The sequence below is a fragment of the Oncorhynchus clarkii genome, chromosome 17, assembly GCF_045791955.1.
Source record: "Oncorhynchus clarkii lewisi isolate Uvic-CL-2024 chromosome 17, UVic_Ocla_1.0, whole genome shotgun sequence".
NCBI classification, from domain to species: Eukaryota; Metazoa; Chordata; class Actinopteri; order Salmoniformes; family Salmonidae; genus Oncorhynchus; species Oncorhynchus clarkii.
The window spans coordinates 22,631,744-22,703,832 of record NC_092163.1 but is presented as its reverse complement, the minus strand read 5'-3'; the positions used below and the strand labels follow the sequence as shown (position 1 = coordinate 22,703,832).

General features: G+C 43.7%; 1 protein-coding gene across 3 annotated transcripts; it reads left to right on the top strand.

Annotated features, from left to right (window-relative positions):
* The first annotated feature begins 30,759 nt into the window (after nt 1–30,759).
* Nucleotides 30,760–61,931, top strand: LOC139370547 (protein jagged-1b-like). Of its 3 annotated transcripts, none has more exons than XM_071110111.1 (26): nt 30,760–31,121; nt 31,590–31,892; nt 37,792–37,849; nt 40,044–40,301; nt 41,107–41,167; nt 42,454–42,584; nt 42,898–43,017; nt 45,040–45,153; nt 46,868–46,981; nt 48,233–48,346; nt 49,084–49,130; nt 50,652–50,825; nt 51,573–51,723; nt 52,601–52,765; nt 53,763–53,876; nt 54,266–54,379; nt 54,606–54,719; nt 55,144–55,260; nt 55,600–55,627; nt 56,030–56,115; nt 56,853–56,966; nt 57,363–57,472; nt 57,620–57,853; nt 58,062–58,193; nt 58,442–58,592; nt 58,884–61,931. In XM_071110111.1, exons 1-26 carry the CDS (start codon nt 31,050–31,052, stop codon nt 59,423–59,425), a joined length of 3,738 nt encoding a protein of 1,245 aa, XP_070966212.1. In that variant the 5' UTR covers nt 30,760–31,049; the 3' UTR covers nt 59,426–61,931. The 3 variants fall into 3 exon arrangements, with proteins under 3 accessions (XP_070966212.1, XP_070966211.1, XP_070966209.1); XM_071110110.1 differs by having other exon boundaries at nt 30,837–31,121; nt 45,043–45,153; XM_071110108.1 differs by having other exon boundaries at nt 30,837–31,121; nt 58,887–59,609.
* The last annotated feature ends 10,158 nt before the right edge of the window (nt 61,932–72,089 follow it).

The following is a 72,089-nucleotide window of genomic DNA, read 5'->3' as shown; positions in this document are numbered from 1 at the left end:
GCAAAGCTGAACTGTGACAAAACGTGCTAAACCAGGCAAAGCTGAACTGTGACAAAACGTGCTAAAACGATCTAATCTGTGCTGAGCCGAGCCACACTATGCTGTGCTTAGACAAGCTGAACTGTTCTGAGCTGTACTAAACCTGCACATAGTGTGGCCTTCCAGGACAGGAGTTACCCACACCCCACTCTGGAATAGGGACAAGTCCTTGTTTAGGATACATGTGAGGGTCACTTGAACTTTACCGTGAATTTCTCATTGACATCAATGTATTGTCCCTGTGGAAGTTTAAATTACACATGAAGTCTAGGACTCCACCCTTGGACAAAACAAATGGAAAGTGGTGTTTCTTACTACTTACAGGGTTGAGCCTTTAAGGAGAACAGGCCAGTTTTTTGAGTTTGCTCCATTGGAAAAAAGGTGAGTCATACATACTGTGCATGATCATACATAAGCACGTAAGTTAAAATATTTGTAATAACATACAGACACACAAATTAATACGGAATATGTGTGTTGTCAGATTGTATTTTGGGTGTGCCCTCCTCCCATTAAAATGTATGCCACCTGCCCAGACACAGAGGGTGTGTCTCAAATGGCACCCTATTCCCTATATAGTACACTTACACCAGAGGCCTATGGGCCCCGGTCAAAAGCAGTGCACTAAATACGGAATAGGGTGCCATTTGGGACTCACAAAGACAGACATGTATCTCTTAGAGTTGACATGCTTTGTGTGACATGAATTTATGGCAGTCAGCAGGTTCTGATGAAACACGCATTATGAGATGAAAAAGATGAAACGTTCATTTTCCTCCTTCCTGTGTTTCAAAGGTATAACCTTTCCCGCAGCCATCTGGACTGGAGTGATCTGGTGTGAGGTGGGTCTGGGCCTGTAGAACTAGTTCTAATGAGGGTTAGCCTAGCCCCAAATGTGGTTCTCTGTGTGTGTGTGTGTGTGTCCAGTCCAGATGGCCAGACATGAATGCACATGGATTTCTCCACTGCTCCACCTACTCCCCAGTTGCATTACTTAATTCTGTACCAAAAATATACAGAGCAGTACATTTCCTCCTTCGAATATTATCGATGGACTGGAGGGCGGACTTGAGGGCCAGACAAACTTTTTCCAGCAGACACAACAAACAACAATGTTGCAAAATGGCTTTGTTTACGTCTAGAGGGTGAATATTGTAAGCCAAGGGGAGTGATTTGTGTTCGCAAAGAGTCGTTTTTCACTTTGACCCGAGGAACTTTGGTTTCGAGAAAACTCACATGTGCCAGTTCCATGAGAAAAGTACAATTGTTCTAATTTTGCACCCAGATCTAACATTTTTTCCTTACACCAACACCAAATAGATGTATAATTTGTGAGTCTTTAATTATAGAAGTCATACAAAAGTGTGTGTGTGTGTGTGTGTGAGTCAGTGTCTGTTTTTTGTGTAATTTTTACAACTGATGTAAAGCCAGCTCTGAATTAAACAGTCTCTAACTTGTCTGTGGAATGTATTTCTTTATAGAGAAGTCAAGATTAATAACTGGCAGACTCTGTGTCTAACAGGGTCGGCCTATATGCAATATCTCCAACAACCAGAAGCACATTTTATGGACACGGTGCTTCACACGTGAGAATATTTAGCGAAAGTTATGGACAATCAACCTCATAACACCTGGTTATAGCAAAACCTGATCATACCAAGATGATTCAAACATGACTTTTTCACTAGTCAAATAATTCTGACTGACATTTACTTGAGTACCCAGATGTTTCTCAACTATACACACATCCCTGCCTCTTGTCAAATGCAATCAAACGGTCAATGTGATTTTCAGGGATGTAGTGCTGCCGTAGCGTGGGGGAGCGACGCTCACTTTTTTCAATGTGATAATACGCAGAGCTGGTAAAAAATATTTCAGGAAAATTAATTGATAAATTCTAAATAAATTATATTTAATTACCACAAAAATTCCATGAAAATGAATTATAGCAGCCTTTAGGTAGGTAAATGGTGGTTTCTTCCTTGTCTTCTCTCTCGCTGGCGGTGGTGCGAATAATAAATAACTGTAGGCATGTGTGCAGACTGCAGAGGCCCGTCGGTTGGAGTCTTGACCACTTTGAGCCAAATTTGGCGTAACAAGAACAGCCACAGACAGAAAACTCTACCAGGGGCTGCAGAAACAGCGGTCCTCAAAACAGTTTGTTATGAACTTAGGGCTCATGTATGACGCACTTGAACTCGTTCTACTGTCTGAGTGCTTAGCTTACAGAAACCCCCCACCTCTATTGCGTATGCAGGCAAACGGATCCCCCGCATGAACCTTATCATCCCACTCAGGAACTCTAGGATCCAAATTCACTGCGTGTCTGCCTTGAAGTTCATGAAACTCCACGGACCCCCTCTTGCACAGTGGAACCCAGAACGATGTGTGACCACTTGGTTACGGTGCTGTCCATTCAGCACCACTATTCGAAGGGCGCTCAATTTGTTTAAATTAACCCTCATCAAGATCTGTTGCCAACGCCTAATAGTCCTACTCACCACTTATCACTTATCACAATGGTGCTCATTTAGTAGGCCTAATGTTATATAAAGACAGAATCAATATCTCGCAAGATCACATAATGATTCATTAGTATTTTCCATAGCCTAGCAGAACCCAATATAATAGAATATACTGAAGCCTAGCAGGTAGCCTAGCAGTTAGAGCGTTGGACTAGTAACCCAAAGGTTGCAAGATCGAATCCCCGAGCTGATAAGGTAAAAATCTGTCATTCTGCCCCTGAACAAGGCAGTTAACCCACTGTTCCTAGGCCGTCCTTGAAAATAAGTACTTGTTCTGACTTGCCTGACTAGCTTTTTTTAAAAGCATGTTACACCAAAAACATCTCCGCAGTCATTTCTTATCTGAAGCTGAATAGTCAACAACAACAAAAATCCTGCGCCAAAACTCAACAGCGCATGCCAATAGGCAGGATACAGTTGAAGTCAGAAGTTTATATACACCTTAGACAAATACATTTAAACTCAGTTTTCACAATTCCTGACATTTAATCCTAGTAAAAATTCCCTGTCTTATGTCAGTTAGGATCACCGCTATATTTTAAGAATGTGAAATGTCAGAAAAATAGAAGAGAAAAATATTTATTTAAGTTTTTATTTCTTTCATCACATTCCCAGTGGGTCAGACGTTTACATACACTCTATTAGCATTTGGTAGCATTGCCTTTGGGTCAAACATTTCGGGTAGCCTTCCACAAGCTACCCACAATAAGTTGGGAGAAGTTTGGCCAATTCCTCTTGACAAAGCTGGTGTAACTGAGTCAGGTTTGTAGGCCTCCTTGCTCGCAAACACTTTTTCAGTTCTGCCCACACACTTTCTATAGAATTGTGGAAGTGTGCTTGGGATCATTGGAAGTGTGCTTGGGATCATTGTCCATTTGGAAGACCCATTTGCGACCAAGCTTTAACTCCCTGACTGATGTCTTGAGATGTTGCTTCAAAAAATCCACATAATTTTCCCTCCCTCATGATGCCATCTATTTTGTGAAGTGCACCAGTCCCTCCTGCAGCAAAGCACCCCCACAACATGATGCTACCACCCCTGTGCTTCATGGTTTTCCTCCAAACATAACGATGGCCATTATGGCCAAACAGTTATATTTTTGTTTCATCAGACCAGAGGACATTTCTCCAAAAAGTATGATCTTTGTCCACATGTGCAGTTGCAAACTGTAGTCTGTCTTTTTATGGCGGTTTTGGTGGAGTGGCTTCTTCCTTGCTGAGCGGCCTTTCAGGTTATGTCGATATAGGACTCGTTTTACTGTGGATATAGATACTTTTGTACCTGTTTCCTCCAGCATCTTCACAAGGTCCTTTGCTGTTGTTCTGGGATTGATTTGCACTTTTCGCACCAAAGTGCGTTCATCTCTAGGAGCCAAAGATGTGTTTGGGCTGGACTCTACCTTTCTTAAAAACTACAAAGAGTCACTCATTGGCCCCATTACTAAGGTCACCAACACATCTATTGGTCTCGGGGTGTTTCCAAGGGTATGGAAGTCGGCCATAATAACGGCCATCTTTAAATCAGGCGACCCTGCTGACGTGAGTAACTACAGGCCCATTAGTATACTACCTGTGGTGTCAAAGGTTGTTGAAAAGTGTGTAGCAGAACAACTGATTGCCCACCTCAACAACAGCCCCTTCAGTTCAACTTTTCCCCTGATGCCTTGAGATGGATGAAATCATACCTTGAAGGCAGAACTCAGTGTCAGAGTGAGCAATGAGCTGTCGCCCACTCTTAGCTATGATGTGGGCGTGCCTCAAGGGTCAATACTGGGGCCCCTCCTCTTCAGCCTGTACATTAATGATCTGCCTTCTGTCTGTACTGGGTCTGAAGTTCAAATGTATGCAGATGATACAGTGATATATGTGCATGCAAAGAGCAAACAACAAACTGCACAAGAACTCATTACTGTAATGGTCCAGGTTACAAAGTGGCTCAGTGACTCGTGTTTGCATCTCAATGTGAAAAAAACTGTTTGCATGTTCTTCACAAAGAGGGCAACAGATGCTACTGAGCCAGATGTCTGTGTGTCAGGGGAGAAGCTCCAGGTGGTATCTGATTTTAAGTACCTTGGCATCATACTTGATTCCAACCTCTCTTTTAAAAAGCATGTGAAAAAGGTCATTCAAATAACCAAATTCAACCTATCTAATTTCCGATTTATACAAAATTGTTTGACTACAGAGGCAGCAAAACTGTGCTTCAAATCTATGATACTCCCCCACTTAACATACTGCTTTACTAGTTGGGCCCAAGCTTGCTGTACAACATTAAGACCTATTCAGTCTGTCTACAAACAGGCTCTCAAAGTGCTTGATAGGAACCCCAATAGCCATCATCACTGCTACAACCTCAGAAAGCATGAGCTCCTGAGTTGGGAAAATCTTGCGCAATACACCGAAGCATGTCTTGTATTCAAGATCCTAAAATGGCCTGGCTCCCCCTCCACTCAGTATTTTTGTTAAACAGAAAACCCAAACATATGGCAGCAGATCCACAAGGTCTGCCATGAGAGGTGACTGTATAGTTCCCTTAAGGAAAAGCACCTTTAGTAAATCTGTTTTCTCTGTGAGAGCTTCCCATGTCTGGAATACACCGCCATCAGACACACAGAATGCGTCTCCTTCCTCAGCGGTATGACGGCTGCGTGGTCCCATGGTATTTATAGTTGCATACTATTGTTTTTACAGATGAACATGGTACCTTCAGGCATTTGGAAATTGCTTCCAAGGATGAACCAGACTTGTGGAGGCCTACAATTTTTTCTGAGGTCTTGGCTGATTTCTTCTGATTTCCCCATGATGTCAAGCAAAGAGGCACTGAGATTGAAGGTATTCCTTGAAATACATCCACAGGTTCACCTCCAATTGACTCAAATTATGTCAATTAGCCTGTCAGAAGCTTCTAAAGCCATGACATCCTTTTCTGGAATATTCCAAGCTGTTTAAAGGCACAGTCAACTTAGTGTATGTTAGCTTCTGACCCACTGGAATTGTGATACATTGAATTATAAGTGAAATAATCTGTCTGTAAACAATTGTTGGAAAAATGACTTTTGTCATGCACAAAGTAGATGTCCTAAACGACTTGCCAAAACTATAGTTTGTTAACAAGAAATGTGTGGAGTGGTTGAAAACTGAGTTTTAATGACTCCAACCTAAGTATATGTAAACTTCCAACTTCAACTATATATGCTTTGGCTGAAACAAAAGAGGCCTACAAGAAAGGCTAGTAGTTTGTTAACACCATCTACTCTAATTCTCTCACAAAACAGTAATTCAAGAAGATCTAAATGCATATTCCCATAAAACTGATTGAGATCAAATGATTTGCAGGCAGATGCAGTTTGGACAATTCACCGGAAAAACATGAAGAATTATCATTCACGTTTGACAGTGATGATGGCCTATTTTGAAATTAGGTATGCCTAACTTGGTGTTTTGGGGGGATTCAAAATATAAAACATTTTCTTGGAATTCTATAAATAGGCCTATTCTACAATGATATTCAATAGGCTACAACTGTCAGTACAAATGTTGACTGAGAAGTTATAAAGTCATACAAAATAAATAATAATCTCCTCCCTCACCTAAAAACATAGCACTACACCACTGGTGGTTTTCCCTCTATCCATGCAGCTCTCCAGTTTGTACGAATGGAACAAGGTCGACCATCCCTATTCAAGTCTGAACTAGTAATGCTCCACCACTCATATGGGACTTTTATCAAGAATTTCTGGGGAGAGATTCCCTGATCTTGTTCTTTTATAGGCTCAAGACAATGGATAACTCCCGCACTTTGAATCGGTTCCAACAACACGATGGACGTCACATTAAAACGCTACATTTTTTTATCGACTCGCCACTCAACTCTGTTCCTTTTCTCCATCTTTGCTGGAATGACCAAGCCGGCAAGCCGCTGTAATGTGTAACTGTACCAGGTTCCCACACAAGTGGACGGTTGATCATGTGATTATTCACGGTGCAGTGCGGGGACACAGAGAGGGGGCTTGTTGTTTCATGACCCCCCCCCCTCCGTTCCCCCTTCTTATTGAGTAAAAAAATGGCCACTTTCCACCGAATGCCTCTCCGTATCGACCATGGAGGGAGGAAACCCGGAATGGTAGCATGAGACGAGGAGAGATGTTGGTAGGGGAAAGAGACCCATCTGCAAAGTTCAGAGAACGACCCTTCTTGAGTGCCTCCTTTACTCTAGAAATGAGAAGCAACATGTTGGCTAAGAATATTGCTCTCTAACTTTATCTCTCCATCTCACATTGACACACCTTAAAGACCCTTAGGACATTTACAGTTGATTGCACCTCTTATTAGGTCATGCCACAACATCCAGGGCGTATATTATGGGAAGACTCAGTCATCCACATGAGATTGTTGAGTGAAATACATTGACAAGGACAATTAAGAGAAACTGCCACGAAATAAAAAGAATCTCAACAAACTGGATTAAGCTCCATTTCATTCAACTATTACAGATGTCGGATCTTAACTCGATCACACTTTTGTCATGGATAATTTTCCTGCTGCATCATGATATTGCAAATGAGCCTTGTGATCCCTGAAAAAATAGCAGTTCTCTTTCTCTCCATGTGGGGCAGTCAAGTCATTGGGACCAGGACGTGAAATAAAAATAATCTGAGGTCCCTATTACTGCAACATTCAAATGTACAAAAATGCACCTGAAATGCAACCATACACATCAACAACCGTTGTTTTATATAGCTTAGTATCACAGGATAGATAGATATTGGTCTCCACCAGGCTACGACATAGAAGTGCCAAGTGTATGCTAAGGTCAACATTTTGTTCATTCGTGGCCTGGGGTGGTCTAGCAACATGGCGGTTCCCTTCAGCGGCCCCCACCAACAAAAAACAAACCCAACATTCTGCACTAACTGTAAATATATACAAAAATAAGACTCATATCAAAAAGAAGTAACAAGGACAAATAGAAACAAATTTGTGTTGATTTGGCACTCGAGCATCAACCCATCCCCCAACACTGTCAGCCAAGAGTCAAGACTAAACCAGTTCACCTCGGTGGTGTGCAGACTGGTTTTATATTACTCTTAACCATTTTGCACAAACCACAAAAAAAAATGCAACAATATGTCTGTGACACTATATATTCACAGTACTATGAATGATTTGTGGTGCATTTGGTAGCATTTCCTAGTGTGATTAATTTTACTAATTGCATTAGTACTGTACAAAGTTAGAGGTGCGCTATTTGATAGATTCCCCACACGCCCCCGACCTCAGGCTTCCAGTGGGGAGAATTGAGGTCAACCTATCCCCGCCCTCCTCCCATTCTCGTACATCTGAGTGGGAGACCTTCCCAGGCAATAGCCTGCCTAGCTCACAAAATAGAATCAGGGCGCCCACTCCGACAAGGTTAATTGACCCACAGTCCCACACAGTGACATGATATCATTGACATGACGTGCAAATGAGCGATAGCAAACCGAAAACCGGCGAGCGATAGAAAACCAAAAAATGTTGTGCAGGCGTCCTGTGCCGCCCCCGGCATGACGCCACGCTGGGCGGCTGCCCATGTCGCCTATACCTAAATCCGCCACTGTCTAGTGGTTAGAGCTGCAGCCTTCAGCGCTTACACACGGAATAGACCTACCGTGTCAGTGTGGATTCGATTTTGGCCCACGCCCTTCCGGCACAAACAACTCAACCGCCCCCCCAAATATGGACAGTCCAGGGATATTTTACCCTCGATCTTCATGAAAAATGACATACCAGACTTTTGGATAACATAAGTAGGAAAATAATAAAATAATAACAGTCAGTAGGCTACACATACATTAGTTTCCATTCATACAAAGTGTTGGGTAAATTGCCACAGTAGATTTACCGTGGTAAACAACAAAATACTTGATTTCTATTGTTAGCTATGGAATGCTTGTCAAATAGATAAATCACCATTAGTCTGTTCAAAAAGAACAAAATTGGTCCGATTAGAGGTGACCAATACTGGTTGCAATTGAGTTTACCTGTGACGGTAAATTTAACGTGTATTGATAGTTTAATGAGACATCAGCAGGCGATAACCTAGTGCCATCGATTGTTGTAATAAGCCCCTTGTTATTTGATTATATTCCAATAGGCTACAGGGCTAATAGGTTACCCGTTAGCCTATCCATTGTCACATAATGAAGGGTGTGAAAACCTATAATAGGCTACTGTTTGTGTTTCCCTGGCTGGGTTGAGTGATTTGAGCCGTCAGTTGATTGACAGATGTAGACTTACTGTAGTACGATAAACTTTCCTCCAGTGTGGATGCTCGTTCACGTTTTATAGTTAGGCTATGTATCATTTGTCAATTTAGTTCTGCTCTTTGGGGTGGATTGAAAGCCTGTATTGTGTGGCTTTAATATTTCACTTCGTAAAGCTGTCGAGATGTTTATGCATTTGAGCCTATCCAAAGACGATTTAGTTGAGCTGAGACACTTTCATTTGATGGGTGCAACAAGTCAGCACCTCAGGAGTAAATGTCAGTTGGCTTTTCATAGCCAATCATTGAGAGTGTCAGACTATTTGTTTTACTTCTTGAAAACATTTTTTTTTAAATGCAATTAAATTGTGGGCCTAAAATAAGCTCAGGCTGGTCACTATATCGCCCAGCACTGGGCACAAACTTATGAGGTTCGGAGCGGACTGCTTAGACCACTGCGCTAAGGCAGTTCACAATGCTCTAGCAAGCACTAAGAATACTATGAACAATGATGACAAAGGCGCGTCGTTTTTTATTATTTTGTTTTAACCCTTCCTCAAACCAAAGCCCTGACCTTAGCCACTTGGAATTAATGGCTAAACTGTTAACCTTTGAGTTGTTTCTGATTAAACCCTGTAACCATGTAACCATTCAGAATTAATGCGTCAAAAATAGACAATCATCCATGAGTCAAAGGGCCGTGGGATGGATTGTGTGCTGAGGTCAGTGACTGTAGGTGCTGGACCACACAGGTACTGAGGAAGCCAATACTTTATTCCGCCTATTGCTTGCCTTCAACATATAATAAAACAATTGATCTAAAAAAAAAGCTAGCTTGTCTTTGGTCGCCGGTTCAGGAATGTCTGAAGAATTGCAACATTTACCGGGAGCTAACTCTGCAAATAGCACTGCTGGGTGATTGGAAAATGCATAGTCAATCGATTAATATGATAATAATAGTTTTAGAAGAAAAAAAAATCTTTAATTTACAATCTGTAGAAACTATGAGAATAGAAAGGAATCACAGCAATATTGAAAATATATGGCAAATAGAAATCAAAACTAGATGGTGTTCATGATAGATGGGAGGGGTTGAGTGGAGCTGAAGGATTGGATTAAAAACAAAGAAAAGATAACTATTGTAAAATACACTGTGTCCGTAAAATGTATATATCAAATCAAATCAAATGTATTTATATAGCCCTTCTTACATCAGCTGATATATCAAAGTGCTGTACAGATACCCAGCCTAAAACCCCAAACAGCAAGCAATGCAGGTGTAGAAGCACGGTGGCTAGGAAAAACTCCATAGAAAGGCCAAAATCTAGGAAGAAACCTAGAGAGGAACCAGGCTATGAGGGGTGGCCAGTCCTCTTCTGGCTGTGCCGGGTGGAGATTATAACAGAACATGGCCAAAATGTTAAAATGTTCATAAATGACCAGCATGGTCAATAATAATAATCACAGTAGTTGTCGAGGGTGCAACAAGTCAGCACCTCAGGAGTAAATGTCAGTTGGCTTTTCATAGACAATCATTGAGAGTATCTCTACCGCTCCTGCTGTCACTAGAGAGTTGAAAACAGCAGGTCTGGGACAGGTAGCACGTCCAGTGAACAGGTCAGGGTTCCATAGCCGCTGGCAGAACAGTTGAAACTGGAGCAGCAGCATGGCCAGGTGGACTGGGGACAGCAAGGAGTCATCATGCCAGGTAGTCATGAGGCATGGTCCAAGGGCTCAGGTCCTCCGAGAGAAAGAAAGAGAGAGAGAAAGAGAGAGAGAATTAGAGAGAGCATACTTAAATTCACACAGGACACCAGATAAGACAGGAGAAATACTCCAGACATAACAGACTGACCCTAGCCCCCCGACACATAAACGACTGCAGCATAAATACTGAAGGCTGAGACAGGAAGGGTCAGGAGACACTGTGGCCCCATCCGATGATACCCCCAGACAGAGCCAAACAGGCAGGATACAACCCCACCACCATTGCCAAAGCACAGCCCCCACACCACTAGAGGGATATCTTCAACCACCAACTTACCATCCTGAGACAAGGCCGAGTATAGCCCACTAAGATCTCTGCCAAGGCACAACCCAAGGGGGGGCGCCAACCCATATAGTATGTATAAGCTTGAAGTAGAAACCTAAGTGTTGTATTCCATTAGTTTACTCCAATTAGGGGAGATAAAACATTTATGTTTTAATTACGAAAACACATCTCCTGCGCTACAAAGGGAGCTAAGACCACTTTTATTCTACCCACAGAAACACATACAAGGCCCTCGCTTTTCTCCCATCGGCAAATCTGACCATGCCTCTATTCTCTTGCTTCCTGTTAACAAACAAAAGTTCTAACAGGAAGTAGCAGTGACGTGCTTAATACGGAAGTGGTCTGATGAAGCAGACGCGAGGCTACAATAGTGTTTTGCTAGTACAGAGTGGGATATGTTCCGGGATTCATCCGATAGCATAGAGGAGTTTACCACATCAGTTACAGGCTTCATCAATAAGTGCATAGACAACGTCGTCCCCACAGTCACTATATGAACATATCCAAACCAAAAACCTTGAATTACAGGCAATATCAGCACTTGGCTTGGCTTACGACCTTGGACGAAGGAATAGAAGGAAGGTGGAATCCGCCGATGTTCGTCGTATGTGGCAGGGCTTGCAAACAATAACGGATTACAAAGGAAAAGCCAGCCGTGAAATGCCCACTGATGCCCACTCCCAAATGTGCTAAATGCCTTTTATGCTAGCTTCAAGGAATACAACACTGTCTTGCATGAAAGCCCATGTTGTTCCAGATGACTGTGTGATCTCTCTCTGTGGCCGATGTGAGTAAAACCTTAAAAAAAACACTCACAAGGCATCTGGGCCAGAAGGAATACTAGAGCGCGTTCTCAAAGCATACGCAGACCAGCTGTCTTCAAGCACATTTTCAATCTCTCCTTGTCCCAGTATGTAATCTCAACATGTTTCAAGCCGACTACCATTGTCCCTGTTCCCAAGAACTGCAAGGTAACTGTCAGGAGAATTTTCAATCCCAATGATAATAACTATCAATCAATAGCTTTGACAAATCCCCGAGGTTTGTATGACCATGGGTATAATAATAATTAGGCAAATACTCTGCTCATGCAAAAGGTTAGTACAGTTTATTCACGAGAAAGATCTAGTCCATTGTACAAAAACATCCATTTTATACTGGCTCCTTACGCATATACCTTCATACAAACAGTAGATATCCTATGCACATACATACAAGTTCAAATCTTAAGTTACGCCTTGCTCAGACAGTCTGTGTTTTTCCACTATACAGATACATTGTTTAATCTGCAACATGTTTCATAATTTTCTGCAAGCCTAACAGATACTCCCCTCCACGGGTGGAGACAGAATGTCCTATAAAGAACACAGTAATACAACGTATCTGTCGATAGCTCCTCTTATCATTTGTTTCACACTTGCACCCTGCTTACGTCCTAAAAAGGAACAAAAGGTCCTTGTTCTAATTCTGACTAAAACTACACACATCATCAGATTATAGTTTTATGATTCTAATCAATTTCATACAATTATATGGTTTCAGGGTGGAATATTTGTAGTCATTACCATTAAGCATATAATTCCCTTATCAGTAACCTTCCTAAATCTGGACCCTCTATTTCTGAAACTATCCGCCGCCATTGTCGCAACCCCTATTACCAGCCTGTTCAACCTCTCTTTCATATCGTCTGAGATCCTCAAGGATTGGAAAGCTGCCGCAGTCATCCCCCTCTTCAAAGGGGGAGACACCCTGGACCCAAACTGTTACAGACCTATATCCATCCTACCCTGCCTATCTAAGGTCTTCGAAAGCCAAGTCAACAAACAGGTCACTGACCATCTCGAATCCCACCGTACCTTCTCCGCTGTGCAATCTGGTTTCCGAGCCGGTCACGGGTGCACCTCAGCCACGCTCAAGGTACTAAACTATATCATAACCGCCATCGATAAAAGACAGTACTGTGCAGCCGTCTTCATCGACCTTGCCAAGGCTTTCGACTCTGTCAATCACCATATTCTGGCAGTCTCTATGGGGGTGCCACAGGGTTCAATTCTCGGGCCGACTCTTTTCTCTGTATATATCAATGATGTTGCTCTTGCTGCGGGCGATTCCCTGATCCACCTCTACGCAGACGACACCATTCTATATACTTCCGGCCCGTCCTTGGACACTGTGCTATCTAATCTCCAAACGAGCTTCAATGCCATACAACACTCCTTCCGTGGCCTCCAACTGCTCTTAAACGCTAGTAAAACCAAATGCATGCTTTTCAACCGTTCGCTGCCTGCACCCGCACGCCTGACTAGCATCACCACCCTGGATGGTTCTGACCTTGAATATGTGGACATCTATAAGTACCTAGGTGTCTGGCTAGACTGTAAACTCTCCTTCCAGACTCATATCAAACATCTCCAATCGAAAATCAAATCTAGAGTCGGCTTTCTATTCCGCAACAAAGCCTCCTTCACTCACGCCGCCAAACTTACCCTAGTAAAACTGACTATCCTACCGATCCTCGACTTCGGCGATGTCATCTACAAAATTGCTTCCAACACTCTACTCAGAAAACTGGATGCAGTTTATCACAGTGCCATCTGTTTTGTCACTAAAGCACCTTATACCACCCACCACTGCGACCTGTATGCTCTAGTCGGCTGGCCCTCGCTACATATTCGTCGCCAGACCCACTGGCTCCAGGTCATCTACAAGTCCATGCTAGGTAAAGCTCCGCCTTATCTCAGTTCACTGGTCATGATGGCAACACCCACCCGTAACAGGTGTATCTCACTGATCATCCCTAAAGCCAACACCTCATTTGGCCGCCTTTCGTTCCAGTTCTCTGCTGCCTGTGACTGGTACGAATTGCAAAAATCGCTGAAGTTGGAGACTTTTATCTCCCTCACCAACTTCAAACATCTGCTATCTGAGCAGCTAACCGATCGCTGCAGCTGTACATAGTCTATCTGTAAATAGCCCACCCATTTTTACCTACCTCATCCCCATACTGTTTTTATTTATTTACTTTTCTGCTCTTTTGCACACCAATATACATGTACATGACCATCTGATCATTTATCACTCCAGTGTGTTAATCTGCAAAATTGTAATTATTCGCCTACCTCCTCATGCCTTTTGCACACAATGTATATAGACTCCTTTTTTTCTACTGTGTTATTGACTTGTTAATTGTTTACTCCATGTGTAACTCTGTGTTGTCTCTTCACACTGCTATGCTTTATCTTGGCCAGGTTGCAGTTGCAAATGAGAACATGTTCTCAACTAGCCTACCTGGTTAAATAAAGGTGAAAAAAATATATTAAAAAAATAAAATTACTATCGCCCTGTAGCAGTCACATCTGTAATTATGAAGTGCTTTGAAAGGTTGGTCATGACACACATCAATACCATCATCCCAGATACCCTGGACACACTCCAATTCACATACCGCCCCAACAGATCCACAGATGACGCGTTTAACACCACAGACCCCATAACCAAGCTGAGGACCTTGGACTGAACACGTCCCTCTGCAACACCTCTGCCACGCTCACCCTCAACACAGGGTCCACTCAGGGGTGTGTGCTTAGTCCCCTCCTGTACTCCCTATTCACCCAAGACTGCATGGCCATGCACGAATTCCACACCATCATCACGTTTGCTGACGACACGACTGTGGTAGGCCTGATCACCGACAGCGATGAGACAGCCTACAGGGAGGTTAGCAGAGTGGTGCTAGGACAACAACCTCTCACATAATGTCAGTAAGACCAAGGAGCTGATCATGGACTATAGGAGAAGGAGAGGAGAGCACCCCTCCCCATCCACAAATACAAATACGTCAACTGGGCTGTAGTGAAGCGGGTCGAGAGCTTAACATCACTAAGGACAAATAATTGTCAAAGACTCCAGCCACCCTAGTCATAGACTGTTCTCTCTGCTGCCGCACGGCAAAGCACCAAGTCTAGGTTCAAGAGGCTTCTAAAAAGCTTCTACCGCCAAGCCATAAGACTCCTGAACATCTAATCAAATGGATACCCAGACTATTTGGACTGACCCCCACCCCCCCATCCTTTAAACTGCTGCTACTCTCTGTTATTATCTATGCATAGTCACTTTAATAACTCTACCTACAGTGGGGCAAAAAAGTATTTAATCAGCCACCAATTGTGCATGTTATCCCACTTAAAAAGATGAGAGAGGCCTGTAATTTTCATCATAGGTACACTTCAACTATGACAGACAAAATTAGAAAAAAAATCCAGAAAATCACATTTTAGGATTTTTAATGAATTTATTTGCAAATGATGGTGGAAAATGAGTATTTGGTCAATAAAAAAAGTTTATCTCAATACTTGTTATATACCCTTTGTTGGCAATGACAGAGGTCAAACGTTTTCTGTAAGTCTTCACAAGGTTTTCACACACTGTTGCTGGTATTTTGATCCATTCCTCCATGCAGATCTCCTCAAGAGCAGTGATGTTTTGGGGCTGTTGCTGGGCAACACAGACTTTCAACTCCCTCCAAAGATTTTCTATGGGGTTAAGATCTGGAGACTGGCTAGGCCACTCCAGGACCTTGAAATGCTTCTTACGAAGCCACTCCTTCACTGCCCGGGCGGTGTGTTTGGGATCATTGTCATGCTGAAAGACCCAGCCACGTTTCATCTTCAATGTCCTTGCTGATGGAAGGAGGATTTCACTCAAAATCTCATGATACATGACCCCATTCATTCTTTCCTTTACACTGATCAGTCGTCCTGGTCCCTTTGCAGAAAAACAGCCCCAAAGCATGATGTTTCCAGTAGATATTGTGTTCTTTGGATGCAACTCAGCATTCTTTGTCCTCCAAACACGACGAGTTGAGTTTTTACCAAAAAGTTATATTTTGGTTTCATCTGACCATATGACATTCTCCCAATCTTCTTCTGGATCATCCAAATGCTCTCTAGCAAACTTCAGACGGGCCTGGACATGTATTGGCTTAAGCAGGGGGACACGTCTGGCACTGCAGGATTTGAGTCCCTCCCGGTGTAGTGTGTTACTGATGGTAGGCTTTGTTACTTTGGTCCCAGCTCTCTGCAGATCATTCACTAGGTCCCCCCATCTGGTTCTGGGATTTTTGCTCACCGTTCTTGTGATCATTTTGACCCCACAGGGTTAGATCTTGCGTGGAGCCCCAGATGGAGGGAGATTATCAGTGGACTTGTATGTCTTCCATTTCCTAATAATTGCTCCCACAGTTGATTTCTTCAAACCAAGCTGCTTACCTATTGCAGATTCAGTCTTCCCAGCCTGGTGCAGGTCTACAATTTTGTTTCTGGTGTCCTTTGACAGCTCTTTGGTCTTGGCCATAGTGGAGTTTAGAGTGTGACTGTTTGAGGTTGTGAATAGGTGTCTTTTATACTGATAACAAGTTCAAGCAGGTGCCATTAATACAGGTAACGAGTGGAGGACAGAGGAGCCTCTTAAAGAAGAAGTTACAGGTCTGTGAGAGCCAGAAATCTTGCTTGTTTGTAGGTAACCAAATACTTATTTTCCACCATAATTTGCAAATAAATTCATAAAAAATCCTACAATGTGAGAACTTCCACAATTGGTGGCTGACTAAATACTTTTTTGCCCCACTGTACATGTACATATTACCTCAATTACCTCGACTAACAGGTGCCCTGCACATTGACTCTGTACCATTACCCCCTGTATATAGTCTCGCTATTGTTATTTTACTGCTGCTCTTTAATTATGTTACTTTTATTTATTTCTTTTTTGGGGATATTTTTTCGTAAAACTGCATTGTTGGTTAAGGGCTTGTAAGTAAGCATTTCACTGTAAGGTCGACACCTGTTGTATTCGGTGCATTTGACAAATACAATTGGATTTAATTTGACTTAACACGGTCTACACACACCCGCACATCTTCACGACAGCGCCGCTTCCCCCTCAGGAGGCTGGAAAGATTTGGCATGGGCTCTTGGATCTTGAAAAAGTTTTACAGCTGCACCATTGAGAGCACCTTGACTGGCCGCATCACCACTTGGTATAGCAAATGCACCGCCCTCGACCGCAAAGCACTACAGAGGGGAGAGCAGACTGCTCCCTGTCCGAGCTCCCTGCCATCCTCGACCTCTAAATCAGGCGTTGTCAGAGGAAAGCACATACACTTTTACACTCATCATATGCTGCTGCTACTCTGTTCTTTATTTTACTCATATTATTATCTATCCTGATGCCTAGTTACTTTACTCTGCCTTCATGTACATAACTACCGCAAATACCTCGTAACCCTGCACATTGATCTGGTACTGGTACTCCCTGTATATGGCTCCATTGTTGTGCATTTTATTTTATTCCTTGTGTTCATTTTTTGTTACATTTTTAAGCATTTCACACTAAAGTCTATACCTATTGTATTCGGCACATGTGACAAATACAATTTGATTTAATTTGATTGACCCTACATTAAGCTCCATACAGTATGTCATCCTAGGTTGGTACCATGAATACAGTTACATCAAGAACAATCCAAACTAGATCCAACAGCATCCATTTGGTTAATAACGGTTCCAAAGGAAACGTTTGGATTTTGTAATTCCCCCTTTCTTTTTTATTGGGGATTCTTAGTTCTGGTTGCCAGATGCCTTCGTTTTTGAAGTCGCTGCTGTTCCAGCTCATCTTTCCCTCGTGTTTATTGTCTACAGCAGGCTATCTTAAATCCTTTAAAAGGCAGGATAATAAGAAGAAACATGTTACGCCTGATCTGATTATTACAGATGTCAGTTTCTGTAGACTTACAAAGATAAGGCATCCACACAAAAAAGGAGGGAAAATGCATCCTCTGGCTCGGAACAAAGGGGTCTGCATTATGTGCATAATGACATAGATGGTGTGTCATGACAAAGATCATTTAAAGAATAGGAGTGTTGTGCCTCTTACGCTTTTCATTTCCTCATTAGGTTTCAACAGGGGAAACCTGGATGCTAGCTAGCATTACGGCCATCTGCACATCAGCAACGAGTGAAGTTGAACTGGCTCAATATGTGAGTCAGTGGCACCGAAAATAACTATTTTGTTTTGTCCCTCGCTTGAATCTTTGAAGTGGAACATCTTGACTATTTCCAGCATGAGTCTCTTCACAAACTGACTTCGCAAGACAAATAAAGTAACCTACCCAGCTAGAGGCCTTGCTGCTGTGTGTTTGTGGGTATGTTTTTTTCCGATACATCTCATTGACCATGTTGATGAAATCAAAGATGCATAGTACAGTATTGAACATACCAAGAGAGCAAGGCGCTTAAATGCAAAAAGCCAATTTGTGCACCAAAATTTGTGCATCAAGTGTCTCAAAGTATCTAAACTAATATCAGGTGATTCGATTCTAGATGGGCAGTGTCCCAGACACCACAAGATAAAGGACCTCAGTGTAACGGCATTCATTAGAAGAAGGTGAAGACCAAGGTGCAGCGTGGTACGTGTTCATATTATTTATTCTGACTGAACACTGAACAGAATAGCCGAAACAGTTCTGACAGGTGCAACAAACACAGGCTACCTAAGTATGGTTCTCAATCAGAGACAACGAAAGACAGCTGTCCCTGATTGAGAACCATACCCGGCCAAAACATAGAAATACACAACCTAGAATGCACACCCACATCACACCCTGACCAAACAAAACACAGAAACATACAAAGCAATCTACGGTCAGGGCGTGACACTCAGACTGTCTCAAAGACACATACAGTGCCTTCAGAAAGTATTCACACCCCTTTTTCCACATTTTGTTGAATTACAGCTTAAATTTAAAATTGATTCAACACATTATTGAGTACCACTCTATATATTTTCAAGCATAGTGGTGGCTGCACAATGTTTTGGGCATGCCTGTAATCATTAAGGACTGGGGAGTTTTTCAGAATAAAAAATAAACAGAATGGAGCTAAGCACAGGCAAAATGCTAGAGGAAAACCTATTTCAGTCTGTTTTCCACCAGACACTGGGAGATTAATTCACCTTTCAGCAGGATAATAACCTAAAACATAAAGACAAATCTTAAATGGAGCTCCTTACCAAGAAGACAGTGAATGTTTCTGAGTGGCCGAGTTACAGTTTTGACTTAAATCTACTTGAAAACCTATGGCAAGACCTGAAAATGGTTGTCTAGTGATGATCAACAACCAATTTGACAAAGCTTGAAGAATTTTTTAAATAACAATGGTCAAATGTTGCACAATCCAGTTGTGGAAAGCTCTTAGTGACTTAGAAAGACTCACAGCTGTAATCGCTGCCAATGGTGCTTCTACAAAGTATTGTGTCAGGGGTGTGAATACTTATGTAAAGAGATATTTATGTATTTCATTTTCAATAAATTTGCAAACATTTCTAAAAATATGTTTAAATGTTTCATTATGGGGTACCGTGTGTAGATGAGCAAGAATTATTTTTATTTTTTAACCCATTTTGAATTAAGGCTGTAACAAAACTAAATGTAGAATAAGTTAAGGGGTATGAATACTTTCTGAAGGCATTGTGGCTAATTCAAATGGCCCCAGGCACATTTGTCACCAGACATTCAAACAAACTGTGAGCTCCCTCTGATAATGAGCAGGCTACACCAAGAGGGACTGATGTCACACACTAACATGCTGACCACACCGCTCGTGTCACGTGCGCTCACGTTGCAAAATAAATTTACACATACATGTTACTAAAACATTGGACCCACACTGCTCGCCCACGTCTGCGTAGCAAGGCGCTAAAATAGAACTTGGTTCTATTTGTGACGCTTAGCAAACTGCAAGTCCCGCCTCTCCCATCTCCTCATTGGGTTTTAGGAGCATATACCCACGTGGGTGACTGAAAAAGCCCTTTGGGCCATGGTCAAAAGTGTTGTCATTAAACATACTTACCTCTATTTATACTGTACCAATACAACCGGGAATATAGAGTACTATGTTATACAAAGAGTTGTCATTAAACAAATTATTTTATATACAGTGGCTTGCGAAGGTATTCATCCCCCTTGACATTTTTCCTATTTTGTTGCCTTATAACCTGGAATTAAAAAGCTTTTTTGGGGGGTGGGGGGTGTGTCATTTGATTTACACAACATGCCTACCACTTTGAAGATGCAAAACATTTTTTATTGTGAAATAAACAAGATATATGACAAAAACTGAAAAATTGAGCGTGCATAACTATTCACTCCCCCAAAGTCAATACTTTGTTAGAGCCACCTTTTGCAGCAATTACAGCTGCAAGTCTCTTGGGTTATGTCTCTATAAGCTTGGCACATCCAGCCACTGGGATTTTTGCCCATTCTTCAAGGCAAAACTGCTCCAGCTCATTCAAGTTGGATGGGTTCCACTGGTGTACAGCAATCTTTAAGTCATACCACAGATTCTCAATTGGATTGAGGTCTGGGCTTTGACTAGGCCATTCCAAGACATTTAAATGTTTCCCCTTAAACCACTCAAGTGTTGCTTTAGCAGTATGCTTAGGGTCATTGTCCTGCTGGAAGGTGAACCTCCGTCCCAGTCTCAAATCTCTGGAAGACTGAAACGGTTTCCCTCAAGAATTTCCCTGTATTTAGCGCCATCCATCATTCCTTCAATTCTGACCAGTTTTCCAGTCCCCACTGATGAAAAACATGGGTGGTGTTCTTGGGGTGATGAGAGGTGTTGGGTTTGAGCCAGACATAGCGTTTTCCTTGATGGCCAAAAAGCTACATTTTAGTCTCATCTGACCAGAGTACCTTCTTCCATATGTTAGGGGAGTCTCCCACATGCCTTTTGGCGAACACCAAATGTGTTTCCTTATTTCTTTCTTTAAGCAATGGCTTTTTTTCTGGCCACTCTTCCGTAAAGCCCAGCTCTGTGGAGTGTACGGCTTAAAGTGGTCCTACGGACAGATACTCCAATCTCTGCTGTGGACCATTGCAGATCCTTCAGGGTTTTCTTTGGTCTCTTTGTTGCCTCTCTGATTAATGCCCTCTTTGCCTGGTCCGTGAGTTTTGGTGGGCGGCCCTCTCTTGGCAGGTTTGTTGTGGTGCCATATTCTTTTCATTTTTTAATAATGGATTTAATGGTGCTCTGTGGGATGTTCAAAGTTTCAGATATTTTTTTATAACCCATCCATGATCTGTACTTCTCCACAACTTTGTCCCTGACCTGTTTGGAGAGCTCCTTGGTCTTCGTGGTGCCTCTTGCTTAGTGATGTTGCAGACTCTGGGGCCTTTCAGAACAGATGTTTATACTGAGATCATGTGACAGATAATGTGACACTTAGATTGCACACAGGTGGACTTTATTTAACTAATTATGTGACTTCTGAAGGTAATTGGTTGCACCAGATCTTATTTAGGGGCTTCATAGCAAAGGGTGTGAATACATATACACACACCACCTTTACATTTGTAATTCTTTGAAACAAGTATTTTTTTTCATTTCACTTCACCAATTTGGACTATTTTGTGTATGTCTATTACATGAAATCCAAATAAAAATCTATTTCAATTACAGGTTGTAATGCAACAAAATAGGAAAAATGTCAAGGGGGATGAATACTTTTGCGAGGCACTGTACATCCTCTTGTGCTACATTGAGCCAGGCAGTTGAGACCTCCTTATTATTGAATACGATACATCTAGAGTGAACCAAAAAGGGAAACCCTTTGTCATAAGAATGCTATCTACCGATGGGTACTCGTGCCAAGCAATTTCATTTGACAAAACAAAGAAGGAGCTTATTTTAATTGCATTCCTTTCAAACAGACTTGACGGCTCTCTCTGCATTTGTCAGTAAACAGCGGCATATTAGTAAGCCCTGCCAAAATAGACAGAGCTTGAATGTTTTTTTCTAACGGAGGGCTGGCGAGATTAACTTAGAACACACTATCTCAACCTAAACATTTTGGGGTCTTATTTTAACATTGCAAATACAGAGTAGTACTGTTTTTACAAGGGAAAGTAAGCCTGGGTTGCCTAAATTCATTGATAGTAAGCCTTTCTGAGAAACGTCTGAACTAGTATCAGAATTATGTGACCTTTATCAACACATTGAGAGTTGACTGATGTTCAGGAAATATCTGAAAAAGGCCAATGACCCAAAGTCCTGTACACAAACAGGCACCTTTCATCCAGAGACAGGCAGAGTTTAACCTGTGCAGGTCCAACAAAGTACCTAATGGTCAATCCCGATGAGCAGCCAGTGTCCCTGTCAGTAAACACATGACACGTGACATGTAATTGAACGCAGATGGGGGATACTCTGAATGCCAATGCTAGCTAAACTAACATAACCCCCTGCAAGCATTGGTAGCATTTCAATCATCTAAATATATGCTACTATGGTCAATTTAGTGTATCAAAAGCTGGTTTACTACTACACACCCTCTGGTCAATACAGGACTACTTGAATGACTACTTGAGGAATGCATTTGTTTGACTTGCATGGGATACATTAAGCTACATACAACAGTACCGACGTCCGACCACATTAAGACGACACAATGATTTCCCAATGAGGTCAGCCATTCAGCCCTCACCCCTGGCTTTCTATGGGACAATCTGTCTGGCTATCCTGAGAAAGTGTGTTGGCTTCGTGAACCAGTAGCCGAATGAATCATTGATGCGGTGCAGGCTGGAACATTACATTGGTAGCTGATTAACCCACCTGTGGAGCCGCCGTTTCGCAACCCGCAGCCACCTCCCTACGGGAGGGAATGACACTGAGGTTATAGGCAGAGATGCGAAGTGGGAAAGCGTGGGAACTTTTCACACAGTCAAAGGGTTTGACCTTAGTGTAGAGAGAATCAGTCATTTATCTATGCACAAAGCCGGCCGCACTGCTCAGGTCTTAGAACGTAGCGCTGTCTCCTCTGGGGGTGGGGGCGGAGGGAGGAGAGAGAGGAAGGGAGAGAGCGAGAGAGAGAAAGAGGGGAAAAAAGACAGAGAGAGTGGATGACTGGGCCAAAATACAGAATGCAATGGGCAGCGGAGATAGACATTTAGAAAGTAATAGACCTGATGTCCAAACTTAAAATATTTGTGGCGGCCCACCTCACTGCAAATTTATAGAAAATGCCCACTCTGTTGCTTCAAGGGCAACTGCAATCATAACTAACTAAATCATGAAATTGGCATACCTAATGCCTAGTGGAAGAGACAAAAGAGACAGCATTCTTATTCACTGTTCATAAAAACAAGACCAGACACACACAGACATACTAAGAGCCAGCAATTATGAATTTGTGACCTTTCAAATCCAGTAAGACAATACTCGTTAATCCACCCTAAAGATTGTAAGAAAGGGTGGGATGGAGGGGTGACTAAACAAAGAGGAAGGTGACCAAAAGGCCAGACAGTGGCTGCAAAGAGAGTGAGTCATCATTAGGAGACTTGAGTTATGGGAGTGAGACTCTTAAGCCATGTTCACATTTGCAGTTTGAAGTGACTCAAATCATGTTTGCATATCCGATTCAAATCTGTTATTTTTCCTGTAGTCTGAGCAACCAAAAAGCACATGGAATCTGATATTTCAAGCTACCTTAGTGGTTTGAAGTCAGATAGAAATCAGATTCCTGGCCATGTGACTTGTGTCTGAACGGTCAAATCTGATTTATTTGCCCTCAAGTGGTTATTTGGCATATCTTGTTGCTTGCTAGCTACTCTGTTGACAGTTTGACAAGAACATGTGGTAGCTAACTAGCTTGTTAATTGTTTACAAACAAATGAGTGAATGTGCTAGAAAGCTAAACCGCTACCTAGCTAGCTAGTTGTGGCTAGCTAAAAAGGACTTGTTTTGAAAGTTGGATCGTCTTATCCTTTGAGGCTTTAAAGGTGGTCTTACCCTATGATTTTGAACATTCAAAGCAACTAGGAAACATCCATGGCAGGTATTGTTGTCATCTTAACTTGCTACATAACTTCTGAGTGATAGGAAGCCACCACCAATCAGCCTACACCACTGCACACACACCTGTCGTTACTATGACAACTAGCGTAGCCTTGTCAGCAAATGACTGCTGTCTGAACACACACAAATCCGATTTGGTCACTTGTAACTTGCTGTTTGGACAGTCAGTAGTTCCAAATGGATTTGAAGACAAAACCTATTTGAGCATTAAGACCTGCAGTGTGAACAAGGCTTTAGTCTTTTGCAAAAGAAGAAAGCCCATCAATGATATTGTCCATCTAGCGATGTATGGACAATAAGGTGTCGTTACACACCACCACCAGGGGGTGGTGTAAGTAAGGAGAATAGTTAAAAATAGACTCTTGGGGGTGCGCTCCCTCTCTTGAGAGTATGTCGCTTGGGGGACGATATCTTTGACAATTGGCCAGAGGTGGCCAACAATGATATTTAAATTGTTATGGGGGAGTTGATTTGCTATGGGGGTGTTTAGCCTTGCTGTAATTCGAACCGTGAGGTAAGGAAGGTGAATAGAGAGCAACAGTAATGGTGTCATTTTGTATGCACTAACTCCACCAATGGTTCGTTGGACAAAGCCTATGTGGAAATTAATAGAGTTTTTGTAGGGTCTTTGGATAAACGCCGAAAATAAGGTCTGTGGTAAACACAGTCTTAAGAGATCTTATACATTTTGTTCTATGAGATAATCTTCATCCGCTAACTTCACTTTTTGTGAATTTTGAAGCATTTAAAGCACATAAAGGCTTTATAATTCACAAAGGTCATGTTAACTGACTGATGTTATCTAGGGGTGGCAGGTAGCCTAGTGGTTAGGCCAGGCCTAGTGTTGGGCCAGTAACTGAAAGTTTGCTGGATCAATTCCCCAAGCTGGCATGTATACCAAAACCTTATGCTTCCCCATTAATTTCCCCCATAGAAATGGCTGAACGAACCAGAGGTAAGTCATTTACATTTTTTACGACTACAAACTGGCGTGCCCTATACTGGACAACCAGCACATGAAATTAGAACAGCGATACCCAAACATTTCCTGGGTCTGGGATTATCAGTGTGCTGATGTGGGCCTAGCAGTTAAGTAGCCTAGCAGTTAAGAGTGTTGGGCCAGTAACCAAAAGGTCTGGTTAGAATCCCTGAGCCGACTAGGTGAAAAATCTATCTATGTACCCTTGAGCAAGTCACTTAACCCCAATTGCTCATGTAAATCGCTCTGGATTAGAGTGTCAGCTAAATAACATACATGCCATGTGGGAAGTAGGCCAAACCATTTCTGAAGCTTATTGGTTGATATATTTGGAACTGGCAAACCTTTTTGCACAATCCTGTACAATGTAATGATGAGAAACCTTGACTTGGGAAGCATAAATAAGGTAACAAAGGGTTACACAATTTGTTACAAATCCCCCCTGTTCTACACACTGGCTGCATGCATCTCAATAGTCTGAAGTGGCTTCCTTTCCTCGTCTCCTTTCTTTCATCAGCACTAAGGGGAAATAACTTGAGGGACGGTGAATGAAAGGAACTGCATGAAAGTCACACTCCATATTGTGGATGAAGTGCAGATGAAGGAGAAGAGATGATGAGAGCAAGCAACTTCACACTATTGAGATGCATCCATTGTTTTATGTGTGCTGATAAAACAGGCTTTTCCATTTTTCAGTAGGGACCTCCAGAGGCATCAGGCCCATCAGATTTGTCACGTTTAAATACAATATACACTACTCAAAAAAATAAAGGGAACAGTTAAACAACACAATGTAACTCCAAGTCAATCACACTTCTGTGAAATCAAACTGTCCACTTAGGAAGCAACACTGATTGACAAATTTCACATGCTGTTGTGCAAATGGAATAGACAACAGGTGGAAATTATAGGCAATTAGCAAGACACCCCCAATAAAGGAGTGGTTCTGCAGGTGGTGACCACAGACCACTTCTCAGTTCCTATGCTTCCTGGCTGATGTTTTGGTCACTTTTGAATGCTGGCGGTGCTTTCACTCTAGAGGTAGCATGAGACGGAGTCTACAACCCACACAAGTGGCTCAGGTAGTGCAGCTCATCCAGGATGGCACATCAATGCGAGCTGTGGCAAGAAGGTTTACTGTGTCTGTCAGCGTAGTGTCCAGAGCATAGAGGCGCTACCAGGAGACAGGCCAGTACATCAGGAGACGTGGAGGAGGCCGTAGGAGAGCAACAACCCAGCAGCAGGACCGCTACCTCCGCCTTTGTGCAAGGAGGAGCAGGAGGAGCACTGCCAGAGCCCTGCAAAATGACCTCCAGCAGGCCACAAATGTGCATGTGTCTGCTCAAACTGTCTGAAACAGACTCCATGAGGGTGGTATGAGGGCCTGACGTCCACAGGTGGGGGTTGTGCTTACAGCCCAACACCGTGCAGGACGTTTGGCATTTGCCAGAGAACACCAAGATTGGCAAATTCGCCACTGGCGCCCTGTGCTCTTCACAGATGAAAGCAGGTTCACACTGAGCACATGTGACAGACGTGACAGAGTCTGGAGACGCCGTGGAGAACGTTCTGCTGCCTGCAACATCCTCCAGCATGACCGGTTTGGCGGTGGGTCAGTCATGGTGTGGGGTGGCATTTCTTTGGGGGGCCGCACAGCCCTCCATGTGCTCGGCAGAGGTAGCCTGACTGCCATTAGGTACCGAGATGAGATCCTGAGACCCCTTGTGAGACCATATGCTGGTGCTGTTGGCCCTGGGTTCCTCCTAATGCAAGACAATGCTAGACCTCATGTGGCTGGAGTGTGTCAGCAGTTCCTGCAAGAGGAAGGCATTGATGCTATGGACTGGTCCGCCAGTTCCCCAGACCTGAATCCAATCGAGCACATCTGGGACATCATGTCTCGCTCCATCCACCAACGCCACGTTGCACCACAGACTGTCCGGGAGTTGGCGGATGCTTTAGTCCAGGTCTGGGAGGAGATCCCTCAGGATACCATCCACCACCTCATCGGGAGCATGCCCAGGCGTTGTAGGAAGGTCATAGAGGCACGTGGAGGCCACACACTACTGAGCCTCATTTTGACTTGTTTTAAGGACATTACATCAAAGTTGGATCAGCCTGTAGTGTGGTTTTCCACTTTAATTTTGAGTGTGACTCCAAATCCAGACCTCCATGGGTTGACAAATTTGATTTCCATTGATAATTTTTGTGTGATTTTGTTGTCAGCACATTCAACTATGTAAAGAAAAAAGTATTTTAATACAAATTTTCATTCATTCAGATCTAGGATGTGTTATTTTAGTGTTCCCTTTATTTTTTTTGAGCAGTGTATATACAAAAGTATGTGGACGCATCTTCAAATTATTGGATTTGGCTATTTCAGCTTACAGGTGTATAAAATTGAGCACACAGTCATGCAATCTCTATGGATAAACATTGGCAGTAGAATGGCTTTCAAGAGCTCGGTGACTTTCAACGGGACAGTCATAGGATGACACCATTCCTAAAAAGTCAGTTCATCAGCTTTCTACCCTGCTCGAACTGCCCCGGTCAACTGTAAGTGCTGTTATTTTGAAGTGGAAACTTCTTGGTGCAACAACGGCTCAGCCACAAAGTGTTAGGCCACACAAGCTCAGAGAATGGGATTGCAGAGTGCTGAAGCGTGTAACAGGTAAAAATCGTCTGTCTTCGGATGCAACACTCACTACCAAGTTCCAAACTGTCTCTGGAAGCAATGTCAGGGAGCTTTATGAAATGGGTTTCCATGGCTGAGCAGCCGCACACAAGCCTAAGAACACCATGCGCAATGCCAAGCATCAGCTGGAGTGATGTAAAGCTTGCCGCCTATTTGGTAAAAGACTATGTCCATATTATGGCAAGAACAGCTTAAATAAGCAAAGAGAAACAACAGTCCATTGTTACTTTAAGACATGAATATCAGTCAATGCGGAATTTTTCAAGAACTTTTAAAGTTTCTTCAAGTGTGGTCGCAAAAATCATCAAGCACTATGATGAAACTGGCTCTCATGAGGACTTCCAAAGGAAAGGAAGACCCAGAGTTACCTCTGCTGCAGAGGATAAGTTCATTAGAGTTACCAGCCTCAGAAATGGTATCCCAAAATACATGCTTCACAGAGTTCGAGTAACAGACACATCTCAACATCAACTCTTCAGAGGAGACTGTGTGAATCAAGCCATGGTCGAATTGCTGCAAAGAAACCACTACTAAAGGACACCAATAATAAGAAGAGACCTGTTTGGGCCAAGAAACACAAGCAATGGACATTAGACCGGTGGAAATCTGTCCTTTGGTCTGATGAGTCCAAATGTAAATGTTTTGGTTCCAACCGCCTCGTCTTTGTGAGACGCAGAGTAGGTGAACGGATGATCTCCGCATGTGTAGTTCGAACCGTGAAGCATGGAGTAGAAGGTGTGATGGTGATTTATTTAGAATTCAAAGCGCACTTAACCAGCATGGCTACCACCGAATTCTGCAGAGATCCGCCATTCCATCTGGTTTGTGCTTAGTGGGACTATAATTTGTTTTTCAACAGGACAATGACACGGCTGTGTAATAAGAGCTATTTGACCAAGAAGGAGAGTGTTGAGTGTTGAAGTGCTGCATCAGATGACCTGGCCTCCACAATCACCCGACTTCAACCCAATTGAGATGGTTTGGGATGAGTTGGACCCGCAAAGTGAAGGAAAAGCAGCCAACAAGTGCTGCTTGATGGGTACACCATCAAGACTGTTGGAAAAGCATTCCAGTTGAAGCTGGTTGAAAGAGTGCCAGGTGTGCTAAGCGGTCATCAAGGCAAAGGGTGGCTACTTTGAAGAATCTCAAATATTTATTCCTCTGTAATACTACTAGGCATCTTACAATATTGTGAAGTTGGCTTTAGATAGCCCAGATAGGTTCCCATTATCATAACTAGCTACCGATGAAGTTAGAGTAGCTAACTTGTCAAACAATCTTAGCTGGCATGCCTGCTGGCAATGTTGGTAGACTTTAGAAAAGCAATACATTACTAAATGTATAAGACTCACAGTCCTTTCAATCTTTTACCTAGATTTTAGCAGAGATGCGGAGAAGCATATTTAGGTTCTAGTCAGGAAGATACAGACAGCTCAAGAGGTATGCTGAGATATATTCAGAAAAATAAACATATTATTTTTTACATAGAATTAAGCATAGTGACTATGGCTCTAGACGGCAGGAAAAAGGTGTTATAGGTGTTTGAAAAATGCTAACCCATCCTCACATACTTTGTGGTCCCTCAGATTTTTGGGGAGAATTTGAGGTCCCCGTGCATCATGCACCCCAAAAATCTGAGGGAGTCTACATCAATATGAGACATTGGGTCAAAATTCTCTGATTTGTAAAATAAGCATGGGGACAAAATATATCTATGGACATGTCATACAGTATATTCAGACTTCTGGTTGTAGCACATGCTTGCGTTGGATACAATTTTGTCATCATGCTTTTGTTCGCACATTGACGAGACTGAAGGGGCACTGGAAGGCCAAAAACATCAGATGCAAGTGGGCACCATATCAGCTTAACCCCTTAACCACTGGCTTCTGCTCCAATTACTTCTCTTTCTTCTTTGCCAGGAGCGAAGCAAAGCTTTCATCAGGATCATAGAGCGCATGCTGTCTCCTTTCCCTAAGTAGATTGAGAACAGAGTGAATGGACGAACGACAACCGTCGCAGAGATTTGATCCCTGCGGGCAGCAGGTAGGCAGCAGCAGCCCACTTGCCTTTTCAGATTTAGCCGAATCACTGAGGCATTTCAGATTTAGCTGAATCACCGAGGCACGAGCAGAGAGGTTTGTCGTTTGGCCACAACCGTCGACTTAATCCATTGAAAACTTTTTGGGGCCTATCTTTGCCTCATTAAACCATCCTTCTCTGTTGTTGTCGACGGGTGAATGTCACGCAGTTATCCAGGCGACACTTACCCCAATTGCAAAAAGGGGGGGTATCTCTATTGAAAAAAGGGGGTTATCTCTATTGAGTAAAGGGGCCATAATCTATTCATGGGGGCTCTTTAAGGGGGAAGAGCCCAGCTGCTCTAATTTGAGAATAAAGACTGTCCCATCTTTGTCTCTATTTCATACGAGAATCAATGACCCCCCCTGCTACACCCCTCCACCCTCCCATCGCTCTCCAGTGCACTCCCCATTATGTGATTATTTTCATGCTCAAATTTTGAACGTTGGAAAAAGGGCTCTCACAGTCACCGCAATAGGTGGACCCGGCCATAAGTCTCCCCTTACCATCACGGGTGCCCTCCTGGTTTTTCAATCATAATTTGTGGCACCACCACAGAAAAACAGCAAATCTCCTTATAGCACACAGCTGTCAGTTCGGGATTTGGCGATATAGCTTGGCTTTCTTTGTTGATGGGGCTCCACAATGGCCGTGTCAGTGGGGTCAACTATAGGGGTATCCGCGACATAATACGATATTAATGTGGATCATATGGACCCCAGCTCACTGAAAATAGGCAATAGAGTATGAGGATGCAGGAATGTTCCTTGTCAAACAACACAATTTTGTTGGACATATCCCATGTACTTGTCAACAAGGGGTTTTCACATCATTGCATCCTCTTGGTCAGGTTTAGTAGACCTATTAGAATATATAAATGTTGACCAATATAATCAGAATAATTAACTGTTGACCAATAAAATCAGAAAAATTAACTATCTTGCTCATTACTACCAGATTGGTTTACACTACACAAGATCAATAGGCCCACTGCACGAGGGTTAATCTCAATGTATAGCTATGAACCAAATGCTAAATACTGTTCTGTGTGCTCTATGGACTTATTTGAAAGTAGCATCCGTGTTTAATGGCACTTGCGCAGTTGATTGTGGAGTAAATACACGACGCACGATAGACGTGCATATTAAACATTGGGTGTGGCTTCGATCTCAGGGCCTCTCCCACTTAGGAATATTAAACAGCGACTCATGTATTGTCCCCGCCCCCTCTTCCCCTGAACTTGCTGTAAAGTCTGGGACAGTCATTCGGACACAGACGTCGCTTTCTTAGCTCGTGGGTATTGTTGTATCAGAGGCGATCAGAAATATATAAAGAAAAATAACAATAGTCGAAAGGACAAAAGAGTGAGACAAGGGGGCAGGCCATTTTGCACTGGAAATCTATGCTCTTTTGAAAAGGTGTTGTTCTCCAGTCGTGCATGTTCAAATCGGAGGAGTATATAGAGCCGTAGGTCGGCCGGACGTTTAGTTTCGCAGTGAACGGCACTATCAAACAGAAGGCATGATTTTGAGACTGAGTTCAATCTGTGTTACCTTTTCTATTCATGTCTTCTTGCAATGCATGTGGATTAAGGTACGTGGATATTCAAGCAGACTTCTTACCTTTTGTCCATACAGTAATGCTCTAATTTTACAGTTTTCAACATGCACATTTTCAAGAACTGGTTGTGGCTTTAGGAGGATGCACTGGAAAACTTGAGCATGTTTTCATGTCGCCATCAATTTGATGTTCCAAAATAAAAACCAGTAACGCGTGCCTCTGTAAAATAACAATCGTATGGGAATTTCTTTGCAATAGTTTGTTGCAAGTTAGTGACTACAAATCACACAATTAGCTATTGTCGATATTAGCTTGTTAACTTAAACATTCGCTAACTGCAACACATCTTATCAAGCTTGATAAGATGTGTTGCAGTTAGCTACTTCTACAGTTGGAAACGTTCAAGCTTGCATAAATGTTGGTTGACAGTTTGAAATGAAGGTATCAAAAGGCAAGACACGTTGAAATAAGTCATGTCGCTCTTTTTTTCCCCAAAAACAGGTGGCTGTGGCATCTGGACACTTCGAATTGCAAATTGTATCGATGCAGAACGTGAATGGCGAACTGCAGACTGGCGTGTGCTGCGATGGATCTCGGAATGCCGCGGATCGCAAGTGCACGAGGGACGAGTGTGATACCTATTTTAAAGTGTGTCTAAAGGAGTACCAGTTGAAGGTCTCTTCGGCGGGACCATGCAGTTTCGGGACGGCTTCTACACCCGTGGTCGGAGGGAATACTTTTTCTTTGCGGAGCATGAGGAGTGACAAGTCGAGGATTGTATTACCTTTCAGCTTCGCTTGGCCGGTGAGTTGATTGCGTAGTTATGTTTGTGTAACATGTTCTTCCTCTCGGGCGCGCGAGTTTGTTGAGAACTTGAACCACAAACAGTTTGGATCAGCCAAGTCAAATTTAGATTAATGGACAGGAATACGCAACAAAAACGATGGGCAAATAAGTAACTTCTGGATATGCCAATGCCAGCATGTCATTTGAGGCTAGCAGGCTACAAGTGCATGAGCCACGACAAGACAGGAACGCTTTTTGGGGGTTACATTATTCTTACAAATACAGTATATTATAGTTCAATCGGATTGGCAGAGAATATGTCACGGTGAGGTCGTCCATAAATTTGCGCTGTCTGAATACTCATCACTAGTGTTCATGCGTCAGTTCTTGGGAATAAGCCGACATTCTAAACCAAAATGGGCAATTCCAAAGAGGTCTAATCATTTATGAAGAACTGTAGGATCGCATCATTTGACCAGTGACGCGCTGCCTAATCGAGATTCATTCCACACTGTCTTTTCCTAAAGAGCGCGGCCAGTCGCCGAGCGTCAAACAATGGCTTCTGCAAGAATAGGCAATAAAACAGCTGGGTTATCTAGCCACGGCGTTTACACACAATGCGCTCTCAGGAAGCAGAGAATTCACTCAATGAACTCTATGCATTCCTCTGGTTGACCGTTCTCGTGTGTGTGTGTGCAGGTTTTTTTTTTACCATGCCACATTTTTCATGACTTGAGCCATCCATTTTGACCATGTTTTGAGCAAAAAACAATTCTGTGGCTGTGTGAGATTATACTGTCGTTTTGAGAATTGAGAGGAAAAAGCTTGAATGAGGTAGGCTAGATGTACACAGCAATTGTTTTCAAGGATTAGGCTATAGTTGACCTAAGAACATGACAACTAAAGTGGACTGACAATATTTCAATGCAGATAAGTTGCCCTGGCAGCATCAAAATATGTTTTGGACACAGTGATGTGGCCCCCAAATGGTTTTCTAGACATACTCCAATATCACTATGAAAAGACCTAGCTAAGAAGCCATTGTCCTATTGCATACTTCCTTTTCCATCCAATTTCTACCTAGCAATTTGGAAACATGTTTAATTACTCAAGCTTGTTCGCCCAGAATTACCACAAAGACAAGCTCAGAGGAAAATGTAATGAAAGATTGAATGGGGAATTGGCATTTTTTCACACTTTAATTTGTTGTCATACAATAACCCCTGTTTTGTATGAATTGTACACTTTTAACTCATCAGCATTCAATGAAGAGGTGCCAGGTCATCAATGGGATGAAGTGATTGGATGTTTGAGGGAGTTGCTAGGTAACGAGGCCTCCCACTGGGAGAAATGGAACTGGGAGCAAGGGAGAGGGAGGAGTGCACCTGCAAGGGGGGCATAGTTGATGGAGCCAGCTTTTTTTCCCTCCAGACCCTTTGCTTACAGTGTTCTCCATGGCTAGACCTAATGGATGAATAATGATGTGTGTTGTAGAAGGGCGTTGTTGGATTTGTATAGATTTTCACAGAATTAGGATCTGTTTTTTTAATTTAAAAATAAATTCTAGGTGGATTGCAAAGAGGATATTCCTAGAAATAGGGGGCTTTTGGAACTATGCCAACATCTTGTTCTGTTTAGTTGGTGGCACAGAGCACACGTGTGGACACTTTTGAGATTCTTGAATATTCCCAAATATTCCATAAACTGGACAGTCAGCCAGCATCTATGCCACTACTGTATAGGGGCAGTCGACATTGCTTAAGTCACAAAGGTCTGGCCGCGTATCCTCGCCCCTGACCTTAACACAGGCAGTATAAAGGCCTCTTGTTCCCCCACCGCCCTTTGTCAACCTGGGTCTGAGCGGTTGCGCTTGACCGGACCCAAGACATTCCATCTTTTAACCCTGCCACCCTATAGTAACTGGCGTGTTAAATGGAGCAGTCACCGTCCCCTTACTTCGAAGAAGCAGGGGCGTATTTATTAGTGCACACTGTGTAGCAAAACATTTAACAACGGAAAATGCGTTGCATCAAAAATGTGTTTCTTATTGGATGACTTTTGATAGGTCCCTCCCCAATTTGGCCAGTTTGCTTCTGTTGGTTCCTATTGAAGAATACACCCCAGACTTGGCTAGACGTTTTGGGCTAGGTTAGAGTGGCCCTGGGTCTGTTTTATACGTCCACAACCCCGACCCCAAATTGGCACGGGCGAACCAAAACAACCTCACTATGTGCGTCAGTCTGTTTATTGGGCCCTCGAATGGCAGCCTCTTGCCATGGCCAAAAGTATCGCCAACAACATCTCACTTGCGGTTGTTGAACTTTCATTCCCCCTCTTTTTTATTTTTTATTTTTACTCTTGCATGTGACACAGGCCACTGTTCTCCTCTCTTTCTTTTTAGTGCTTGGAGAGAGGAGCTCTCTACTCTCTCTCTCGGCCCCTGGCTCGACGGCCCTAGCCAGACAGAAGCAGTGACAGCTTATGTTAACGGCGGGGGGGGGGGGGGGCTGAACAATAGCTTCGGCCCGGCCGGGCTGGCAGCGAGGATTATGGGAGATAATGGGAGGCCAGGACGGGAATAATGTGGCTGGGGGGGAAGCAACAGGATGCAGCAGTAGACTCAGCAGTGCCGTGGTTCGTTCGGGGCTCCCAGACTAAACCGTTGTGCTGAAGTTGCCATTATTGTGAAGTTCGGCCCCTATTGCCCATCGGTCGCCTTACACTCGTAATGCCGGTAGGCCTATTATTCCACCACCAGCCAGCAGCCCCCAGAGCCAAAGCCTAGAGAAGGATAGAGGCCAGTGGGGATAGTTGACTCTGACGGGACATAGACATAGGCCCCCTCACCACCCCCCCACCCACGGTCAAACAGCGGGCTGGAGTTCAGAGTGACAACGTTGATGCTTGGATTTGTATTTTTCCTGTTCATTTAGTTTTCTCTCTCACTTCTCAGGATTATTCTTCGTCTCACTGCTCTCTCATTCTGTCTTTTCTCTCTCCAATCCATCGGTCTGCCTCTGTTTCCCTCATCTCTTTTTCTGTTTCTCTCCACCCCTCTCTATCTCCCTTACTGCCGTAAAAGCCTCATCTGCCGTGGGGGGGGGGGGGTGTATGTGTGGTGTGTGTTCAGGAGAGGCAGTGGGGAGTGCGTAATAAAGAGGGAGAGATGAAAAGGTGGCTGAACAGAGAGCGGTCCGGCAGTACAGAACTGATAAGCACACAGTGACTTATGAGGTGAGGGTAATCCGAACAGCCTGCTTGTATCTTCTCTGTATTTCATCTGTGCACATTCAGCACAACACGTCCCGATAGAAGTTTTATTTTTAGTGTTTACGTCAAACTGGAGGTTTCAGAAGGTTAGGTTTCAGAAGCATTGAAAGCTAGTAAATGTCAAAACACTATGGGCAGGTTTCCTGAACATCGATTGTTAAGACTAGTCCTGGACCAAAAAAAAAAAAGATTTCAATGGAGAATTTCTGTTGAATGCTTTTTAGTCCAAGACTAGTCTTAACCTGTGTGTGAAACTGGCCCCATATCAGTTGACCTTTGATAAAGGGCGTCTGATGGTGAATAAAGCATTACTTTTTTAAATTTATTTTTATCCACCAATGTGGTTTCATTCAATGTGGGCAACTATGATTTGATCCTTTCTTCCCCCCCCCCCCCCCCCCAAAAAAATAGCCTTATATCAGTTTCCCTTTATAGGTAGAGACCAATCAGGCCACCATAGCGTGAGCCCTACTCTTACCGCTCTGCAAACACAGGCACTTACTCAACCTGCCGACTCCCTTCCTGGACGTGCCCAGGCTTGTCTGCTTGTTTCACTTGCTTTTGAACTATTTTCCCACACTTATCTCCGCCTCGTGAAAGCGCTGGGCCGTGCCTCTTGTCCTAAACCAAAACTGGGTACAGAACATCTAGTTAGGCACTGTTCCAAAAATACTCAATCAAATTGCAGCAATAATGGAGTGACGTAGGGGAGGAAGTGGGACAATGTTTGGAGAGGCACCACTAGTCTGGGGACAGAAGGGATGGTGTGCTTTGGTTTCTTACCTGGCTGCTATTTACCGTTTTGGTTAATGTTACTTTGGCACTGTCGAAAGGTGGCCTGTACTAACCGAATGGGTTTGGGAGGTGGAAATGGTTTTACATTCTTTTTCTTTGGTATTTGTGAGGAAAGGACCGTTTTGAGCGGAGCAGTTTTTTTAATTTAAGGACGGTGCTTTTAAAATGTGAAGTTAGCCAAGTGAAATTCCTCAAGCTTTGGATAGTAAAATAAACTTGAGTTGACTTGGCTACCACTGTTTTAGCTCGTCTCCATTTCAATGGTTTTGATCATGAATCGTGATATGCATAATGGCTGCACACACAGTTGGAGCTGCTGTGTGGTTTTCCCCAAATCTTGACATCATCTGGATTTCCTGTGAGTAATAGCCAGTGATTAGACTGACATCCATATAAGATAGCGATCAGGGATTCAATGGAACAATGTAGCTAGCTGCAGCCGCTGCTAGGCTGTGCAGTGCTATGTGTGCCAGCGAACCAGTGTCGTGTTTGTTTAAATGGGACAAAGTGGCAAGGCCATAAGCCCCAGACAAGAGGCCGGGCATGCCTCCAAGGGAGAGGGAGGTGAAAGAACGAGCGAGCGAGTGCTGTCTACCCCGACCGCCCCAACCCCCTCCCATCACCCTGTTTCCACCACCACACACTTTCCTCCCCCCTCTCATATTTTTGGAGCTTCATTGACAAGTGCTACAAGGAGTGCTCGTGTGAATGTTGGCAAGTGAGTGTCGTGAGTGGAGAGAGGCCCATGCACTCTGACTGGAGCCAAGTATGGACACACACACACACACACGTGCATTCAGGCACGCACACACACTTATTTGCGCACACACAAATCAATATATTTTGCACCCAGATGAAAACTCATGATACTGTACACAACAGTCTCAAATGAATGAAGGCACGCATACACACACTCTGGCACACACACTCCTTCCCTCAGCCCAGCCCTCCACGGCTCTCCGCTGTCCGTTATCCGATACCGGTGAGAGCGATGGGGGCCTTAAGAGAGACAAAGAGTTTCAAAGAGGTGCCGAAATAATGGAACCCCCCCCCCCCCCCCCCCCCCCCCCCATCTCCACGGCGTGCATACACACACTGAAATTGCCTTTTTACACACACACATACACACACACACAGCAGAGATCTCTATTCTAACTATTACAGCGCCCTCAAGTCAATCCACACAACTACTCACGGTGCACTGGAAGGGAAAAAGAAAGGAAAGGAACCCAGGATGTTTTTAAACAATGCCAGCGGTTTGCTCTCTTTATCGCCACCCCTTGAATTCTCTATCCGGGGAGGGGGTAGGAAAGCGGTGGGTTAGTTTTGGGGTGGGTTGCTGTAAGGGAGAGTGGCTTAGCCCGACCGGATCAGAGGGCTGCTGGCGCCTCGGGGGGGGGGGGGGGGGGGGGGGGGTAGCAGTGCTCTCTCTAATCTACAACATATGGAAAACGGCCAATGGACAGACTGAGTTAAACACCACAATACCCACTCACTTGCGGCTCGTGTGTGCGCTCACAAATGGGAAGGAGTTTGGCTGTATTTACACTATTCCCTGTGACTGTGTGCCTATAAAACATTTACATACTGCGTTGTTATACCAGATCTAAGAACAGTTATTACCTCAAATGGACTTTCTCTCCCCCAATTCTTTAAATTTCTGCTAATATGGTCTGTCCATTCAAACAGTAGGTTAAATAAGAAGTAGCCTACAGCCAACTCTGTTAGCAGGAACTATGCAGAAAGGAATCTAAAAGTAAACATGTATCAGCCAGTGGTGAAGGAGTTAACGCAGCTGTGACTTGTTTTACCTGACACCTCTCTCTATCTTATCAATCTTCTCTCTCTCCAGAGGTCCTATACATTGATCGTGGAGGCCTTGGACTTCAACAATGACTCTTCTACGGGCAGTGAGTATTATCCCCCACCATTATGTTACATCTCTCACTCTCTCTGCTCCATTTGGTTTCACATTACAAAAGCAACATGACCCCGTGACCTGGAAGTGGTGGTCCCAGGACAAAAATAAGGAATCTGTAATGCAGTTACTTGCGTGTGTGTAAAGGGGCAGAGGTGTGTGTGTTGGGTGGGGGGATTAATATATTGGTAAGGGACATTTAGGGGGCAGGGATATTATACTTGTGCTTATAAAAATGTTTTTAAAGGCTTTATGCCTGATGGCAGCTGCATTCTTCCCCCCCCCCCCCCCCCCTGCATTTGAAAGGCCATTGGTTGACATTACTGACATTACTGACCAACAATGGGCAGAACTATCAGGCATAACTATCAAGCATGAGTCATTCCCTCTGTCTCTTGAACTCCCCTACTATCGATATGGCTCTCTATTGCGTAACATTACAATTGTCTCATTCAGAAAACATCGACGGTAGTATAGACTGGTGAGTGAGTGAGGAGGAGATGGAGAGAGATCACACTACAGATTTAAGCGTTGTTTGTTTTCAGTCCGACCGTTAGGCACTCAGTGGGAGTTATGGCTGTGTGTTGCATTTGGCATCCCTCAGGGAACCATTATAGTTCCAGTGTTAATTCGGCCCCAGGGTACGCTGACCCCTGTCCAGGTGTGCTTTGGCCCAGAAGGAGGGGGGGGGGGGGGGGCAGTTGTTCCACCACAGCCAAGTCTACATCGAGCATGAAACTAAGCATCGCATTCGGGCCAATAAAGGCCAAATGCGAAGAGGTTAGTGTGAGGTTGAAGACTTTATTTTTCGAAAGCCCTCCTACCGACAAGCACACACAACAAGACAGCTAGATCAATGAAAACATCTGCCAAGGAAGAGGGCCAAACGAGGACAGGCCAAATATTGACTGTCACTCAGCGTCGACAAGCAAAGTGACCTGGGTATGTGGCCAGTTAGCCTCCATTAAGCAGACTCATTAAAAGCCTATCACAGTTGTGATGTTAATGCTAGCCAAATACACTGCTACGGCTAACCTTAGTCTAGAGTTGGCGTCTCTAAATTGTGCTTACGTAAGCTTAAATTACAAGTTACCGAGGTAACTATCATGTCGGTGCCAACTTGACTCATTGCCCCGAGCAGTATTCATCACGAAACTGAGAGGTTTAAATGTTTGGTCAAATCTCCAGGATGGTCCAGTATGGTTTTCTTGAGGTTGGCTGTATTTAAAAAATATGCTACGTTAGCTCTATTTCTCACACCGTCAACCGTCTAGGAATTTCCTGTTTGATATGGTGGAACACAGTTTGCTTCCAGGTCATTTTTTTATATTTGGTTTGAGGACCCTGGGTAAATTTTTTTCTGTTATTTCGCCTAACCACAACCCCCTCGCCGTCAAACTATTCCGGGCCTCAGGTAGTGAGAGGGTGTCACCTCAGCCCGACCACACTTTGCACTCCACCAGCGAAATACCACATTGTAGCTCAGGATTCTAGAACGGCCTGGAATATTACTACTATGGCCCGCCACTACAACTAACACTGCCGTAACAAAGCAGCTTTCCCTCCAAGAAAAGAGGAGTAAACAAACTCGAAGCTTACGTTTTTGTTCGTTTTCGCGCCCCCTTGTCAAAGCTCGCAGAGGCTGAACGGAATTTAAGTGGGCAGACTATTTTTTTTTTAAACATTTTCTATAAAAAAATTGTGTTGGGGTTTGCATTACTGCCTTTCTATATTTCTAGAACGCCAGAGGGTTTCTTCATGGAAAATGGGATTAGGAGGCAGTGCCCTAACACAGTGTGACATAGCTGCGCTGGTATGGTAGGGATGGCGTCCTCTCTCCCTCGAGCGCTGACCCCGGTGAGGTCGAGTTTGTTTGGGTGGCAGGGACAGAAGGGGGCATCACTAATGTCTGTTGGCAGCAGTAGATTTGGATGGCAATTCATGTTTACCCACTGATATTGGGAGACCCTGTACTAGTAAAGACCGAGAAATGTCCCAAAGCAAGACGCTTTGTCTTGAGGATGAGAATGCCCATTCAGCATGTGTTGACATCTGTGTATATATTGTGTCTGTCTGTATGACTGCATTTGTCTTTGCCTCACCCTTATGCCCATGTGTTTCCTACCAGTCTCTCTGACTCCTCTCTCACACTCTCTCTCTATCTCCAATCCATTTCCCTCCATCAGGTGGGGGAGGCGAGATGATCGAGAAGGCCGTTCAGTCGGGCATGATCAACCCCAGCCGCCAGTGGCAGAGCCTGAAGCACAACGGGCCGGTGGGCCAGTTTGAGTACCAGATCCGGGTCAGCTGTGATGAGCATTACTACGGTTTCGGCTGCAACAAGTTCTGCCGTCCGCGCGACGACTTTTTTGGCCACTACAACTGCGACCACAACGGCAACAAGACCTGCCTCGAAGGGTGGTCCGGACTAGAATGCAGCACTGGTAAGAGTGGGGTTTAACCAAAGTAGTTGTAATTTTATAGCAACGTGAAGCCAAACGCTAAGGCCATTTTTTTCCCACGAGGTTAGACAGTTGAACAAAGCTCAAAAGGCATTGATAAGTGACATTCATCAATAATCAATTGGAATATATACTTTAAATGATCAAAATGTTCTATAAATAACAGTGGGCCTTTTCAAGGGCAAGTTGCGCTTTAGTGCCTTTCTGTTAGCATGCCATCATTAAGGCAAGGAAGGGAAGTCCAAAACTAGCGAAAGTGACAATGGACTGCAACTGTGTAGAGGTGAATCTGACCAGAGAGAGAATGAACACTAGACTAAATGATATCATTTAGGGGTGGGGTCAAGCTGGCTTCTTCACCCATTGACACCAGGGCATATTGTCTTAACACAGCAGATTTTGGCCACGGCCGGCCTGGCAGGCTTGTACAAATAGTTAGCGTTGCCGTTTGGAATTTGGTCTGTTTGCAACGCACCAGCGCACCCCCTAGGCCCTAGTATCCTAGCGGGGAGCGATGGCAGAGCTCTGGGATAAGTCTTGGATTTTGTAGGATTACTGCCCCGGTTGGAGCTTAGGACATTCCCACGAGTTTGGAGATGAGATAGGGGAGGTGGAACTGTCTGACATCATCATGCTGACTCTTTCTGTTTTCTCTCTCTCTCTCTCTCTCGTCACTCATACTTTTTTTTTCTTTTTTCTGTGAATTTCTTGCTGACTCTCACTGTCACCCCACTTGGACTTTGTCTTTCTCCTTTATTTCCTCCCTCATTTTCTTTCTCTCTCTCAGCTATTTGCAGGCAAGGCTGCAGCACGGAACATGGTTCCTGTAAATTGCCCGGAGATTGCAAGTAAGCACCTCTATATATATATATATATATATATATATATATATATATATATATATATATAATTGTTTTTTTTTTTTAATTTTCAGCTAGCCTAAGTTAGTAAAAACGCTCACTGGAAAGTGCCAGACTCAGAATCTTGCTGCAACTTGTTGTCACAGCAACATCCTTGTACCACATGGAAATGATGCCATTGGCGGGGGGAATTCCCAACACCATGGGTTCTGCCCACTTTGGATTGGCAGTCATTTTTGGCAGTATCTTCGTTAGATAACACTATACGTTCTACACAAAACTATACGTGGCAATCAAAGTCACAACCCTTGATCATGATGTGGTCATTAGGCACCAAACAGAAGAAAACAGACCTGAAGCAGGAAGTGACTGTTTAATTTAATTTTAAGTTTTACATTGCGTGCCCTAATAAACACAACCCGATGAATCCCCCTCCCGTTATCCAGAGCTGTGAAGGGCCCGAATCTTTGCGTGTTTTAGGAAGGGAGTGTATGTGGGGTGGGTTGGAGATTATCGCGACCCCCCCCCCCCCCTTTTGCGCACGTCTGCCGGGGGCACCCAGAGTGGTGAGAGCTTAATGGTGGCGGTGGAATCTGGTCTCGAAGACCTCTGTCAAATTCAAAGGATTTCTCTTTTCTTTCACCTGTCTGTTCCCCCACCCTCTTTCACCTCCCTTCAGCGCCACGCTTTGATGTCGTGTTAGCCTTTTCAGTCTCGCAGCCAAGAAACAATCGAAAGCGGCGCTAGGAGACATTAGCATGTTGTGGAGATTCTGGAGAAGCTTCTATGGCTTTTATCGGAACTTGAATACACATCTGATTCTTAAGGAAGGCCGGAGTGGAATGGGTACTTTTGAGTGTTTCACATTTCCTCCATATTTGCTAGATTTTGCAGCTCTTTTGAATTAGGTAGGAGATATATATATTGGGTAGCTGGGATAATTATCCATTGCCTCAAGCAAGGGTGGGGTGGGCTGGGAATGGATACCAGGGATGAATTATAAGGGATGGGGGTGTGTGTATATTTGATTCGCTCTGTTATGACTCATTTGAGAAGCTTTCCCCTGCTAGTTCACTGCCCAGACAATAATTTTTACTTACTCAAGGAGCAGCCTTAGCCCTGCCGAACCCATTCCTGTGTGTGTTAAAAGATTGTGATACATTGTCTGTGTTTTTAAGCGGGATAGTGTTGAGCACTGAACAAGTTTTTTTGTTAAGCTCGGTCATCCCGGGCATTGAGTACTTATCGAGTGTGTGTGTGCGTGTGTCCTGCAGGTGTCTGTACGGCTGGCAGGGTGAGTACTGTGATAAGTGCATTCCTCACCCGGGCTGTGTGCACGGAACCTGCGTGGAACCATGGCAGTGCCTCTGTGACACAAACTTTGGCGGCCAGCTCTGCGACAAAGGTAAGCATACACATGCAAGAATAGCAAATGCACAGAGGTATACTACAAAGCGTGATCATTGAGTTGGCCAGCTAACTTTGTAAACGACCAGAAATAGGCCTACTGATTTTCTGGTTCATTAAGAAAGCTAAACTTATGTTTTTGGTTGTTGTTTCAATCACAACATGTCAGTTTCAAGCTTATCTTAAAGAAATGTATTTATTTATTTGGGCAAGTTAGCAGGCTAACTCATTGATCCTGGTCTGTAGATATACAGCTGATAACTGGTGCCCTCACCAACGCACACTCACACTTTTCCCTCCCTGTCTTCCAGACCTGAACACATGTGGTACGTTCCAGCCCTGTCTGAACATGGGGACCTGCAGCAACACTGGACCTGACAAGTACCACTGTGCCTGTCCTGACGGCTACTCTGGTGTCAACTGCGAAAAAGGTGAGTCGCCTGACACGCACACATATGTGTACTTGCGTGTGTGTAAGTCTCTTGTAGGGTCTGGTTCCACTCAATGTTTCGTCCTTATGAGAGTGAAATTGGAGTAGAAAACAAGGAAGGATAAGAATAACTTTATTGTTCCCAGAGGGAAGTTAATCTTGGACACTCAAAGCGCAGCTGATCTACTATGCTGGAGATTTAAAAAAATATATATATCTGTCTCTCTGCTGCTGTCTCCCACTCAATCTTTTGTATTTTGTGGTGAAGACAGAGAAAAAGGTATTTGTTTTCCCAAGACCAGTCGGTGAGATCCGAGTCATGTGGTGAGACGGGGTTGGAAGTCGAGGGGTCATAGTTCAGGGGTTGGGGGGGGATCAGTCCCGTGCTTAACCCCATCCAGGGAGGTTCCGTTCGTAGGGCGGTCTCCCGCGTCACTCCGGCCAGGAGGTGACGACCTCATTAAGGCGTCGTCAAGGGAACGGGAGGAGACCCAGTAACAGAGCTAACCTTTCTATGAGGGTGGATTGTATTCTACCTTCAACAAATCTAACAGTTACCTCACATCTTCAAGTTGTTTAAATGTGTCAGTTGTTTAAATCAAGGTTGGTTTCTACACAGTTTGAGTTTTGATCATAGGAATGAGTTGTATATGTAATTATTTTTGAGTTGAGGACGTTTCAATGAAGTTGGGTCGAATTCGCTCATTAGGATACGTAGATGGCCCTTGTTTTGTATGGGGGTCAATGGAGACATGACTCGGCTAATTGAGGAGGAAGCTCCCTGTAGGCGTTGTCAGTCAAACACGCCCGCTCTGTGTTTGTCTAGGACAGTTGCCACCTCTGTAGCGAGGGTTTGAAAACTATTGCCGGTCATCTTGAGCGCGAGGGAGGGAGTGGAGGAAGGAGGGAGAGAACGAGGGAAAGAAGAGGGGGATTCCAGCTTCCAACCAAGCCTGAATTCTCCTTTTCTTTTTCTCTCCCAGCCAGACCCAACAACATTAAAAACCCCCTCCTGTGCTCCTCTCCCCCCTCTATCCCCCTCTCTTCCTCCCCTTGCCCCTAGCCTGCTGACACCAATCAACAGTCTTCTCCCTCTTGCCTCCCCCCTCGGGGGTAGTCCCAAATGGCACCCTATTCAGTGCACTGCTTTTGACCAGGGCTAATAGGTTTCTGGTCAAACGTAGTGCATTATATAGTGAATAGGGTGCCATTTGTGATGCGGATCGGTCTGCCTGCCAAGGAATGCAGAGCACTAATTGATTTGAGCAGAGGAATCCGTCGTGACTTGTGAGTTTGCTATTCTCTTCCCTCCTGTCTTCTCTCGTCCTCCCGCGGAGGGATGGACAATGATTTGCGTTCGGGTGGAAGTCATGGCGCGAACGCTCTGCGGGTCAGCGTGCCATGACAGACGTTTTCCTGCTAGCTGGCTAGAGTTAATGCTAAGACTATAGGGCTAGGGCCCTGGGGGGCTAGTGACATGGGAGAGGATGTTTTTTTGTTTGTTTTTTTAACAACGTAGACCTAGTGGGGGAATGGACCCTGTCTTTCTCTCTCGCTTTCTCTCTGTGTATTTTATTCTTTGTCTGGTTGTCTTTTTCCTCTGAGGAAATTTCTCTTGTTCTGTTTATTTCTCTTGCACTCAGCACTCTCCTTTATCCTTCCCTATCTCTCCCTCCCTTGTCTGTCTCACTCTCTCGCTCCTCGTCTTGCGGTGTGGTCCAGAGCTGGTTAGTGAGAGGTCAAAGGGGCTTTCCACTCCACTGGCTGTAGCCTAGCTGGGCCAGAGAGAGCCGCTGGGAACCGACAGCAGCGAGGGGGAAAACCCACCCCACCCTCCTGCAGTGTGAGAACTGAGTTTAGGAGTTTAACTCTCTCTCCCTCTCTCTCTCTCTCTCGCTCTCTCTCTCCCCTCTCTCTCCTCTACCTGCTCCATCTACCTTTCTCTGTTCTTTGCCTTTCCCCTCTCCCTTTTACCCACTCAATCTATCTATCTCTCTGTTTCGCTCTGTCTCTCGGTCCATAGCAGAGCATGCTTGTCTGTCGGAGCCCTGTTTTAACGGAGGGAGATGTGTGGAGACCAGTCAGGGCTTCGAGTGCCAGTGTGCCCCTGGCTGGAGTGGCCCCTCCTGCAGTATCAGTAAGTAATACATTATAGTGTGTAATACCTGAGGTTTAGGTGAATTTATATTCAATATTATACTCAGTGGGTTTACCCTTGTACATTCACCGGGCCTCTAGCACTAGAGAAGCCTGGCCTCGTTGGATTCCCCCTTCGTACCAATGACATCTTTTGGACGTCAGCACAAAAGCAATAATGGCATTATAATGAATGTGTTGATTTCATGACGGCAGTCAGAAATGGTACATTGTCAGTTATTGAACACATTATTTGTGGCCTCGCTCGTGCTTACAGCATGGTGCTCATCTTCACGCCAGTTGGACCTTATTTAGTTGTTATCCCTCGTTCTAACAGTCATCACATTTCCCCCCCCTGCTTCCTTGCAACACTTCGCACAAACGAGTCGCTTTCAGCTGAAACAGGTCTTGTGGGTTTTGTTTGCCAGCTCATCTGCCCACCTGGCAGTTTCTCCTTGGCTTTGCGCAATTCCTCTCGTGGAATCTTCGCTGCTGCCTCGACCCCTCACGTCTCTCACGTAGCCCGTGTGCTCGACTCATGATGAAGTCTCTCCTGCTCATGGGGTTCATGCACTGCTTAAACAGCACGTGTGTGTTGATGGCAGCCAAGTCAAGCATGTTGTAGAACACCGTGAAAGGCCAGCGGCAAGTTCCTCCTTTCACTGTGTACAGCTGTGCCATTTTGAGCCCAAAAATCCACAACCTATAGAATAAAGTAGAAAGCAGTAGGATATTTTTCTCATAGGGAAAAACAAAACACGTGTGATACAGTAGAGCATAATGCGTTGTATTAGTTGATTTATATATGGCGACGCGCACAGTGGTAGAAAAAATACCCAATTGTTATACTTGAAAAGGCACCCAGTAAAATACTACTAGAGTAAAAGTATCAGAGTTTATTTAAGTATACTTAAGTATCAAAAGTACAAGTTGATGCTATACATTTTTTGTTCTTTTTTTTATTCCTTATATTAGGCAAACCAGACGGCATGATATTAAGCTCCCGCCTCGCTTTGTTCATGGTGCCAACCAGGCTTGTTTTCTTTGCGAGCAACTTGTTCGCCAATGACGGTGACGTGAAGAAATTGTCAGTGTTGACATTTCTCTCCGCTACCGTTTTTGAGATTATCATTTGAATAGATGAATAGAATAGAATGGCCAGCTCTGTTCTTCATTCACAACTGGTGATTGCATAGTTCGCTTCCCCTCGCTCATCAACCCATTCTCCCCCATCATAATTGACTTCATCTTTATTTTTTCAGCTCTTATGTGTGAAATGAGTTTCCGTATAGTTTAGGTTCAGTTTCGAGGCAATTATCAGGGGGATTATCAACTAGGCACGGCACCTCCCAACTGTCGAGAGGAGGAGGGGATCAGGCCCTACTATCGGGAGAAAGTAGTGCAACGGGGGGGGACCATACAAAACATGGTACATACCCTCCTAAACCTGCTTATAACTCCAGTTCTGTTTGTGATTATTAATAGGGGTTAAGATTCTAACAACCACATTTTGTTATATAGACTTATTCTGGAAAAGTCCATGATGGTGGGGACTTAAAAAAAAAAAAAAAAGTTTAAAAAATATATATATATATTATTTTGGGTCATCAAGACACCATCAGCCTTTCAACAAGCGCTAAAGACCTAGCCATAGTCATGGACGTCTGATTTGTCATTCCACGTGTAGCCGTAACACACTTGTTTCCTCCCTCCAGATGTGGACGAGTGTTTCCCCAACCCCTGTGGCCACGGGGGCACCTGCCAGGACCAGGTCAACGGCTTCAAGTGCACCTGTCCCTCCCAGTGGAGCGGCAAGACCTGCCTCATTGGTCAGTCAGTCCTCTATCCCGTAACACCCTGCACCACCTCGATCATACAGCCACTGAGCTCTCATTTATCCTCTATTTCCCCCCCTAAAAAAATATATATATATATATCTATCCCACACACCCCAACCCCCTGCACCTCTTCTATCATACAACCATCTAGTTCGCTGTCATCCTCTATAATAAAAAAAACTCCTATTGTATCCCTTTTGACACAAACGACTGAGTACTTTTAAATCCTACAAACTTCTACCTTCTACCTCACAACAGCCTAGTCCTTTATCCCACTACCACCTATATATCCTATAACCTACTACCATAGAGAGAGTATTGATCTCTATGCACACTACGGAGTTGATAGATTATATACTGGTACAGGGTCAAATATCTCCTCTCTCTAATGGTTAAAGTTAGTTTCCTAGATCTGTGGTTGAGGCCAACTTCTAACCACCTTGCTACAATTAGAGGATGTCCTTAGCGCACAGAGCTAGAACCAGCTTACACTCTCCAAATCTGAACCTTATCCATTAGGGGGTGAAATCTCAAAACTGACCTTTGGAAAAGCTTCTGAGTGCAAATTCCTCTTCATCATACCACCCTTGACTTTTGATGGCGCTCTAGTGTGAAGATTTGGAAGCGGGCAGGATGGGGGGGAAGTTCCTTCGGCATTCCATTCCATGGCTGCTTTTGGGAATCCTCAGGGCAGGGATAAAGTGGGGTTTCCTAAGCCGGGGGGATCATCCTTTGAGGAATGGCAGTGTGTTTTAAAGGGCTTAGAATGAGGAGCGAGAGGATGGGTGCCACTAACTCTATTCACAACTGCCTTAATTCTCTAACTACCCCCCCCTCCTTCTCACCCTTGTCTTCCCTTACGCCTCCTCTCCCTCTTCCTCACCCCTTAATGTGAGGAGCAAGAAGATAGGTGCCACTAACTATTCACTGCTGCCTTGATCCACTACCCTTCACTTCCCGGCATATTTGTGTTTGTCCCCAATTGCCTTTTGCCATGGGGACAGGCTCCGACGCGGTTTGAATGCAAACCACAGCAGACCACCAGAAAAGACCATAGAAATATAATTTCTAGAATAGGCATCCCCAAGTCAATGGGTGGGTGACGGGGGAAACCATTAAAATATCTATTCCTATGGCTGCCGACCCCTCGCAATCTCATCCCAATCCCCTTTAACAGGAATGAAGGAATTAAATGTTTTTTTTTTTCTGTCTTTCTGAACTGTTTGTTTTTATGGATTTCAGATGCCAATGAGTGCGAAGGCGACCCCTGCCTGAATGCCAACTCCTGCCGCAACCTGATTGGAGGGTACTTCTGCGAGTGCCTCCCTGGTTGGATGGGCCAGAACTGCGAAACCAGTGAGTGTTTTCAATGAAAAGGCCTGTCACTTGTTCTAATGCAGGGGTGGGCAAGTCTGGTTCCAGGAAGCAGCGGGGATACAGGCTTTTGATCCAGCACAACGCTAATATGGGTAATTCAGCTAATCAACTAATCATGGTTGGCAATTGAAAGCATGATTAGTCGAAGTGTGTTCGTGCTTGTGGTAGAACAAAAGCCTGCTCACCCTGCCATTCAATCTCAAGAGTCCAAAGTTGCACACCCCTGTTCTAAAATGAAGAAATGGCACTGTCAAGTGCCAGTAGCTACTTTAAGCAACTGTTTTAGGGCCAGTTTTGGATGCGAGTTCATGAGAATGACGGCTAGGACTGAGGCTGGCACAGTGTTTCTCTGAACCTGGACTAGTAGTTCTGGAGTGGTCAGTCTGAAAATAGACAACAGGAAAAAAATACAAATAATACACTCATTTTATTTTTTTATCTCAAATCATTGTTTGCTTGCACAGCCGGGCAGACGATAACGTGCAGATAACATGGGCGCTCAAACAATTGTGTGAAGCCCCAGTGCACGGGGCCCGCATGAATTGCACCTCTCCCCACCCCCCCCAGACCCGTTCTCGAACAAGTGTTATCTTGAGGAAGCTTGTCGGAAATCTTGACAAAAAAGCCTTATCAAGGCCTCGCCTCGGCGGAGCTCAAATTGTATACGTTTTATAATTTATTTTAATTTATTTTATTGTTACAAATTGTTTCCGCAGATATCAATGACTGCCGGGACCAGTGTCAAAATGGGGGAAAATGCAAGGTATGTTTATTGGGTTTCTCCCAAATGGCATCTTATTCCCTATATAGTGCGCTACTTTTGACCAGAACCCTATCATGGGGAATAGGGTTCCATTAGGGACACAGATGTTTTCTTATTTTTCCGTAATGTACCGGTCCTGGTCGATATACATATTCCGGACACGTCCTGGCATATTGGAGTTGTTTTTGGCTTCTTTCGCTCGCCTTCCCCTCTTTCTCCCCCTTTTTTCTTAATGGGGGGGGGGTTTAAAAATAGCAAACTGCTGAGACATGCTTTCAGAACACAGGCATGACAGAGTTGCTCGGGCAATGCTAACAAAGAGAGGGGCAGAAAGACATGAATGCTTGTGTAGGAGGGGAGAATGGGAGGGAGGGAATAGGCGGAAGGTCTTCATGACTACAATAGATCAGATTACCATAAACATTCTCGTCCCCTGCCAGGAAAAATAAATCTTTCTTAATTCTTTTCCAACCCTTTCACAATGGCTTGTTTTCCTCACCGCCCTGTTCCGTACCTCCCACACTCACCCCCAACACCCTGTTCTCTCTTTATTTTTTCCTTTCTCTGTTTTCCTCACCGCCCTGTTCCGTACCTCCCACACTCACCCCCAACACCCTGTTCTCTCTTTATTTTTTCCTTTCTCTGTTTTCCTCACCGCCCTGTTCCGTACCTCCCACACTCACCCCCAACACCCTGTTCTCTCTTTATTTTTTCCTTTCTCTGTTTTCCTCACCGCCCTGTTCCGTACCTCCCACACTCACCCCCAACACCCTGTTCTCTCTTTATTTTTTCCTTTCTCTGTTTTCCTCACCGCCCTGTTCCGTATCTCCCACACTCACCCCCAACACCCTGTTCTCTCTTTATTTTTTCCTTTCTCTGTTTTCCTCACCGCCCTGTTCCGTACCTCCCACACTCACCCCCAACACCCTGTTCTCTCTTTATTTTTTCCTTTCTCTGTTTTCCTCACCGCCCTGTTCCGTATCTCCCACACTCACCCCCAACACCCTGTTCTCTCTTTATTTTTTCCTTTCTCTGTTTTCCTCACCGCCCTGTTCCGTACCTCCCACACTCACCCCCAACACCCTGTTCTCTCTTTATTTTTTCCTTTCTCTGTTTTCCTCACCGCCCTGTTCCGTACCTCCCACACTCACCCCCAACACCCTGTTCTCTCTTTATTTTTTCCTTTCTCTGTTTTCCTCACCGCCCTGTTCCGTACCTCCCACACTCACCCCCAACACCCTGTTCTCTCTTTATTTTTTCCTTTCTCTGTTTTCCTCACCGCCCTGTTCCGTACCTCCCACACTCACCCCCAACACCCTGTTCTCTCTTTATTTTTTCCTTTCTCTGTTTTCCTCACCGCCCTGTTCCGTACCTCCCACACTCACCCCCAACACCCTGTTCTCTCTTTATTTTTTCCTTTCTCTGTTTTCCTCACCGCCCTGTTCCGTACCTCCCACACTCACCCCCAACACCCTGTTCTCTCTTTATTTTTTCCTTTCTCTGTTTTCCTCCACTCCCTAGGACATGGTGAATGGGTACCGTTGCGTTTGTCCGTCGGGCTTCGGCGGCGAGCACTGCGAGAAGGACGTAGACGAGTGCGCCAGTGGCCCGTGCTTGAACGGCGGCCATTGCAAGGACGACGTCAATGGCTTCCAGTGCCTGTGCCTGCCCGGTTTCTCTGGCAACTTCTGTCAGGTGAGCAGAGATTGGCACCACACCCCCCTCACTGTGCCCAGAGCCCACCCAGAGTTGGTCCAAGTCACCTTAAACCACAACACTGATCCAGGAGCAGATATTGCTCCATCCTTGTAATGGTTTATGGTTAGAATTGGAGGTAGTATAAGCTGATCCTAGATATGTGGTTAGGGCCAACTTATCTTGAGTAAATCGTGAGTAAGTTGCAGTCACCTCAAACCACTGAGCCACGGTCCGATACCGTATTTCCCCATACCTTTTTAATGGTTAAGGTTGGAGATGGGGTAATCTGATCCTAGATCGGTGGTTAGAGCCAACTTTCCTTGACTACCTCCCTCTCTCCTGTGTGAATCTCCTCACCATAATATGTTTTCATTGATATCCTCCTCTTCAGTTGTTTCCCTCCCATTTTTTTCCCCCGTTTGATTTTTTTTTTTAAATTTTGTGCTACCTTTCCTTCCCCCCACTATAATCGCACCTGCGTTTCTCTCTGCGATCGTTTCTTTTTGCAACTCTAAACTGGAGCTTTGTCGCGCTTGTTAACACTTGTGAACCTTCCGTCTGGGCTAAGTCTGTCTTCTCTCTTCCCGCCTCCTCCAACTCACCACCGCTAAGCGTTTGTTTATGGGTCTTTAGCAGGTTTCCGTGGTGAAGTCCACAATGGGTTATGGAAAAGGTAAAATGGCAGGTATTACTTTACATGGCTTGTGTCTAAACCATTCTTTGTTTTTGTTCTTGCCTTCTCAGTTGGATATCGACTACTGCATGCCGAGCCCATGTCAAAACAGGGCCCAGTGTTTCAACCTGGCTACCGATTACTTCTGCAAATGTCCAGAAGACTACGAGGGCAAGAACTGTTCCCATTTGAAGGACCACTGTCGGACCACACCATGCAAAGGTTCATATTAGCGTTTTGGTTTAGCCTTGTGCAGTCTTTACAGTACTGTAGAAGTCGGTTTTCAGTGTTAGCCTAGGCAGTTTTGGCTAGCTTGGCTAATGCTAATGAAAGCTAACCCCAAAAATTTGAGGTCACTTGTCTCCCTTTGCTTTTTTTATAGCCAATTGTAAATCTGAGAGGGGGGGCTTTTTAGCCTGCAGAGTCTGTAATCTAATCTGCTAACTCAAGGCCATTGTGCTGGGTGTGTGTCACCATTGTGTGTGTGTGAAGACCTAGGGTTAGCAAGCCCGCACGGCACTAACCCGTTCTCCGCCGGTCCCCCAGGGCCTCGTTACCATGGGAAGGGTTAAGGTTTGGTTTCATGTTTTCGAGTCGCTACTGCTGCCAGACTACTTTTTTGACAAGACACTCCCTTCAAGAACACCCCCCACGCCGCCCTCCTGCTTCTTAAAATGTTCCTCTCCTCCCTACTAGACTTTGTTCGTCTCTCCAAAACTCCCCAGAAAAATCTGGCAAACTGTGAAGTGCTCTGTGTGTGATCTTCCTGCTGAATACTCAATAGACCCCCTTAATTTTCTCACTCTGTGCCGTCTGTATGCGCGCATTTCTGAGAGCGTAATTATGACAGTCTAAGGGTTTATACCCTTGTACTTAGTTTAACTACTTTTATCTATACACACCACAGATTGAAGAAATTAGAGGGCCTTGGCATATGTTGTATCTATTGAATATTTATTTTATTGGAAGCTGAGGCACCCAAAGCGTTTGAAGGTTTATACGATGTGTGGTAACGTCAGTTCTGTGCAATGGATATCAACATTTATGTATTTGCCATATATGCACACTGTCCTAACCTCACCCTTTCTTTCTCCCTCAGTGATTGACAGCTGTACGGTTTCCGTGGCATCCAACAGCACCCCTGGGGGCGTGCGTCTGATTTCGTCCAACGTGTGCGGGCCCCACGGGCGCTGCCGGAGCCAGGCTGGGGGCCAGTTCAGCTGCGAGTGCCAGGAGGGCTTCACCGGGACATACTGCCATGAGAGTAAGTGACTCCCCCAGTTCCACCAAGGAGTGAAGAAAGGTAGATGAATGACTGGAGGATGGCTAGGGAGGTGGATGGCTAATGTGTGTATTAAGGGGTCAATGTGGGGGTGTGAGGGAGGCATAGATAGAGGGGGAAATTTGGCAGAATTGTGAGGTTGAAGTGGAGAGGGCAGATAATGGAGAGAGAATGTTATTGCAGGGGTGGTAGAGGACGTGATGGGCCATTTCCGACCATAAGTACACCACAAGAATCTCCCTCCCCGTTATAAGGATCGTTCCCGTTTCTTGGCGTGATCTCTGTCACGACACATGCATCCTTGGGTTCAAAGCGTGCTCTCGCTCCTTCCAAACCCGGTGACTTTGTTCTCACCAACAGTTCTTTCAGGGGAAAGTGGTAACCCCTTGACGATAATTATTAGCTCCCTGTTTGATGGATGGCTGTTTTTAGCCGCCGGCTCCCTAGCACAGAGAGGTCAGGCAGGCTAGCCCTGGCCCTACAGTCACTGGGTTATCTAATGGAGGCCCCAGGCGAGGCCTATGCTGTCTCTCAGACACAGGCCTTGATTAATGACCCTGCTCAGCCTTCGCTAGCCTGTCAGGGGGTGGGGAAGTTGTTAAATGAAGGGGGCTCCATGCCTCCCCACCCCTAACTCTCATTCTCTTAAGCCAGGAAGTCTGCCTATTCTTGCCCGGCCTTGTCTCTCCCACGCACACACCCAACACCAAGCTCTCTGTTGTGGTTTTGGGTGACAGAAGGAGTTTTGGGAAGGGCTTTTGGTGGAAGGTTACTTGACCGGAGACGACAGTGAAAATAAATGGGACACTAGGGAAATCGCAAGGCCTCTGTTGAATTTGTAATGTGGAAACAATGCGAGTTGTTCACATAATTGGAAATGGTAAATAAGTCCTTGAAGGGATTTCATGGTGCACACCTTGATTGCATGGCTTGATATTGTTTATTTTCTCAGACTTTTTTCTCTTTCACCCACTCTCAGATATAAATGACTGTGAAAGTGGCCCGTGTCAGAACGGGGGAACGTGTATTGACAAAGTCAGCCTGTACCAGTGCATCTGTGCCGAGGGCTGGGAGGGACCCAACTGTGACGACAGTAAGTACATTTTTCTTCTCAATACTGTTATGTAGTCATATTTGTTTTATATGAATAATGGCTTTCACTTTCTTTGAACCACCGGTGGATAATACATTGTTGAAGTTATATACAAGTTATTTAGTTGCCTATCACCCCACGACGTAGTACAAGTATTCAAAAAGTGAATGGTTCTTTTGTTTGTATCATTTCAAAAGTATTCATACAGTGGTACACAAGTCTATATATGTGCTTATGCATTACATGCAGGTGGAACAGTGCATTGACTTTTTTTTAAATGTTATCTGACTTGCAGCAGTTTAGGCAGGCCGCCCAAAGATTTAAATGGCCTTGGAGATGCCAAACAGACAGTTAAACATGAAATTACTTTTTTATTTTTGTCTCCTCAGACATTGACGACTGCAACACCAACCCATGTCGCAACCGCGGCACGTGCCGAGACCTGGTGAACGACTTCTACTGCGAGTGTAAGAACGGATGGAAGGGCAAGACATGTCACTCAAGTAAGCCCCCCTTACTACAGTATCGCCCTGGGCGCCCATGTGAAGTGTGTTGTGGTGTGAAATATGCGTGTGGGTGGGATGTAAGCGTGTGCATGCTTGTATGTGTTCGAAAGGGTGTGTTTATGTGCATAAATAACACATACCTGAAATAATAGGTTTTAAGGCCTAATGGTTTCCTGACATTGACTATGAATAGTTGCTAACATGTAGTATTTTTCGCTTCCAGGAGAGAGCCAGTGTGACGAAGCTACGTGCAACAATGGCGGAACGTGCTACGATGAAGGGGACACATTCAAATGCATGTGTGCCGCCGGATGGGAGGGTGCCACCTGTAATATAGGTATGTAGTTTAGCCGCCAGTGCTAAATTATTGCAGCTAATGCTATTCCAACTGAGCATTCACCACAACCACTATGATTTTGTTTTCCCTCAACATTTGACAGTAATGCAAGGCCCCCATTTTAAATTCCTAAAAATAGACATTTTGAGTCTGACAAAACACTTGGTTTAGATTTTCCATTGCTAAACTGTAATTGCTGAGGTAGCTGCCTCTGTTAACTAGTAGTATAGCTGAAGGCTTGGTTCAAAACTAGGCCAAAGGTTTATTTTGCCCATGTAGCATTTGCTAGTTAGCAGGTAGGCTAAAGGTTGTGTTTGCCCATGTAGCATTGGGTGGCTAACAGGATGGCTAAATGTTATGTTTGCCTGTGTAGCATTTTCCAGCTAGCTAGCATGTTGGCTAAAGGTTGTGTTTGCTTCTCCAGCTAAGAACAGCAGCTGTCTGCCTAGTCCTTGTGAGAACGGAGGCACCTGTGTAGTCAGTGGAGACTCTTTCACCTGCGTCTGCAAAGAGGGCTGGGAGGGCCTGACCTGCAACCAAAGTGAGTGACCCCAGAGTGTGTGTGTCCCCTCACTAATACTAATACATCCTTAGTAGATAATTGTAGTCTTGTGCACTATTAGTTGTTCATAACTTGATAGTGTAAAATTCACTAGAACTACATTTTAACCTGCCGTAGTAGATATATACAGTTTGGCCTTTGTCCATTATGTAATGAATGTATCGAACTAAATCTTAACTATAGGGAAAAACATATACTTTTTTGTTTTATTTCTTAGATTAATGTTATGTGGCCTCAGCTAGCCACAAATTCATATTGAGTTAGTATTCTGACATGCACTCTGTCTAACCCAACTTTATTTTATTTCAAATTTGACAGATTCCAACGACTGCAATCCCCACCCTTGGTAAGTCAATCCCAAACCAAATTAAACCCAGTAAACATATCTGCCCGCAGGAATGTCCTGCTGCTGATAATACACACACAGACTTGCATATATACTCCGCGTTGACAAAGAGCCACAAACAACTCACGTAACTTTGTTTGCTCAAGACTTCACAATCAGACATTTTACCTTGTTCCACTTCCTCCTCTACCCAACGCCATTTTTTTAAAGAATAATATAAATGTATCTGTTGAAGGAACTATTTTTGTGGTGAAATCCATTTAATAGAGAGAATTCTGAGTGATGCTTATTTAGATAATTCCATGTCTTAGAAAGTATATTTCCCACCCATTTAGGCAATTCTTATTGGTTAAGAGCTATGACCCCTGATGACTCTCTCTCTCTCTATCCTTTCCTCTGCAGCTATAACAGTGGAACCTGTGTGGATGGAGATAACTGGTACCGGTGTGAGTGTGCCGCGGGATTTGCCGGACCAGACTGCCGGATTAGTGAGTATTAACCCTTTGCACCCCCCCCATCCCCCTCACTATTCTTAAGCTGTGACAAAAGTCAGAGTTAAGTCGGGCTAAATCGGGTTTAAGTCTTTTGGCTTTGGTGATGCTTGTAGGACAACACAATGGAGCATGAGGCTTATAAGTTGGCTAGATAAGTTCACGTTGCTGTTAGCCCTTTGATCCAGTTAAAGAGAACTCAGATGGAGAAGTTGATCACCTGCACTCATTCCCTTGACTATTCAGAGTTAGTCCAACTGTTAACTAGCACCAAGGACTAGGAATGAAACTAGGGTATAGTTTTGAATGCATTTGTTTTTTTATAATGAAGTTACAAAGTAGTTTAATTAGCATAGTTTGATAGCATAGTTGATTAGCACAGTTTGGGGTGGCAGGTAGCCTACTGGTTAGTGTTGGACTAGTAACCGGAAGGTTGCAAGATCGAATCCCCAAGCTGATAAGGTAAAAGGTTTAAAAATCTGTCGTTCTGCCCCTGAACAAGGCCGTCATTGACAATAAGAATTTGTTCTTAACTGACTTACCTAGTTAAATAAATATATGTTTGTTTTTTTGGTCTGTGGCTCTGGGAAATATCAGTCTAAGCAAAATGATTCCAAGACATCACTCAGTCTGTTAGTCAGTAGGATAGATGGACCGATGCATATAGATTGATGAACAGATGAAGTGACAGAAATAGAGTAGTACCCTAACAGTTGCCAATCTTGTCCCATCAGACATCAACGAGTGCCAGTCGTCGCCCTGCGCGTTCGGCTCCACCTGCGTAGACGAGATCAACGGCTACCGCTGTTTGTGTCCACCAGGGAGGGCCGGCCCCAGATGCCAAGAAGGTAAGACCTTTACCCTTCATGTGTTCCTTTGCAGCCTAGGCTCATACTGTCTTCAATAAATACATTTTCCATCATAATCATCCCTGTTGGATTCTGCCATGACAATGGACTGTATCTTAGTCAGTAACTTGGTCTGAATTTTTGTTCCTTATGCTATAGCTCTTCAGGTGCTGTTTACCTAACTATAAACAGGACATCAGATAAACAATGTATAAGTGCACGGTGCAATAGCTTTATTACCATAAACATCACAAGAACCTAAGTCTTAACAAGAGTCAATGTAGGTGTAAACAGTCAACCTGAATAAAACACAATACATCTATGATTTTGGGTATCTATAGCAAATGTTTCAGGTTAAATCTTGAGAGACTAAAATGGCCACCTCTTGCTTTGCAGTTACTGTGAGACCCTGTGTTGTCAACAGTCTAGTGGCTGTGGACGGGACCAAATGGGATGACGATTGCAACACCTGCCAGTGCCACAATGGGAAGGTCACCTGTACAAAGGTATGAAACCACAGGTTTTATGATGAGCTTTTTTTTTTCTTTGTACCATATTAAATACCCATTGTGATGTGAGCTAACTATGCAATTAATGACCACAAATGATCACCATCACTGACCACAGTTAACCACATTCCTGTCTCCCTCCAGATCTGGTGCGGTCCCAAATCCTGCCGGGTCCACAGTAAAAGTCACAGCGATGGCGAGTGCCCAGTTGGTCAGACGTGTGTGCCCGTCAGGGACGAGCGCTGTTTCGTCAAGCCATGCCCCAGCCAGGGCGAGTGCTGGTCGGCCTCCCACAGTCTCCCGCCCCATGCAAAGTGCCACCCCGAGAGCAACTGTGCCAACGTCACCTTCACCTTCAACAAGGACACCATGCCACAGGTGAGTTGGTGCAAGCCACATCATAGAAACATTTTATTCAAACTTAAACTAGGAAGTCAATTTAACCAATGGCAAAACATTGTCACATCCAGTTTGGCAGTATTTCTTATACCTTGGTAAGACTAGGAGCAGTATACAGTTTTGGATAAACTGTGATTTTTGATACTTGTGAACTTATTCATTGAACCTTTCTGTGTGTGTGTGGCAGGGCTTGACTGTTGAGCACATCTGCGGTGAGCTAAGGAGTCTGTATGTGGTGAGGAACCTCTCGTCGGAGTACTCAGTGTCCATGACATGCGAGCCATCGGCCACCACCAACAACGAGATCAATGTAGCCATTGTAAGTACCTTTTTGGCTCAAATTTTGCCCTCAATTCCATGATTATCAAGAACAAGCAAATGGCAGTTTTGAAACATTAGTCACTTAGCAGACTCTTATCCTAAGAATAACTACCTTCGCACAAGGATTAATTTGTCCTGTTTCTCACAGTGTATACTTAATATTATTTTAATGCGATTTGGAAGTTAGTTTACATTGTTATTTTACTTGTATGAAGAACATAACTCAATTATTATTTATTTTTTTAGTCAACGGAGGACCCCAGACGAGGTAAGGCCCCTATCAAGGAGATCACGGACAAATTCATAGACCTGGTCAGCAAGCGAAACGGAAACAGCACTATCATCACAGCCATCGTTGAAGTCCGTGTCCAGAGGAGGCAGACCCACAACCCCAATGGTGAGAGCACAGGGCACAGGCAACCATTTATTGTTTTTGCAAAGACATTGACCTCCACTAGTGGTGGGATGGTTGTATGTACCTAGGTTTGAAAAATTACTGAATGTTTTCCAGAAATCCTGGTTGAAGGATTTGGGGAATTTTGCAGTTGAGAAGTGTTAATGGGAAGAGGGAGAATATCACATTGCTGCTGCTGTCAACTTCTGCTTAGAGTTTTTGATATCCGAGTCTCCCTCGTTTGTTCTAGTCTTCGATAACTGACGCCTTCCCTCCCTCCATTTCTCCTTCCAGCAGACTACTTGGTCCCCCTGCTGGTGTCCGTAGTCATCGTCATCTGGCTCCTGGCTGTGGCCTCTGCGTTTATCTGGTGCCTCAAGCGGCGCCGGAAGCCCAGCACCCACACGGGTGTCAACACCCAGTCGACGTCCCCTGCGACGACCGCCGAAGACACCAACAACGCAGTCAACAACGTGCGCGAGCAGCTCAACCAGATCAAAAACCCCATCGATAAACACGGTCCGACCAACGGCCTACCCCCAGTTAAAGAACACCCCAACCACTATCACTACGAGGACAAGAACTCTCTTATCAACGCCAAAATTAGAACAAACAACTCAGACGTGGGTAGCCACCATTCGGATGACGAGGAGTCTGAGAAGAGGCTTCAGAAGGCTAGGTTCCCCAGGCAGACGCCGTATACTCTAGTGGACCGGGAGGAGCGGAGCCCACAGCCACTCAGCACGGCCGGCAAACACCCCAACTGGACTAACAAACAGGACAACAGAGACTTGGAGTCGACGCAGAGCTTAAACCGAATGGAATTCATTGTATAGCGCACAGCTTGGCGACCTTGGCCCGACCACTTCAACCGGTTTATCATCGTTGGAAGGTCAGCTGAGGGGCGCTCCAAAGTTGTTGATACTGTTGTCATATTTTTGAATCAAAAAGTTGTGATTTACCCTTCACAAAGAAGACAAATTTCCATGTGTTTAATTTATGTTTCGACAAGCTGGCTCACACTGGCAATAACGGTTGGCTGTGGTTTGGCTGGATTTCCGGGTGCTGCGTTTGCTTGCAGTCTTTTGCAAAACCAGTTGACTTCGAGGCAGCACTTCTGTAAATAGAGATATCGATGTACGTGTAAGAACATCTCTACGTTGTTCGGTAAGCTGCTGTCGAAGGCTTTTTGCAAGCATTTTCCCGGTAGTCTTGTGTACGATGAATATTAATGTGGGTTTAGCCTCGTAACTGGTTTTGTAGTTGTACGCGCTTCCGCATCACCATACCACAGCAACTAACAAAAAATATTATTTATTTTTGTTTGGGGCAGGTTGAGTCTGTCAGCAGATGCTGCCGATATGAAGAATTTGTGTCAATGTAGAATGTTGTATAGATCTGTAAATATTTTTTTTTTTTTATTAATCATTGTTTATATTTGATTTATTAACTTAATAATCAAGAGCCTTAAAATATCATTCCTTTTATTTATATGCATTGTTTAGATTTGAAGGTTTGACAGCTTTGTAAGCTTACAACTTCCTTATTTTTGAAAATATTGTTTCAATATATACAGTCAGGTCCAAAAGTATTTGGACATTGAATATTTTTGTTTTGTACTGTGGATCTGAAGGTTAAAGTGCAGATGGTCGGTCAGCTTTAATTTGAGGATATTTTCACCGATACATTTTTTTTTTTTTTACATGGTCTCCCCATTTCAAGGAACCAAAAGCATTTGGACAAATCCACTTATGTGTATTAAAGTAGTTAAAAGTGTAGTATTTGATTCCTCATTCCTAGCATGCAATGACTACATCAAGGTTGTGACTCTACAAACTTGTTGGATGCGGTTACAGTTTATTTTGTTTCAGATTATTTTGTGCCCAATAGAATTGAGTGATAAGTAATGTCCCATGTGGCTCAGCAACGTGGTGCTTGCAACGCCAGAGTTGTGGTTTCGATTCCCATGAATGGACCAGTACAAAATAGTACGAAAAATGTATGCACTCACTACTGTAAGCCGCTCTGGTTAAGAACGTCTGCTAAATGAATTGAACGTTAATGTAATGTCATTTTGGAGTCACTTTTATTGTAAATAAGAATATAATATGTTTCTGAACACTACATTAATGTGGATGCTACTATGATTACAGATAATCCTGAATGAATCGTGAATAATGCTGAGTGAGAAAGTTGGAGGAACAAAGATCATACCCCAAGACATGCTGACCTTTCACCACTACCAATAATGGGAGAATAGCATCTTTCGGAAGGGTATGATGTTTATGCCTCAAACTTTCTCACTCAATTTTTCATGATTCATTCACGATTTTCTGTAATCATGGTAGCATCCACATTAATGGATGGAAACACCCTCAAATTAAAGCTGACAGTCTGTAATTTAACCTCAGTCATTGTATCATTTCAAATCTAAAGTGCTGGAGTACAGAACCAAAACATCAACAAAATGTTTCACTGTCCAAATACCTTTGGACCTCCACTTTGTTTCATAAATGCCAAAAGTGTTCTTGAAAGAATAGTTTATTTTTTAACAATTTGGATGGGCATTTTTGTCCCCCCAAAAAAACAAAACCTGTTTTTGTACGATGTCTGTTTGAAACCATTTCTATGGTAGTTTTTCCAGGACTCTTTTGTAAGTACTTCAATGTAAGTGGGATGGCAGAGGAAAGGACTACATCACATGGAGGATGATTTTGCTGCTGCAGGGTCATTTGAATCAACTAAATGTGGCAGACTCATTGCTTGCCAATTAAATACTTTTAAGGGAACAAAACTTTTTTTGTTGTTAGCTTGATGTTTGCATGTACAGCATAAAATGTGTCAAGGACAGTGGAAAATTATATTCCTAGATACTTTGGGGGAAAAAATTACTGTTTTTGATGTATTTGTGATTACTTTGCATATTATTTGCATATATGGTAATTAACTCTAATAAATGGTGGAATTGGTTTTGCGTGCCCTGGGTGGGTGGTGATTTCAGTGGAATGGTCTGCAATGAGCAAACTCGGGTCACCGGGCCATGCAAAACGAACTCAACCAATGAGATACTTGAAGAGAGGAGGTCCAATAAGAACACTGTAGAACTGTCATGTGACACACAGCCTTTCTAGATCTGAGACCACAAGGCTGTAAACTTTTAATAGAATTTTTAGTTTGCCCTTAAGATCATGATATAAGAGAAAGTATTTGTGTACATTTCACTTTAGTGCGTTAAGAACTTGAGAATTAAAGTATTTTGGGGGGGGGGGGGGGGCAGTTGTTCCTGGCAAGTCTTTGTTTTGTTTTGGAAAGTAATATTTATTAAAATATTTTGTACAGAAACGGATGAGTATGTGTTTTCCATTGCTTTCTGAGGCAAAGAGTCTGTCTGGTGGCAGAAGTCGGCGGGTGTAGACTAGACGACATGCCGGGTGAGCCGCATTTGCTGTTGAGTGTCAAACAATGACGACTTTGTCTGAAGCTCGACCATCCCTGTCCTCTCTCACACATGCACGAACAGTCTCAGCAGACCCGTGAGAGAGTTTAAAAGGCCTGTACACAGCCCTAACCTGCGTGGGAACAAGCCTGTCTTTCACCTAAATAAACAGCATGAGACACTTGCAAATGCATTTATAGAGGAATCACTCCAAATGGAAACAAACAAGCAAGCTTTTTCCTCCCACTTAACTTTGAGATTTGTCTCTACCTATTACACTGTGGTTGAAAAATGGGAAAGTAGCAATTGTGTGTTTTTTATTTAAGCAATAAGGCACAAGGGGTTGTGGTATATGGCCAATATACCACGGCTAAGGGCTGTTTTTTGGCGCAATGCGGCGTGCCTGGACACGGCCATTAGCCGTGGTATATGGCCAATATACCACGGCTAAGGGCTGTTTTTTGGCGCAATGCGGCGTGCCTGGACACAGCCATTAGCCGTGGTATATTGGCCATATACCGCAAACCCCCGAGGTGCCTTATTGCTATTATAAACTGGTTTCCAACGTAATTGGAGCGGAAACAAGAAACGTTTTGTCATATCCGTGGTATAAACTGATATACCACAACTGTCAGCCAATCAGCATTCAGGGCTCGAACCACCAAGTTTATAATTACAATTATACAAATTACACAAACTTTGTCATTGGGAGGAGAGTGATAGCCTACTTCTCATGCAAAATGGAGTCTGACACGAGTGAGTCTTCAGGATTTTGAGATTATTTGGGGTATAAGCAGAGAATGTGGATGTTTCGTCTTTTCGGGATTGCGACCTCCCCTGTTTTTATTATTTTGGGATGCAAAACTTCAGAGTTCATCATTCCCAACTCTCAAACTATGCCCTAAATGGCACGCTATTCCTTATATAGTGCACTATTGTTTGTATTGACCCTGTCTACTTAGTAGTGCACTTTATAGGGAACAGGGTGCCGTTTGGGATGCACACTCTCCACCACTGTGGTCTCTCAGCTGACACCCAGCCAACGAATGCCAATTCCTCTCTTCCTGGTTTCTCAGCCAATGGGAGACTCAGCAAAATGTGCTTTTATTGCCCCTGTCTCACTTTAAAGGGGGTGAGGTTTGTGGGTTGTTGGGTGTGTATGTGTGTCTTTGTTTATGCATATGCGTGTTTGTGTGTCTATTTATGCTGCTGGTGTATGTATGAACGGAAGCTCTATCAAAACATTAATTACACACCCTACCCTGTCTTGTCCTCGGTCCCTATAGTCTTGTATAAAACCCGAGACAACCCAATTGATCCCATTTCTGATATCGACATTGGGAAACCCATTTCATGGCTACTAGGTCATTAAATCAAAACCACTGTGTGTACTTTCCACAAGGTCGGTAGAAAGCGGATGTTTCTGGTTTTCAGACAGATTTTCAGCCCACGTGGGGACTCTGCTCAGGTAATTTTTTATGCTTGCTACATTAGGTTACACCAGGGTTTTTTTTTTTTTTTTTTTTTTTTTAACTGTGTAGAAATGAAAATGGACCTACAGTTTCTTGACTATGTCCAGCTTCCTAATAATCACCCAAATGAAAGCTAGACAGTCAGGTAGCAATGAAAAAAATAATAATAATATGGATAGATTTTGACGAGGAAATATAACCAATTCTCAATGCGGCCCTTTGGACCTCATTGAAGACTGAATGCGTCCCCCAGGGCAAAATGAGACATCACTGCATTTACCGAGGTAAAGTAGGTTTTATATCAGACATTCAACAGACATTCGCCGTTAGCCTATTTAAACCGAATACAAAAGGTACCGTACTGTGAAATGCTTACTTACAAGCCCTTAACCAACAATGCAGTTTTAAGAAAAATAAGAGTTAAGAAAATGTTTTTTACTAAATAAACTTCAGTAAAAAATAAAAGGGCAACAATAAAATAATAATGAGGCTATATACAGGGGGTACCACTACCGAGTCAACGTGTGGGGGTACAGGTTAGTCGAGGGAATTGTACATGTAGGTAGGGGTAAAGGGACTATGCGTAGATAATAAACTGCGAGTAGCAGCAGCTTCAAAAAAGTGGAGGGGGGGGGGTCAATGCAAATAGTCCGGGTAGCCATTTGATTAGCTGTTCAAGAGTCTTATGGTTTGGGGGTAGAAGCTGTTAAGAAGCCTTTTGGACCTAGACTTGGCACTCCAGTACCGCTTGCCGTGCGGTACCAGAGAGAACAGTATATGACTAGAGTGGCTGGAGTCTTTGATCATTTTTAGGGGCTTCCTCTGACACTGCCTGGTATAGAGGTCCTGAATGGCAGGAAGCTTGGCCCCAGTGATGTACTGTGCTGTAGCGCCTTGCGTTGGCGGCCGAGCAGTTGCCATACCATCATACCGAGTCAGGAAGCTCTCGATGGTTCAGCTTTATAACATTTTGAGGATCTGAGGACCCATGCTAAATCTTTTCAGTCTCCTGATGGGGAATAAGCATTGTCGTGCCCTCTTCACGACTGTCTTGGTGTGTTTGGACTATGATAATTTGTTGGTGATGTGGAAGGAATTTTAGGAATTTGAAGCTCTCAAGCTGCTCTACCACAGCCCCGTCGATGAGAATGGGGGCGTGCTTGGCCCTCCTTTTCCTGTAGTCCACGATCATCTCCTTTGTCTTGATCACATTGAGGGAGAGGTTGTTTTCCTGGCACCACACTTATAGGCTGTCTCATCATTGTTGGTGAACAGGCCTACCACCGTTGTGTCGTCAGCAAACTTAATGATGGTGTTGGCCATGCAGTCATGGGTGAACAGAGAGTATAGGAGGGGACTAAGCACACACCCCTGAAGGGCCCCCATGTTTGTTTGTTTTTTGTAGTTTTTTTGTGAATTTTACCCCCTTTTTCTCCCCAATTTCGTGGTATCCAATTGTTAGTAGCTACTATCTTGTCTCATCGCTACAACTCCCGTACGGGCTCGGGAGAGACGAAGGTTGAAAGTCATGCGTCATGAATATTGACCTGTTTAAAGGTCTTACATTGGCTATGGCGAGCGTGATCTCACAGTTGTCCTGAACAGCTGGTGCGCTCATGCATGCTTCAGTGTTGCTTGCCTCGAAGCGTGCATAGAAGTCATTTAGCTTGTCTGGTAGGCTTATGTCACTGGGCAGCTCGCGGATGGGCTTCCCTTTGTAGTCCGTAGTAGTTTGCAAACCCTGCCACATCCGACGGGCATCAGAGCCGGTGTAGTAGGATTGAATCTTAGTCCTGTATTTATGCTTTGCCTGTTTGATGGTTCGTCAGAGGGCACAGCGGGCTTTCTTATAAGCATCCGGTTTAGAGTCCCGCTCCTTGAAAGCGGCAGCTCTAACCTTTAGCTCAGTGCGGATGTTGCCTGTAATCCTTGTATTCTGGTTGGGGTATGTACGTACGGTCCCTGTGGGGACCACGTCATCGATGCACTTATTGATGAAGCCGGCAACTGATGTGGTATGCTCCTCAATGCCATCGGATGAGTCTCGGAACATATTCCAGTCTGTGCTAGCAAAACAGTCCTTTAGCTTAGCATCTGCATCTTCTGACCACTTCCGTATTGAGCAAGTCACTGGTACTTTCTGCTTAAATTTTTGCTTGTAAGCAGGAATCAGGAGGATAGAATTATGGTCAGATTTGCCAAATGAAGGGCGAGGGAGAGCTTTGTACCCATCTCTGTGCGTGGATTAAAGGTGGTCTAGAGTTTTTTTCCCCCTCTTGTTGCACAGGTGCGTCACCTGAGTGGGTTGATTCACTGATGTGGTTATCCTGTCTGGGTTGGCGCCCCCCCTTGGGTTGTGCCAATGGCGGAGATCTTTGTGGGCTATACTCAGCCTTGTCTCAGGATGGTAAGTTGGTGGTTGAAGATATCCCTCTAGTGGTGTGGGGGCTGTGCTTTGGCAAAGTGGGTGGGGTTATATCCTTCCTGTTTGGCCCTGTCCGGGGGTGTCCTCGGATGGGGCCACAGTGTCTCCTGACCCCTCCTGTCTCAGCCTCCAGTATTTATGCTGCAGTAGTTTATGTGTCGGGGGGCTGGGGTCAGTTTGTTATATCTGGAGTACTTCTCCTGTCCTAATCGGTGTCCTGTGTGAATCTAAGTGTGCGTTCTCTAATTCTCTCCTTCTCTCTTTCTTTCTCTCTCTCGGAGGACTTGAGCCCTAGGACCATGCCCCAGGACTACCTGACATGATGACTCCTTGCTGTCCCCAGTCCACCTGGCCGTGCTGCTGCTCCAGTTTCAACTGACCTGAGCCCTAGGACCATGCCCCAGGACTACCTGACATGACTCCTTGCTGTCCCCAGTCCACCTGACCGTGCTGCTGCTCCAGTTTCAACTGTTCTGCCTTATTATTATTTGACCATGCTGGTCATTTATGAACATTTGAACATCTTGGCCATGTTCTGTTATATTCTCCACCCGGCACAGCCAGAAGAGGACTGGCCACCCCACATAGCCTGGTTTCTTCCTAGGTTTTGGCCTTTCTAGGGAGTTTTTCCTAGCCACCGTGCTTCTACACCTGCATTGCTTGCTGTTTGGGGTTTTAGGCTGGGTTTCTGTACAGCACTTTGAGATATCAGCTGATGTACGAAGGGCTATATAAATAAATTTGATTTGATTTGATGTAACATGCTGGTAGAAATGAGGTAAAATGTATTTGTTTTTCTGCATTAAATTCCCCGGCCACTAGGTGCCCCGCCTCCGGATGAGCATTTTCTTGTTTGCTTATGGCTTTATTCTGCTCATTGAGTGCGGTCTAAGTGCCAGCATCAGTTTGTGGTGGTAAATAGACAGCTACGAAAAATATAGATGAAAACTCTCTTGGTAAATAGTGTGGTCTCCAGTTTATCATGAGATGAATGTCTCAGTAGGTAGGTTTCCATTCAATTGGCAACACATTTTCATGCAAACATTCTAAAATCTACATAAAGAAAATTTGCAAATTTTGTGTTTCCACCAAACGGACTAGTTGCATATAAAAATCAGTGCGTGATAACGTAGTGCACACAATTTACTTTATCGCTTAAGTTTTCATGTACCAAATAAAAATCTAAAGTTCAATGTGTTTCCATCGCATTTTCAACTCTACGGATAGTTTTGTAACGAAAACTGTTAAATAGCGTTAAATAGCAAATGTGCCTATTCTGGGCTTGGTACGTGCGCTCTAGGCAACAGTTTACAGATACAGGTAGTGTACATGATAAGATTATTATGGATTAGAGTGATACTTTTTGGGGGGGTCAAAAGTCAGTCAAGCATTGATCATCAAGTCAAGAGAAATGAGCATCAAGATCACCATGCACTTTCACTTTCACCAATCTGTAGCCTAATAAACTGCATGGTTTCCCGAGTCATAGTGGGAGGCCCACACAACATTTCATTGTGTGATTCCAACTTTACTTCTATATAATGGTTATTATATCAATATTTGCGCATTAAGGAGTTTCCAGACACAAAAAGATTCTACCATGTCGAGCAAAGGAATTATCTGTCGGCATTTATGAAATTGCACTGAAACTTTTTGCTTCCATTACAGCTGTCTGATTTTTTTTTTTTAAATGGCTTACTCACATAAAAACTGTGGATGTAAATGTGGTTAGTGATGTGGTTAATTTAATTTAAAAATTGTATTAATCTTTTAACTGCAATAACTTTCTTATTGATTGTTACAAAAACCTAAAATAAAATTTAAATGATGAGCAAACGCCTGGCCAACTTTTACAACCTTTAATTTGCATAAACAGTTAAGTGTTGATTTGATAAAAATAATCAAATCATATCAAATACATCTAAAACTCTTATCCTCAATCCATTTTTCATGGCTTGTCAAAGAAACATCAAAACAAGTGCAAATTATTGTAAAATGTCCAGCCTACTTTTACAACCTTTGATTTACATAAAAGTTTCGTTTTTATTTGAGAAATGTATTTAAATCTTGTTTTCAGAAAAAAGCATAAATTGTCATAGAAACATCAAAACAAGTGGTTTGATAGAAATAATCAAATCATATAAAATTGCCTCTAAATCTCTTATCTGCAACAAAAAAAAATAATGGATTGTCATAGAAACATCAAAAATAAATCAAAATTATTCAAACCCTCAATGGAACTGACGCACGTAATCATCCGCCTCAAAGGCCCTTATGGCAATTTCACTTTCACGCCAGCGAACTAAAACATTGGCTTGTGAATGATCCTTTGTAGTAATCAGAGGAATGGAAATTGTTGTCAACGTTTAAATAGGCTAATGGTGAAAGTCAGCTGAATGTCTGGTCTGTTTTACCTCGGTGGGTTACCGTTTGTGAGGAGCAAATGCTGTTGTGGCTGTATTACCAACCTGATAACCTCCGAGACCCTCATTTAGTATGATAGTTTACATTTTGTATTGTATGTAATCATTTGTGGATGTCCATCACCCATTTCATAGGATAAGTAACAAATTACAATTTTGATTATATGTTACGAAATTGCGAAACGTACAATGTCACAAATTTTCAAACATACTATATGTAATGTAAATAAAGATAAAAATATATTTTTTTTTTATGAATTTGCTGAAGGAATGATGTATTACGAATTCTAGCTGGGTGGCTAGATGGATAACGTTAGCTAGCTGGCAAAGGTTAGCTAGGTGAAGGGTTAAGGTTAGGGTTAAGTTTAGGAGTTATGTTAAAGGGTTAAGGTTAGGGGAAGGGTTAGCTAAAAGGGTTAAGGTTAGGGGAAGGGTTAGCTGAAAGGGTTCAGGTTAGGGATGGTTAGCTAACATGTAAATTGGAAAAAAGTTGTCAGTAGTTGAAAAGTTGCTAATTAGCTGAAATGCTAAAGTTGTCCTTGATGAGATTTGAACTCACAACCTTTGAGTTATATGCTTAACCCTCAACCCTGACCAATCACACTACTTTAGTTTTTTTGTCTTATGTAACCATACCTTACCTAACATATCATACTAATTTAAGAGTTCCGGATTTGATTTTACTATGTTACGTCTAGTCTATGAGACCAGGCTGATATTACAATACTTTAATTGTCACAGAAACCTGATTCTGGTATACTCAATTACAAGAGCAAAGCTGTTAAGATGCTCGACATGGCTGGCTTGATGATAAATTAGCTCCTTACATTTTGATTAGGACATCAAACTAAGTCACTTCTTCTTAGCAATGCTTTGGCTGAGAAAAGAGTGGGTTTGAAGTTGTTGAAGGAAAATGCCTACTCAGAAAGATGCACACACACACGAAAACCGCACCCCTCATAGAGCAGTCTGTGTTATGAAAACACAGTTGTGTGCGTGTGCATGGATTCATGTGCGCAAGTATGTGTGCACGATTGTGCGTGTGTGGCAGTACATACTGTATGACTCAATCTGGGACAGAGTGTGTGGGAACTGCAGGAGTCGGAGAGAGGAAAGACTCATGATGTCAACTCTCCCTCAGGCTGGAACTCACCCAGAAAGAGAGGGGAGGAGAGAGAAAGAGAGGGAGGGAGTCATAAACAGCAGACAATGACCATCCTCCCTGCCAATGACTGCTTTCAAAGCTTCTGTCTTCCACTTAGCATTTTAAATGTGATTTCACATGGTTTCACAAACACGCCCCCATATATTTTTCTAAGCGAGCATCTCTTTTCTTTGTTGGATGAATGAAGCTTGGATGTTGTGGTGTCATGTTATGGTTTTGTTATGGTAAAATGTCATGCTATGATGACTTGACTGACCTACATTTCGAAGTGTGGTATTACTGGACTGTATCTCACAGTGAGGTATAAATATTTCTGAAATTGATTACTGAAATGTAATTAAAGCTCACTAAACAAATCAGTAGTAACAATTTCAAACCTGCAAAGGTATCCAAAACCATATCAAAACAAAGGGTATGTCTGCAAAACACCACTTGAACATTGCCCCACAGTGTTGTTGAATGATAAGTATTGTAATTAAGATAAATACTTAATTATAAACTGAGTGGTTCGAACCCTGAATGCTGATTGGCTGACAGCTGTGGAATATCAGACCATGTATCACAGGTAGGAAAAAACGTTTATTTTGAATGATCTAATTACATTGGTAACCAGTTTATAATAGCAATAAGTCACATCGGGGGTTTGTGATATATGGCCAATATACCACGGATGAGGGCTGTGTCAAGGCACTCTGTGTCGTGTCGTATTTAAGAAAAGCCATTAGACGTGGTATATTGGCCATATATCACACCACCTAGGGCCTTATTGCTTAAATATACTTATTTTCATGTAGTGAATTAGACCATTTTAATATGATTTGGTTGTATGATTCAGATTATAAAACCCGTTCTAAAAGTTTCATTTTCTACTGGGTGTGAAATCAAAGGACATTTAGAAAAAAACTATAAAATAATATACGTCATCACCGTAGCAAGTATTACAGCTAAATCAACAGAAAGAAGGGGAAAATACATCAGGCAGTCATGGCTCATAAGGTCTCTTTCAAGTGAAAATGAGAGCTTTGGTTAAGGAGATGAGAACCTACAGGCAACATCAAAGCTATAGACCTCCGAGAATATCTTAAATGTTTGTTTTTAATGTATTATACATCTAGGGGGGCCAGTGAATCTACAGTATACAGACTCAGATTAAGTTTCGTCCTGGACTTTCAGAGGAGAATCTCCACTGCTTTTTCAGACCAGTATTTGTCTTAATCTGGTTTCCGGGAAACCAGCAGATATTGCAATGAGTAAGATGCAAGACTTCGACTTCGCTCCCACACAGTCACACACAGTATCTGCGCATGTGTACGGGTTCTCTTCTCGCTTTTAGAACATGGTAGCCACACGGGCAGTGGTGGGGGAAAAAATCCCAAAATTAAAGATAACTTAATAGAAAATGACTGAAGTAAAATATAAATCAAATAGTGAAGTACAGATACCCCCCCAAAAACGACTTAAAGATGCACAACTTTTGTATAATTTCAGCCAGTCGTTTTGAAAGTGGTGTTCACGAACCAAAACGGGTCACCATTTTTTGTGAACTATGTCATCCAATTGTGTACTACCTCATCCATTTCATGTGATATGTTACGAATTTCGCAATTTGTATGATATAATATGAATTTTCCAATATGTGTGATATAGCATACAAATTTTGCAATTAGTGTGATGTTTCAAATCCAAATTGTGTGAATTTGTTGTGCTTAAGATTCCGGATTGCATCTTTAAGTAGTACTTGAAAGTATTTTTACTGAAGTACATTACACCACGGGACCAATACCGTAGAGAAGTTTGAGCTTCGAGCTTTAATGCTCCTTGTTGTTGCGGAAATTGACCCACTATGCTGTTACATTCTGCATCTACGTCATATCGCTGACTCTACCTTTAAATGTGCTTGACATTTAAATAGTCAGGAACTAACTAAATTACTATCTAAATGAGTTAAATGTCTTATTTGTGATTCCTATAGCTTTCTATAGCTGTAGCCTGTTGTTCAAATCAAATTTATTTATATAGCCCTTCGTACATCAGCTGATATCTCAAAGTGCTGTACAGAAACCCAGCCTAAAACCCCAAACAGCAAGCAATGCAGGTGTAGAAGCACGGTGGCTAGGAAAAACTCCCTAGAAAGGCCAAAACCTAGGAAGAAACCTAGAGAGGAACCAGGCTATGTGGGGTGGCCAGTCCTCTTCTGGCTGTGCCGGGTGGAGATTATAACAGAACATGGCCAAGATGTTCAAATGTTCATAAATGACCAGCATGGTCGAATAATAATAAGGCAGAACAGTTGAAACTGGAGCAGCAGCACAGTCAGGTGGACTGTGGACAGCAAGGAGTCATCATGTCAGGTGTTCCTGGGACATGGTCCTAGGGCTCAGGTCCTCCGAGAGAGAGAAAGAAAGAGAGAATTAGAGAGAGCATATGTGGGATGGCTAGTCCTTGTTGTTTGTCATTAACGTGTTTGTGGGAGGCAATATCAGTAACATGTGGAATAATAACCTGCTATTAGAGTCTCTGGCGACTACATACCTGCCATAGGTGTGGATAAGTCAAGCCTTGTCTTGGGTCATTGATTG

Bases quoted from the DNA above. Each gene is read 5' to 3' on its own strand.
- LOC139370547 (XM_071110111.1), top strand. From the start codon at position 31,050: ATGATTTTGAGACTGAGTTCAATCTGTGTTACCTTTTCTATTCATGTC. The intron at 37,850-40,043 runs GTGAGTATTATC...TCCCTCCATCAG, and splicing joins CAATGACTCTTCTACGGGCA to GTGGGGGAGGCGAGATGATC. The intron at 41,168-42,453 runs GTAAGCACCTCT...TGTGTCCTGCAG, and splicing joins AAATTGCCCGGAGATTGCAA to GTGTCTGTACGGCTGGCAGG.